General features: G+C 41.2%; 1 protein-coding gene, 1 long non-coding RNA gene and 3 other non-coding genes across 6 annotated transcripts in view; 2 read left to right on the top strand and 3 right to left on the bottom strand.

Moving 5' to 3' along the window:
- Positions 1-22,017: 22,017 nt before the first annotated feature.
- On the bottom strand, positions 22,018-24,000 carry LOC140680204 (uncharacterized). Its single transcript, XR_012051418.1, has 3 exons — positions 23,454-24,000; positions 23,113-23,233; positions 22,018-22,181 (listed from the first exon to the last, which is right to left on the bottom strand). It is a non-coding gene; the product is annotated as an uncharacterized lncRNA (long non-coding RNA).
- Positions 24,001-42,325: 18,325 nt separating this feature from the next.
- Positions 42,326-42,398, top strand: trnav-cac (transfer RNA valine (anticodon CAC)). The gene has a single exon. It is a non-coding gene; the product is annotated as a tRNA-Val (tRNA).
- A 1,280-nt stretch (positions 42,399-43,678) lies between these two features.
- On the bottom strand, positions 43,679-43,749 carry trnag-gcc (transfer RNA glycine (anticodon GCC)). The gene has a single exon. It is a non-coding gene; the product is annotated as a tRNA-Gly (tRNA).
- Positions 43,750-44,575: 826 nt separating this feature from the next.
- On the bottom strand, positions 44,576-44,649 carry trnan-guu (transfer RNA asparagine (anticodon GUU)). Its single transcript has one exon. It is a non-coding gene; the product is annotated as a tRNA-Asn (tRNA).
- A 17,060-nt stretch (positions 44,650-61,709) lies between these two features.
- The window catches only part of LOC133570532 (uncharacterized), a 508,763-nt gene continuing 498,383 nt past the window's right edge, over positions 61,710-72,089 (top strand). The window contains exon 1 of one of the 2 annotated variants that reach the window (XM_061923218.1): positions 61,710-62,135. In XM_061923218.1, the coding sequence (XP_061779202.1) occupies positions 61,949-62,135 (187 nt within the window). In that variant the 5' untranslated portion in view covers positions 61,710-61,948. The remainder of the gene's footprint in view (positions 62,136-72,089) is intronic. The other variant, XM_072916638.1, reaches the window with a different exon arrangement.

Genomic DNA, 72,089 nt, shown 5'->3' with positions numbered 1-72,089 from the left:
CTTTTTACAGGGAAGGGTCTGTGTCAAAGAGGAAAAGGAGAAGCCAGAGGGTCCGTGGTGCCTGGTCTTCCTCTGTGGTGGATCCTCCTTCAACATCCAGAAGTTGTTCTTCACAGACGTATGCAGGACACAAAATGACAAACATGCTTGAAAAATGTCCAGATTTTCTCGGTCTGCAGGTGTACCTAATGTTGTGGCCCAGCAGCGACTGCAGCACAAATTTCATATTTCATTCATTCGCAACTCCTCCAACACGAACATTATTGTTTTTGCACTTTTGGCTTCTTATTAAATAACTTTTTCAAATACATTCAATCTTGCACGTGGAAACTTTAAGTGTGGGCTTTAGTTGATATAACACTCCCGTCAGGGGGTGCATTCTACGCCGGGGGTGCATTATCCGGCACAACACCTGGAACCTGACGCTACAAGGTGTATGTGTGTGTGTAAAGGGGTTTGGCGGGGTTTGGAGGTAGCGGGGGTGTATATTGTAGCGTCCCGGAAGAGTTAGTACTGCATGGGATTCTGGGTATTTGTTCTGTTGTGTTTATGTTGTGTTACTGTGCGGATGTTCTCCTGAAATGTGTTCGTCATTCTTGTTTGGTGTGGATTCACAGTGTGGCGTATAATTCTAACAATGTTAAAGTTGCTATACAGCCACTCTGTGTAAACTGTATCGCTGTTGATGAAGTATGCTTTGCATTTACATGTGTGTGCGTACTGAAGCCGCTCACATCTTGTGACTGCGCGGGCACGTTGTTCGAAGGGATGCAAAGCGGATGTGACATCAGCTCGTAAAGGACGTTAAAAGCAGTGCCTGCAAGGCACGCCCCCAAGACTGTGGAATACGAGATATAATGACTGATGAACACCTTTGTTCGATTATGAGGGTTGCCTCAGCTCAAAGCCTGATCCCCGACATTAATGAACTAGCATCCAAGAAAAGATGCCAGGTATCTGGCTTTGGCACATCAGATTGGATCAGTGTGTTGCAAACTGAGCAGTTTAAAGTCCTGAATGGTTGGTTTATTCATTATTTTACTGGTATTTTCAAATGTATTAGCCTGTGGAAAAAGTTAATGTATATATGTACCTCAGACGGCTGCAAATAGAAAAGAGGCATTCAATTTTTATTTAAATTGTATTTGATATGCCATTGATATTTTTTAATTATTATTATTATTATTTGAAACTGGATTTTGCATGTCACTATAAAGTTATATAAGCCTTGCTTGTTCAATATTTAATGCAAAACTTGTTTGGGTCCCTATTAAAAGGTTAATTTGTTCAACCTTGGCCCGCGGCTTTGTTCACTTTTACATTTTGGCCCACTCTGTATTTGAGTTTGACACCCTTGGTTTACATGTACTTAAAATAACAAGTTAGTATATGAATTGGCCTGAAAACAAACACACTGCTGTTTACAACATTATTCACAGGAAAAGAAAACCACTTTTTACAAGGGGTGGGCAAAATGGCCTAAAATCTATATTGCCATAAATTCCCTTTTGCCCGAGTGCAGCTGGGATAGGCTCCAGCGCCCCCTGTGATTGTATTGTCAGTTACTGATGTATAAAGTTGGAAAAATATGAGGTTGTTTACAATGTAAATCTGTATTCTGTATTGTTGTCTCTGCTATGGCGCCATCTTGTGGTCAAGTTTGCTCACTGCGAGTGCTGTGGGTTGAAAGTGTATTTCCTTTTGCTTCGTGCCTTGAACCCCAAGTATGGTTACGTCATTTATCTCGCCAAGCAACGTTTGTAAGTGTAACCGGGGATTTCCACTGGATGTGAAATGGCGGCGCCACAGCGACAGACTCGTTCCGTTTTTTGTTTTGAAGTCAACATGTCAGTTTCCACCGCCTGACTTCTATATTTAGTGGTCGACATAACAAGGCGGTTCAATTGAGCTAAAATCTGCTCGTGTGGGACAAGAAGTCATGCATAAACACAAAATAAATGATCCAGTTTACTTTCAAAGTAGAATATTCTGTTTAAGGTGGATGGCATTCTACACTTTGAAAATACCTAATGGACATGAAGTCCACTTGTCAAAAGGTTTTCAGACCTAATTTTACCTTCTTGACACAAATAGACGAAGACATGCTGATTCTAAAAGGCCCAAAATGAAAGAATCATACAACAGGCATATCCCTCGGCAGCCATATGGGGGTATGTGTCAAATACCAGCTGATATGAGGACTTGAATAAAAATCATTCTCCTACAGTTTCAAAGCAATGTGTACATTAAAATTCAGCGTTGTATTAAAATGACTAGTTCCACCTCCAACATGAACACTAACACTACTAACACTACTGTACACAGGAAAACGTGTGGAGGAGAATTGCAAGTAGCCGAAACAAAGATTGAAAATGACTGACAAAAGGCTCAATTTGTTCATGTACCGTATTTTTCAGACTATAAAGCGCACTTAAAATACTTTCATTTTCTCAAAACTCGACAGTGCGCCTTATAGCCCGGTGCGCCTAATGTACGGCATAATTCTGGTTGTGCTTACCGACCTCGAAGCAATTTTATTTAGTGCAAGGTGTAATGATAAGTGTGACCAGTAGATGGTAGTCACACATAAGAGATACCTGTAAACTGCAATATGACGCCATTAAACAACAAAACGTTTTAAGTTCCATTGAAAATAAAGAACATTACACACACAAAAATCTGTCAAAATGTTTTAGTAGGACTTTAAAAGCCGCACGGCTTGATGGATTGTCGGACCATTACGGCTACCGTAGTCAGAGATACAAGTATTACTATGGTGTGTGTATAAGGACCACAAAATGGCACCCATTAGCAGACATATTATCTGGCGTTTTGTTTCGCAATATTATGCAAAACCAACTTTTCTTACCTTCTGGTACCTGCTGGTGTGTATTTGGGATCTGCAGAAGTCCTGAAAATGTGCGCACGTCCGTGCCGATGCCATAAGCTTCTTCTTTTTCCCTATCTTCTTGTTATGGGACATTCACCCTCTGCTGTTGCCATTTCTAATACAAAGTAGTGTAAATGATAAATGGGTTGTACTTGTATAGCGCTTTTCTACCTTCAAGGTACTCAAAGCGCTTTGACACTACTTCCACATTTACCCATTCACACACACATTCACACACTGATGGAGGGAGCTGCCATGCAAGGCGCTAACCAGCACCCATCAGGAGCAAGGGTGAAGTGTCCTGCTCAGGACACAACGGACATGACGAGGTTGGTACTAGGTGGGGATTGAACCAGGGACCCTCGGGTCGCGCACGGCCATTCTTCCACTGCGCCACGCCGTCCCTCCCTGTAAAATGATGTCAGTAAAGCTCTAAAACATACCGGTGTAGTGAGTTTACATTATTCACCCAAGGAACTTTAGTTATTAGAGACTTCCGGTCGGACGCTTTTTCACGGGACACATTTCCAATGTTGTTGTTGCACTAGTGAGCCACGGATGAGGAGATGCTGCTCCGTTATTGATTGAAGTAAAAACTAAATGTCATTAAAACAGTTAACTCCATCTTTTGACACTTCTTCCACCCCCGTCCTTGCATGCTACACCGCTACAACAAAGATGACGGGGAGAAGACGCTGTCGAAGGTGAGCCACGTAAATAAGACCGCCCCAAAATGACGCATCCGGAAGCGACTGTCAGAAAGTGTAGGTATATATGTATTTACATATTTTTGCTCATTAGCGCATTAATTTCAAAAACACATCACAACGTTCGTTTTTTTTTAACAAGATTACTGAATATTACACACTACAGAATTCATGAGAGCCAACAAACAAACAAAAAACATCACCTACTGTACAAAGTCTGCTGTGACTATGACACAGACTGATATAATCTTGTTATATTCCCATTTAGATAAACAGTGATTCATAATCGTCGCACAGAAGAGAGGGGTGAAACCAAGCATCTTTTTGTGTCGTTCGCCACTGCCGGGTCTAAATTGGCTGTCAAACGGTACCAACTTGTCAAAGTACATCTTCATCCTTCTACTATCCAGGTGAGAGGCATAATTCATGATCTGGAATAATCTTTCACCAGCACCGAGGCGAGGAAGGAGCTCACCAGCCGGTGATGTCAACATAGACACACAAGCTATAAATAGTTTGTCTGCGTTAGCACTTACAATAACAATATCATTAATACTTGGTTGGTATTCAAGCCACGAAATGCAAATGGAGTATTGTTGGCACTTTTTGGATGGTTATAGAGGACCTCCCATTGGCTCCATTGCATGTGGACTTTTTTTTTTACAAACCCCGTTTCCATATGATTTGGGAAATTGTTAGATATAAATATGAAGGGAATACAATGATTTGCAAATCATTTTCAACCCATATTCAGTTGAATATGCTACAAAGACAACATATTTGATGTTCAAACTGATAAACTTTTTTTTGTTTTTTTTGCAAATAATCATTAACTTTAGAATTTGATGCCAGCAACACGTGACAAAGAAGTTGGGAAAGGTGGCAATAAATACTGATAAAGTTGAGGAATGCTCATCAAACACTTATTTGGAACATCCCACAGGTGTGCAGGCTAATTGGGAACAGGTGGGTGCCATGATTGGGTATAAAAACAAATTCCCAAAAAATGCTCAGTCTTTCACAAGAAAGGATGGGGCGAGGTACACCCCTTTGTCCACAACTGCGTGAGCAAATAGTTAAAGTTAAAGAACAACGTTTCTCAAAGTGCAATTGAAAGAAATTTAGGGATTTCCACATCTACAGTCCACAATATGATCGAAAGGTTCAGAGAATCTGAAGAAATCACTCCACGTAAGCGACATGGCCGGAAACCAACATTGAATGACCGTGACCTTCGATCCCTCAGACGGCACTGTATCAAAAACCGACATCAATCTCTAAAGGATATCACCACATGGGCTCAGGAACACTTCAAAAAACCACTGTCACTAAATACAGTTGGTCGCTACATCTGTAAGTGCAAGTTAAAGCTCTACTATGCAAAGCCAAAGCCATTTATCAACAACATCCAGAAACGCCGCCGGCTTCTCTGGGCCCGAGATCATCTAAGATGGACTCATGCAAAGTGGAAAAGTGTTCTGTGGTCTGACGGGTCCACATTTCAAATTGTTTTTGGAAATATTTGACATCGTGTCATCCGGACCAAAGGGGAAGCGAACCACCCAGACTGTTATCAACGCAAAGTTCAAAAGCCAGCATCTGTGATGGTATGGGGGTGCATTAGTGTCCAAGACATGGGTAACTTACACATCTGTGAAGGCACCATTAATGCTGAAAGGTACATACAGGTTTTGGAACAACATATGCTGCCATCTAAGCGCCGTCTTTTTCATGGACGCTCCTGCTTATTTCAGCAAGACAATGCCAAGCCACATTCAGCACGTGTTACAACAGCATGGCTTCGTAAAAAAAGAGTGCGGGTACTTTCCTGGCCCGCCTGCAGTCCAGACCTGTCTCCCATCAAAAATGTGTGGCGCATTATGAAGCGTAAAATATGACAGCGGAGACCCCGGACTGTTGAACGACTGAAGCTCTACATAAAACAACAGGAAACAATTACACTTTCAAAGCTTCAACAATTAGTTTCCTCAGTTCCCAATTGTTTATTGACTGTTGTTAAAAGAAAAGGTGATGTAACACAGTGGTGAACATGCCCTTTCCTAACTACTTTGGCATGTGTTGCAGCCATGAAATTCTAAGTTAATTATTTGCAAAAAAAAATAAAAAATGTATGAGTTTGAACATCAAATATGTTGTCTTTGTAGTGCATTCAACTAAATATGGGTTGAAAAGGATTTGCAAATCATTGTATTCCGTTTATATTTACATCTAACACAATTTCCCAACTTATATGGAAACGGGGTTTGTAGATTTATGAGTTAGAATGTGATTTAAAAAAATAGATATATCCATCGTCAGGTCTTTTATAATGATTGTGAACAACAGAAAACATTCCCCCAAAAAGGAGCAGTTCCCCTCTAAATTGCAATGATTAGATTTAAGACTTGAAGTGTATGAGTATGAAGCGATGAAGCTTAATTGGATGAGTCTTCTAAGACAAAGTGAACAGTCCAGTTGTGATGGATTGAATGCCCTGAGAATAAAATGATATGTGCTTACTTGGACTGTGATGAAGCTGTGAGGACTCAGGTGCTTTGTCTTCATGCTCTTCAGTCTTCACAGAGACAACAGTCAGTGGAAACTTGCTGACATCATCCTCCTCCTGCCCTACAACACACTCTCCCTCCTGAGTGATCCACACTTCCTCCTCTTTCTCTTTAATGTGTGTGTGTGCGTGTGTGTGGGGGGGGGGGGGGGGGGCTGTGGATCCTTCCCCTTCCTCTTTAATGTGAGGGGGCTGCTGGATGTCTGTAGGGTAAATAAGTAAATAAGATAAAGAGAGAATATACTGTAAATAGCGACCGAGCATTTTTTGGGAAGTTATTTTTATACCCAAGTGAAGTGAAGTGAATTATATTTATGTAGTACTTCCATATTTTAAACTATCTAATCTATAAATGAATGAATGAATGAAATAAGTTTATTTCGGTCATATAATCAACCATCAACCATTAACCATTGTGTGTGACCAGTTTAAGAGTACAGACTATACATTTATAAAAATCATACACATTTACACACAAAAGGAAAAGAAAAGAAAAGAAAAAGCATGACCGAAAAAAGAATAGGCTGAAGCCAAAGCTTATATTTGGCTATCCTAAACCTTCACTGAAAATAAGATTACCTGGAACATCAACGTTAATAAAAAATGTAGGAGAATATTAACAAGATAGTTACACAAACAACAATGTCACACATGTTATATGTGCTGATGTTGTTAGAAAGTCAACATTAAAGTCTTGACAGTTTATTTCAAATCCTGCATCTTCATTTGCTGCTGCTTTTCTCACCAGCACACTTGTGTTTCTTACACTGGTAATTAGAAGACAATCTTTCACCACACACACTGCAACTCAACACTTTCTCTCCTGGGTGTGTTCTCATGTGTTTTTTCAAATGTTGACTTTGTGTAAAACCTTTACCACAAGTTGAACAGGAAAAGGGTTTTTCTCCAGTGTGTATTCTCATGTGTACTTTCAAATACTGACTTTTTGTAAAACCTTTACCACAGGTTGAACAGGAAAATGTTTTTTCACCAGTGTGTCCTCTCATGTGTCTTTTCAAATGTCTTTGTGTAAAACATTTACCACAGATTGAACAGGAAGAAGGTTTTTCACCAGTGTGTGTTCTCATGTGTACTTTCAAATATTGACTTTGTGTAAAACCTTTACTACAGATTGAACAGATACAAGGTTTTTCACCAGTGTGTGTTCTCTTGTGTCTTTTCACACTGTGACTTTGTGTAAAACCTTTACCACAAGTTGAACAGGAAAAAGGTTTTTCACCAGTGTGTATTCTCATGTGTACTTTCAAATATTGACTTTGTGTAAAACCTTTACCACAAGTTGAACAGGAAAAGGGTTTTTCACTAGTGTGTGTTCTCATGTGTCCTTTCAAATGTTGACTTTGTGTAAAACCTTTACCACAGGTTGAACAGGAAAAGGGTTTTTCACCAGTGTGTATTCTCATGTGCATTTTCAAAGATCGCCTTTGTGTAAAACCTTTACCACAGATTGAACAAGAAAAAGGTTTTTCACCAGTGTGTGTTCTTGTGTGTGTTTTCAGATCACTATGGTACTTAAAGGTTTTGTGACAGTGAGAACATGTGAAGTGAGTGTTGTCAGTGTGACATGTTGCATCATCTTTAGAGTCTTCATCATCAGTGTCAGGAGAGTGTGACGTTGTGTCCTCACTATCTGATAGTGGAGCTAAGATCTTGTCTGCTTGTGATCCTCCACAGTGGTCTCCATCAGCTTCTGTTGTCATGTGTTGTGTTGAGCTGCTGCTTGGAGGCTCCGCCTCTCTCTTCTCCTCACTTTCACCTTTGACCTCATCATCTTCACTCTTCACAGGGACACCAGTCACTGGGAACTCCACCAGTCCTTCAATATGATCTCCTTCCTGACTGATGCTGTGTTCCTCCTCTTCCTCTTTAATGTGGGGGGTCAGTGAGTCTTCCTCTTCCTTTTTACAGGGAAGGGTCTGTGTCAAAGAGGAAAAGGAGACGCCAGAGGGCCCGTGGTGCATGGTCTTCCTCTTTGGTGGATCCTCCTTCAACATCCTGAAGCTACTCTCCTGTTTTTCAGGCAGAAGTTGTTCTTCACAGATGTCTGCAGGACACAAAATGACAAACATGCTTGAGAAATGTCCAGATTTGCTCAGTCACATGAGGCATTCAGTAAGTTCACATGTACTTAAAATAACAAGTTAATGTACGAATCGGCCTGAAAACAAACACACTGCTGTTTACAACATCATTCACAGGAAAAGAAGACCACTTTTTACGAGGGGTGGGCAATAAGGCCTAAAATCTGTATTGCCATAAATTCCCTTATGCCTGAGGTATGATGTATAAAGTTGGAGAAAAGATTAGGTTGTTTACATTGTAAATCTGTATTCCGTATTGTTAGCTCTGCTATGGCGCTATCTTGTGGTCGAGTTCGCTCACTGCGAGTGCAGTGGGTTGAAAGTGCATTTCCTTTTGCTACGTGCCATAAACCCCAAGTATGGTTTCTTCATTTATCCCGCCAAGCAACGTTTGTAAGTGTAACAGGGGATTTCCACTGGATGTGGAACGGCGGCGCCACGGCGACAGACTCGTTCCGTTTTTTGTTTTCAAGTCAATGTGTCAGTTTCCACCGCCTGGCTTCTATATTTAGTGGTCGCCACAACAAGGCGGTTCAATTGAGCTAAAATCTGCTCGTGTGGGACAAGAAGTCATGCATAAACACAAAATAAATGATCCAGTTTACTTTCAAAGTAGAATATTCTGTCTAAGGCGGATGGTATTCTACACTTTGAAAAGACCTAAAGGACATGAAGTCCACTTGTCAAAGGTTTTCAGACCTAATTTCACCTCCTTAACACAAATGGACGAAGACATGCTGATTCCAAAAGGCCCAAGATTAAAGAATCATATAATAGGCATATCCCGGTCAGCTATATGGGGGCCTGTACTTCAGCGCTATATTAAAATGACCATCTCTAACATTAAAGTGAGTGTGGCCAACACTAAGAAAATGTGTAGAGGAGAATTGCAAGTAGCCGAACCAAAAGTTGTGAATAACTTACTTTGTTCATGTAAGTCTGCTGTGGAATTAACATGCTCAGGTGCTGAGAGCCATGCACAAAGTGAGACCTCTTAGTCCAGTTTAAAATCCAGAGACCAAGAAGGAAACACACGGACAAAGCAATGTATTGATGACGGCAACAATGAAGTTATTAGGTTCATTTTCATTTATATCGGTCCCGGCCTACGATTACATGAATATTTTAATGCCTCTGGACATCGTATTTAATGATGTTTAATACCATTTAAGGCCTTAATTTATGCAAAGTCCATTTAATGCCTTTAATGCTTTTTAATGACCCACAGAAACCCTCTTAAATTTAAAAAATGTGGTCACAATACCAAGTATAATATCAGTATAAGGTCAATACAGTGGTTTGATCGATATTTTGTATTATATATATTTTGATGATTTTGTGATTGTTTACAGGAAATAAGTCTTTGGACACAGGAAGACTTTAAGGGCATAAACCAAATTATTTTATTCAGAGCCATCCTGTTTTTTTTCTTATTCGGGTTATTCAAGTCATGCAACCACATGCTACTTGGATATCTTGCACTTCCGCCCACTATAGTCTCTATAGCTTAGGCGCCGATCTACATTTCGGCCAGTGGGTGCTCGGACGGGCGGTAAATCTGACGCTACTTTTCTGAGCATGCGCGGTTTTTGCTTGGTGGTAACTCACCACTGGTTTCACATTTCAAATGCAGTATTAAAGGCACTACCTAATCCACTTTTTATTTTTGATAATGAAAACTGTTCTTATTGTTTTAGATAGATAGATAGTACTTTATTGATTCCTTCAGGAGAGTTCTCTCAGGAAAATTTAAATGTATTTAAATAAATAAATAAATATATTTTAATTTTATTTATGATGCCAAGAATATAGTTTTATTCAAACTTTCTCATATTAATTTTTAAATCATTTTATATATATATATATATATATATATATATATATATATACACCGTATTTTCCGCACTATAAGGCGCACCGGATTATTAGCCGCACCTTCAATGAATTGCATATTTCATAACTTTGTCCACCAATAAGCCGCCCCGGATTATAAGCCGCGCCTACGCTGCGCTAAAGGGAATGTCAAAAAAACAGTCAGATAGTTCAGTCAAACTTTAATAATATATTGAAAACCAGCGTTCTAACAACTCTGTCCCAAAATGTACGCAAATGTGCAATCACAAACATAGTAAAATTCAAAATGGTGTAGAGCAATAGCAACATAATGTTGCTCGAACGTTAATGTCACAACACACAAAATAAACATAGCGCTCACCTTCTGAAGTTATTCTTCATTCGTAAATCCTTCGAATTCTTCGTCTTCTGTGTCCGAATTGAAAAGTTGCGCAAGCGTGGGATCCAAAATGGCCGGTTCCGTCTCGTCGAAGTCATCGGAGTCAGTGTCGCTGTTGTTGTCCAGTAGTTCTGTGAATCCTGCCTTCCGGAAAGCTCGGACCACAGTTGTGACCGAAATATCTGCCCAGGCATTTACGATCCACTGGCAAATGTTGGCGTATGTCGTCCGGCGCTGTCTGCCTGTTTTAGTGAAGGTGTGTTCGCCTTCGGTCATCCATTGTTCCCACGCCGTTCGCAGTCGTGATTTGAATGCCCTGTTGACACCAATATCCAGCGGTTGGAGTTCTTTGGTTAATCCACCCGGAATGACGGCGAGTGTTGTATTTGTGTGCTTCACTTGTTTTTTGACACCATCTGTGATGTGGGCGCGCATGGAGTCGTATATCAACATGGACGGAGCTGTGTGAAAAAAGCCACCCGGCCTCTTCGCGTAAACTTCCCTTAACCACTCGCTCATCTTTTCTTCATCCATCCATCCCTTCGAGTTAGCTTTTATGATGACGCCGGCTGGAAAGGTCTCTTTTGGCAAGGTCTTCCTTTTGAATATCACCATGGGAGGAAGTTTCTGGCCATTAGCATGGCAAGCTAGAACCACAGTGAAGGACGACTTCTCATTCCCTGTGGTGCGAATATTCACCGTACGTGCATTTTGTAGTCTGGTCTTTACAGATGTAAACACACAAAGGAAATGAAACGAAATATCCGCGCGCTTCTTTTTCTTCCGGGGGAGGGTGGTAGCTTACAGTAGAAGAAGAAGCGCTTCCTGTTCTATGGGGGCGGGTGCTTACCTTGGCGGTTGCTTGCGTAGAAGAAGAAGCGCTTCCTGTTCTACCGGGAAAAAAGATGGCGGCTGTTTACCGAAGTTGCGAGATCGAAACTTTATGAAAATGAATCGTAATATTAATCCATATATAAAGCGCACCGGGTTATAAGGCGCACTGTCAGCTTTTGAGAAAATTTGTGGTTTTTAGGTGCGCCTTATAGTGCGGAAAATACGGTATATATATATGTGTGTGTGTGTGTGTTTTCATCTCAAACATGTTATGATGACAAAATGAACATTGATTACTATTATGCATGCTAAGAATGCAATGAACTGTATAGCATTCTTAAAATGTAAAACTGTTGTCGTCATTATTAAGTGGTTTGTCTTTTTATATTGTTTATGTATTGTTGGCAGGTTGAAAACAGCTCAGCGGATTTGCGTGGAGAAACCACCATTTAAACAGCACCGTATAATTAACATCAAAAACGCACAAGAGACAATTACTTTTTTATGTGATCACACGGCACAGCACATAGGGCTGTGAGCGCACCTGTTTTTATTAGCAAAAACAAATTGGCATGCATTTCAGCTGTGCATGTCAGCCTTCAATAATGAAAACAGGTGTTTAGGAAATAAGACAATTAGGACAAACGCAGTAATAGAGGGCACATCTTAACATGTATAATTAAACCTTAATTAAGCAAAAATATTGCTCCGGCCCGGCTGCACCAAATGATAATATAAATCCATTTAATCAAGTCAAAATACAAATAAGGCAACAAGAGAAGTATCCCACACTTCTCTTTTGTTAAGTAAATTTGTACAGCCGATATCGGCATCTACATCAACAATATGATTTGCCTGAGAAGCTGGACCGGACAAAATATATATATATTTTTTAAGCAAAAATATCCATACGTCCGGCGGCGAAAACTCATTTCGGCCGCTTGTACCTGTGATCTTGTCCTTTCGATCATAACCCAAAGCTCATGACCATAGGTGAGGATGGGAACGTAGATTGACCGGTAAATTGAGAGCTTTGCCTTCCAGTTCAGCTCCTTCTTCACCACAACGGATCAATACAGCGCCCGCATTACTGAAGACGCCGCACCGATCCACCTGTCGATCTCACTATCCACTTTTCCCCCACTCGTGAGCAACACTCCTCGGTACTTGAACTCCTCCACTTGGGGCAAGATCTCCTCCCCAACCTGGAGATGGAACTCCACTCTTTCCCGGACGAGAACCATGTACTCGGACTTGGAGGTGCTGATTCTCATCCCAGTCGCTTCACACTCGGCTGCGAACCGATCCAGTGAGGGCTGAAGATCCTGGCCAGTTGAAGCCATCAGGACCACATCATCTGCAAAAAGCAGAGACCTAATCCTGCATCCGCCAAACCGGATCCCCTCAACGCCCTGACTGGCCTAGAAATTATTTACATATAAGTTATGAACAGAATCGGTGACAAAGGGCAGACTTGGCGGAGTCCAACCCTCACTGGAAACGTGTCCGACTTACTGCCGGCAATGCGGACCAAGCTCTGGCACTGATCATACAGGGAGCGGACCGCCACAATCAGACAGTCTGATACCCCAAACTCTCTGAGCACTCCCCACAGGACTTCCCGGGGGACACGGTCGAATGCCTTCTCCAAGTCCACAAAGCACATGTAGACTGGTTGGGCAAACTACCATGCACCCTCAAGGACCCTGCCAAGAGTATAGATCTGGTTTACCGTTCCACGACCAGGACGAAAACCACACTGTTCCTCCGGAATCCGAGGTTTGACTATCCGGAGGAGCCTCCTCTCCAGTACACTTGAATAGACCTTACCGGGAAGGCTGAGGAGTGTGATCCCACGATAGTTGGAACACACCCTCCGGTTCCCCTTCTTAAAGAGAGGAACCACCACCCAGGTCTGCCAATCCAGAGGTACCGCCCCTGATGTCCATGCGATGTTGCAGAGTCTTGTCAACCAAGACAGCCCCACAGCATCCAGAGTCTTAAGGAACTCTGGGCGGATCTCATCCACCCCCGGGGCCTTGCCAGTGAGGAGCTTTTTAACTACCTCGGCAATCTCAGCCCCAGAAATAGGAGAACCCACCACAGATTACCCAGGCACTGCTTCCTCATGAGGATGTGTTGGTGGGATTGAGGAGGTCTTCGAAGTATTCCCTCCACAGATCCACAATAGCCGCATTAGAGGTCAGCAGTACACCATCCTCACCATACACGGTGTTGACAGTGCACTGCAGGCATTACACTACAGGCTCTTCTCACTCTTTCTTGTCTCTCCTTCTCACAGAGACATAAAACAAGCGCATCTTCTTACATACGTCACATACTGTCACGTGTGCAACGTCATACGCTCTCACGGAGCAGACAGGCAGCGGCGTGGTAACATTAGCTGTGGTGCTAGTGGTAATACGAGAGAAAGAAGGTGCAAATCTGGTGACAAATATAAAGGAATAATTCATTCCCAAGACAAACAGCAGTGAGTCCATCATCTGGCAGTGGTTTGGCTTCAAGCGGGTAGATGGTGAACAAGTATGCGGCAAAAGCGTTGCTACAAAAATTAGTAGCACTACTAATGTGTAACATCATTTGAAAAGTCACCCGCTAGAGAATGAGGAGTGCTTGAAACTCTGCATGTCAACATCTCTGTTTGGTGCCACACCCACAAAATGCCCAAGCAACCATTTCCACATCAACACCGTATGAAACAAATAGTCAACAACAGAAGGAGATAACGTCCGCAGGAACCTACCACATAGCGAAAGATATACAAACCCTGTTTCCATATGAGTTGGGAAATTGTGTTAGATGTAAATATAAACGGAATACAATGATTTGCAAATCATTTTCAAACCGTATTCAATTGAATGCACTACAATGACAACATATTTGATGTTCAAACTCGTAAACTATTTTTTTTTGCAAATAATAATTAACTTAGAATTTCATGGCTGCAACACGTGCCAAAGTAGTTGGGAAAGGGCATGTTCACCACTGTGTTACATGGCCTTTCCTTTTAACAACACTCAGAAAAAGTTTGGGAACTGAGGGGACACATTTTTTTAACCTTCTCAGGTGGAATTCTTTCCCATTCTTGCTTGATGTACAGCTTAAGTTGTTCAACAGTCCGAGGTTCTCCGTTGTGCCATTTTAGGCTTCATAATGCGCCACACATTTTCAATGGGAGACAGGTCTGGACTACAGGCAGGCCAGTCTAGTACCCGCACTCTTTTACTATGAAGCCACGTTGATGTAACACGTGGCTTGGCATTGTCTTGCTGAAATAAGCAGGGGCGTCCATGGTAACGTTGCTTGGATGGCAACATATGTTGCTCCAAAACCTGTATGTACCTTTCAGCATTAACGGCGCCTTCACAGATGTGTAAGTTACCCATGTCTTGGGCACTGATACACCCCCATACCATCACAGAAGCTGGCTTTTCAACGTTGCGCCTATAAAAATCCGGATGAATCTTTTCCTCTTTGGTCCGGAGGACACGACGTCCACAGTTTCCTAAAACAATTTGAAATGTGGACTCGTCAGACCACAGAACACTTTTCCACTTTGTATCAGTCCATCTTAGATGAGCGCAGGCCCAGCGAAGCCGACGGCATTTCTGGGTGTTGTTGATAAACGGTTTTCGCCTTGCATAGGAGAGTTTTAACTTGCACTTACAGATGTAGCGACCAACTGTAGTTACTGACAGTGGGTTTCTGAAGTGTTCCTGAGCCCATGTGGTGATATCCTTTACACACTGATGTCGCATGTTGATGCAGTACAGCCTAAGGGATCGAAGGTCACGGGCTTAGTTGCTTACGTGCAGTGAAGTGTAGTGAATGATATTTATATAGCGCTTTTCTCTAGTGACTCAAAGCGCTTTACATAGTGAAACCCAATATCTAAGTTACTTTTAAACCAGTGTGGGTGGCACTGGGAGCAGGTGGGTAAAGTGTCTTGCCCAAGGACACAACAGCAGTGACCAGGATGGCGGAAGCGGGGATCGAACCTGCAACCCTCAAGTTGTTGGCACGGCCGCTCTACCAACCGAGCTATACCGCCCACAGTGATTTCTCCAGATTCTCTGAACCCTTTGATGATATTACGGATCGTAGATGGTGAAATCCCTAAATTCCTTGCAATAGCTGGTTGAGAACGTTTTTTCTTAAACTGTTCAACAATTTGCTCACGCATTTGTTGACAAAGTGGTGACCCTTGCCCCATCCTTGTTTGTGAATGACTGAGCATTTCATGGAATCTACTTTTATACCCAATCATGGCACCCACCTTTTCCCAATTAGCCTGTTCACCTGTGGGATGTTCCAAATAAGTGTTTGATGAGCATTCCTCAACTTTATCAGTATTTATTGCCACCTTTCCCAACTTCTTTGTCATGTGTTGCTGGCACCAAATTCTAAAGTTAATGATTATTTGCAAAAAAAAAAAATGTTTATCAGTTTGAACATCAAATATGTTGTCTTTGTAGCATATTCAACTGAATATGGGTTGAAAATGATTTGCAAATCATTGTATTCCGTTTATATTTACATCTAACACAATTTCCCAACTCATATGAAAACGGGGTTTGTACACTATTTGATTTCCTATTATGCAGCTCATTTTTATTTGACACTTATTGAAATATCTTAGTGACATCATGCACAAAAGTGCACTTTATTTGTTTTAAACTATTGTAGTGGCATTCTGTACAAAAAGTGCACTTTAATTTAGTGTTGTTTTGATATGTCATCTTAGTGACATCATGCACAGAAGTGCACTAATAGCTTGTTTTAAAATGTCTCTGACAATCTTGCATTTTCTGTTTGGAAATGACATGAATGTTTGTGCCACTGCTTAATAACTGTTTAATAAATACACTTTTGCTAAATTGACTTAGTTGTGGTTTCCATCTCTGCATGAAAGTTTAAAAATAGCATATATTAATGCAGTATGAAGAAGAATGTTTTAATGTAGACACATAGAATCATCATACTGCTGTGATTATATGCATCAAGTGTTCATTTAAGGCCAGGACAAAATATCCACATATATATGGTGTATCGATACATGGCCTAAACATATCCACATATATATGGTGTATCGTGACATGGCCTAAACATATCCACATATATATGGTGTATCGCGACATGGCCTAAACATATATATGGTGTATCGTGACATGGACTAAACAGGCGCAGTGGAAGAATGGCCGTGCGCGACCCGAGGGTCCCTGGTTCAATCCCCACCTAGTACCAACCTCGTCATGTCCGTTGTGTCCTGAGCAAGACACTTCACCCTTGCTCCTGATGGGTGCTGTTAAGCGCCTTGCATGGCAGCTCCCTCCATCAGTGTGTGAATGTGTGTGTGAATGGGTAAAATGTGGAAGTAGTGTCAAAGCGCTTTGAGTACCTTGAAGGTAGAAAAGCGCTATACAAGTACAACCCATTTATCATTTATTTATATATGGTGTGTCGTGACATGGCCTAAACATATCCACATATATATGGTGTATCGCGACATGGACTAAACATATATATGGTGTATCGCGACATGGACTAAACATATATATGGTGTATCGTGACATGGCCTAAACATATCCACATATATATGGTGTATTGTGACATGGCCTAAACATATCCACATATATATGGTGTATCGCGACATGGACTAAACATATATATGGTGTATCGTGACATGGCCTAAACATATATATGGTGTATCGCGACATGGACTAAACATATATATGATGTATCGTGACATGGCCTAAACATATATATGGTGTATCGCGACATGGCCTAAACATATCCACATATATATGGTGTATCGTGACATGGCCTAAACATATCCACATATATATGGTGTATCGTGACATGGCCTAAACATATCCACATATATATGGTGTATCGTGACATGGCCTAAACATATCCACATATATATGGTGTATCGCGACATGGACTAAACATATCCACATATATATCGTGTATCGCGACATGGACTAAACATATCCACATATATATGGTGTATCGTGACATGGACTAAACATATCCACATATATATGGTGTATCGTGACATGGCCTAAACATATCCACATATATATGGTGTATCGTGACATGGACTAAACATATCCACATATATATGGTGTATCGTGACATGGCCTAAACACATCCACATATATATGGTGTATCGTGACATGGCCTAAACATATCCACATATATATGGTGTATCGTGACATGGCCTAAACATATCCACATATATATGGTGTATCGTGACATGGACTAAACATATCCACATATATATGCTGTATCGTGACGTGGCCTAAACATATCCACATATATATGGTCAGTGTTTCCCACAGGACAGGCATCTATTTGTGGTGGTGTGGTCGGGGGGCGGGGGGTGGCGGCGGTAGCGGCGATGACCAAGAAGAACGCGGAGTTGGAATATAATTACAACATTTTATGTACATATTTATATACAGATTTGAACAATTAGTGATTCACTGAAATATATTTATTAATTGTGGTTCTTACAAAAAATATATCTTATAAAATATAAAAGCTAAAATGTCTCTTAAAGCTCTGCCCCTTTAATTAGTGAATACTAAATAATTTAACTTTAGCCTACTACTACAACCATATTATTTACCAGCAACATGAAGTGAAACAGAGGCAGAGGTGTCCTGCCACAGTCAGTCAACCTCCTCCTCCTCCTCCTCCTCCTCCTCCTCCTCTTGCTGCTGCTGAACAGGTCGCACCTGTGGTCCGGACTGTAGGCCTACCTCCTCTCCAAGTCGAGCCCTTTTCGGCCGTTGAAAATATTTTTCTATACTCATCTGTGTGAAGGAGTGAACATCCAACATTAGAATTTATTACTAACGAGCAGAAGCGCTCTATGTACAGTGCCGTCTAACCTTAAGCGGCAGCAGCTCAACACATGCAGGGTTCAACGTTAAGGTTTTTTTCCACTTGCCCGACTTCTCAAATCTACTTGCCCCAATATTTTTACTTGTCCTGCCTAGGTTTTTTTCTGGCTGTGTAGTGCTCATGGCTTATATCTTACTAAAATCCTTCCTGTTGACTATTTACAACACTACACAGTATTTATTATTATTATTATTATTATTATTATTATCTATAATTACATTTAAATGGCATTGCATGCATGTAAAATTAAATGCTATTTCACATTATTTGACCAGTAGCAGTTACACTCATCTGAACAGGTCAGCCACCTGTTTAAAGCCCGATCACAGTTTAAATCTTGAAATGAGGGGCCTTTAATGTTACTACGTGCATCTGCCCCGGAACCCGAGTCAAACAGCGGCGGTGTTAATGAAGCAGCGTCAGGCTGCTCACCATCAGTGAAACGCTCGGTGAAATCGCGGATTAACGTTAAATATATGACGAGCCGCGAGCGATGCAGCTATAACCTATCTACCTATAACCTGTATTACCCTCGTATTTTGATCCCGTCCGTCCGTCCGTCCGTCCCTCTTCTTCTTCTTCTGGCCCACCAGGTGAATTAAGTGCTATTGGCGGAGTTACAATGCATAGTAGGCTACCGCCACCTACTGCACCGGAGTTGTAACTACAAGCAACATTCACAGACAGAGTCCCATTGCTTTTATGAGCGGTCGAGCGAGTCAAAAGCCGAAAAATCCATTTGTGGCGGACGTAATTCTTTCGTGGCGGGCCGCCACAAATAAATGAATGTGTGGGAAACACTGATGGTGTATCGTGACATGGCCTAAACATATCCACATATATATGGTGTATCGTGACATGGCCTAAACATATCCACATATATATGGTGTATCGTGACATGGCCTAAACATATCCACATATATATGGTGTATCGCGACATGGCCTAAACATATCCACATATATATGGTGTATCGTGACATGGCCTAAACATATCCACATATTAATAAAAGACCATATCGCCTGGCCCTTGTTGTAATGTGATTTTTTTTTTTTAATTTATCCACCATCATGTCTTTTATAATGATTGTGAACGATAGAAAAATTCCCCCAAAAAGTGCAGTTCCCCTCTAAATTCCAAGGATTAGATTTAAGACTTGAAGTGTATGAGCATGAAGTGATGAAGCCTACTTGGATGAGTCTTCTAAGACAAAGTGAACAGTCCAGTTGTGATGGATTGAATGCCCTGAGAATAAAATGATATGTGCTTACTTGGACTGTGATGAAGCTGTGAGGACTCAGGTGCTTTGTCTTCATGCTCTTCAGTCTTCACAGAGACAACAGTCAGTGGAAACTTGCTGACATCATCCTCCTCCTGCCCTACAACACACTCTCCCTCCTCTTCCTCTTTCCTGTGTGGATCCTCCTCTTCCTCTTTAATGTGGGTGGGCTGTGGATCCTCCTCTTCCTCTTTAATGTAGGTGGGCTGTGGATCATCCTCTTCCTCTTTAATGTGAAGGGGCTGTTGAACGTCTGTTGGGTAAATAAGTCAATAAGAAAGAGAGAATATAAATAGTTTTGGACTGACACTGTTAACACAATGACATTATTTGTGTTCTTTCTTGTGTTGTGTTAAAAGAGTGTAACAAAACAACCAATAAAAACACGGGAAATACTTCCTCTTGTCCCAGCCACTAAAATTCATTCAAAAGTGAGTACAAAAACAGACTTGGAAATTTGATGAGGAGCAAGTTTTTTTTATAAGTACAAGGCAGCATTGATTGAGGCATTCTTAATTTTACACTCACTGATATAAAGTGTGTAAATATTTTATTCTGTATACGGTCTATGACACCTAAACTTTATCTCTAAACTTAACCACAATTTGTGGTGTAGAATGACGTCTGGAACTCAAGATAGTTCCACATGTCTGGGAACGCCACCGACAGATAATCCTTGATATTACTCAACAAATCTTTAGGGATCTATTCCGTTTCATAATTAGATCTTTTTCACGTATCTGCTTTTCGCAGGAAGATCTAGGCCCGGGGTGTTTAAACTAATTTTAGATGACGGGGCCACAGGGAGGAAGATCTACTCCAAGTTGTAACATACAAATAAAGACAACTGCAGATTGTTTTCTTTGTTTAAAAATAGAACAAACACATTCTGAAAATGTACAAATCATGTTGTTGTTTTTTACACACCATAGTATTCTATCTTTAGTTGTCCTTTTTTACACTTTCAGAATCAATTATGTGATAATCAGTCAATTCATTGGTGTTCATTTTCAATCTATCAAGATAAATAAGTAATATCAAAATCTAATTACAGGATGTTTTTGATGTAGTTTGCTAATTTTCCCCGACTGGTGCGCTAACATCATGTGTTTTAGTTGTGTTTTACATATGTAGCATTATCTACAAAGATACAAAAAATTGCTATTGCGACATTTAGAGGACACATTTAAAACAGCAGTTTCTTTCATTCAAAAATTTCGACTCATTTTTGTACTTAGCAAACTCATCCCGTCTCATTGACTCATTCACACACTAATGGCGGGATCTGCCATGCAAGGCGCTTACCACGACCCATCAGGAGCAAGGGTGAAGTGTCCTGCTCAAGGACACAACAGACGTGAATAGGTTGGTAGAAGGTGGGGATTGAACCAGGAACCCTCAGGCACGGCCACTGTACCAACTGCGCCACTAGCCTTCCACCATCGACCTGCCTCCTAGCCTTCCACCATCGACCTGCCTGCTAGCCTTCCACCATTGACCTGCCTACTAGCCTTCCACCATCGACCTGCCTGCTAGCCTTCCACCATCGACCTGCCTGCTAGCCTTCCACCATCAACCTGCCTACCAGCCTTTCACCATCAGCCTGCCTGCTAGCCTTCCACCATCGGCCTGCCTGCTAGCCTTCCACCATCGGCCTGCCTGCTAGCCTTCCACCATCGGCCTGTCTACTAGCCTTCCACCATCAACCTGCCTGCTAGCCTTCCACCATCGACCTGCCTGCTAGCCTTCCACCATCGACCTGCCTACTAGCCTTCCACCATCGACCTGCCTGCTAGCCTTCCACCATCGACCTGCCTGCTAGCCTTCCACCATCGACCTGCCTACTAGCCTTCCATCGACATGCTGTTTGCCTCCAGCCATTGGCTTTGTCTACGGGCTTCCACCCGTCGGCCTTGGTTGCTAGTCTTCAGCCCTGTCTGCTAACATCTTCAAAAGTGGTGAAACAAGTGGAACTTCTAAAAATACAAATAGTTGTGTCGTTAGTCCAGAATCTTCACGGTCCTCATGGACGACATAATTAGGAACCAGTACTAAAAAAAATGATACTTGGTATACATCCCTAATCTTCACCACTAAACCTTTGAAATATGCTGACATGTGTGCTGCTAAAGGTAAATAAACAGTAGCCATATTGAATGTTTGCCTTCATTTGACCACGTGAGGTAAGGAGGACGGCCTCTAGGTCACATGGTTACACCCCAGCAATTACACTGTTGATGATTAATGAGCATTCATTTTTAAGTGGTGGTGTTAAAAAGCAAGTATATCTCCATCTTTAGTCATAAATGTGGCCCCCGGATGAACATGTGTCACAAACATTGTATTAGATGATATGTGGATGTTGTGCTTACTTGGACTGTGATGAAGCTGTGAGGACTCAGGTGCTTTGTCTTCATGCTCTTCAGTCTTCACAGAGACAACAGTCAGTAGAAACTTGCTGACATCATCCTCCTCCTGCCCTACAGAACACTCTCCCTCCTCTTCCTCTTTAAAATAGGGGGGCTTCGGATCCTTCTCGTTCCCTTTCAAGTGTGAGGGCTGTGGATCCTCTGAAGTGAAACTGTCCCCCTGCAGATGAGGGAGACATTCTTCTTGGTGTCCAATCAGCTGATGGATGTCTACAGGACACAAACAAAACACATTTTAACTCCTACATGCTAAATATTAAATCATACATGAAATATAGGGCTGTGGCTATTGAAAATTTTATTAATCAAGTGTTCTACTGGAAATGTTTTCGATTAATCGAGTAACTGGATAAAACTTAGTGTTGCTTGGTTAAAGACAAATTTAAGCGACTTTAAGACATTTCACTTAATAATGAACGGCCAATTGGTTTGAGATGGTATGAGATCAAGATGTCATCTTTAGATCAGGCTTTGTTTTTTCCACAATCACTGCTACATTAAAAAGTTAAAGTGCCAATCATTGTCACACACACACTAAGTGTGGCCAGATCATTCTCTGCATTTGACCCATCACCCTTGATCACCCCCTGGGAGGTGAAGGGAGCAGTGAGCAGCAGCGGGGGCCGCGCCCGGGAATCATTTTTATGGTGATTTAACCCCCAATTCCAACCCTTAAAGGGGAACATTATCACAATTTCAGAATGGTTAAAACCATTAAAAATCTGTTCCCAGTGGCTTATTTTATTTTTTCGAAGTTTTTTTTCAAAATTTTACCCATCATGCAATATCCCTAAAAAAAGCTTCAAAGTGCCTGATTTTAACCATCGTTATATACACCCGTCCATTTTCCTGTGACGTCACATAGTGATGCCAATACAAACAAACATGGTGGATAGAACAGCAAGCTATAGCGACATTAGCTCGGATTCAGACTCGGATTTCAGCGGCTTAAGCGATTTAACAGATTACGCATGTATTGAAACGGATGGTTGTAGTGTGGAGGCAGGTAGCGAAAACAAAATTGAAACTGAAGCTATTGAGTCATATCGGTTTGAACCGTATGCAAGCGAAACCGACGAAAACGACACGACAGCCAGGGACACGGGAGAAAGCGCGGACGAATTTGGCGATTAATTGTTACCTTTAGACTTCACATCAGAGTACATCTGAACTCCAATATCCGCTCTTGACAAAGTTTGACAATCATCCTCTTCAGAGAACAGTGAATGTCGATAAGAGTTCGAAAAAATGTCCTGTAACATCTGTAACAAAATAATGGGGAGACTTCACTCAGGTTAACCATACCTAAATAGACACAAAATACTGCATTGCACAAGACTACCCGAATGTACTCGAATGATTGAAAAAAAAAAAAAGTTTTTAAGCTAAATTATTGGTAAACACAGTTTATGTATAATAATTTATGTAAAACCGCGAGTAATGAATAAAGTTTTCATCAATTAATATATTCTGTAGACATACCCTCTTCCGCTCTTTTTTCCTGAAAGCCGATCTGTCCAGTTTTGGAGTTGATGTCAGCAGGCCAGGGAAGCTAGGGTCGATATTCTTCTCTTGATCATCTTCGGTGGCATAAGGGACGGTGTGAGCCAAGACATCCAGGGGGTTTAGCTCCCTCGTCTGCGGGAACAAACTGCCGCCATTGCTTGCCGTGCTACCGAGGTCCTTTGTCCCTGAATTGCTCACACACTCCGGCAGATTCAATGGGGGTCTGGCAGCAGATTTCTTAGACTTTATCGTTGGAAATGCATCTGCTTTGAGTGTCGCAGTATATCCACACATTCTTGCCATCTCTGTCGTAGCATAGCTTTCGTCGGTAAAGTGTGCGGAACAAACGACTGACCATTTTGTCGGCTTTCCCCACACCCTCGTATTTTGAACAAATTTCGTCCAATTTCTTGCCACTTTCGCATCTTTGGGCCAATGGTGCAACTTGAATCCGTCCCGGTTCGTGTTGTTACACCCTCCGACAACACACCGACGAGGCATGATGTCTCCAAGGTACGGAAAACAGTCGAAAAAACGGAAAATAACAGAGCTGATTTGACTCGGTGTTTGTAATGTGTTTGAGAAAATGGCAGATTGCTTACCGATGTGGAGCGAATAATAGAAAGGCGTTTAATTCGCCAAAATTCACCCTGTTGTGTGTAACACAAATTGATGTTTTTCATGTTGTCGCTCCTTCTCCTCTTTTGTTGGACAAAGTTCCTCCTCGTACTCTGCTATGGTTCTTTCGCACATTTTCACACAATCACAACACTTTACACTCACACTTGATCTCTGCTTAGCGATGTGTTTTCATCTCTCTTTGTTAGCAGCTAACAAGCTAAGCTAACTAGCAAGCTAAGCTAGCTCGAGAAGTGCGCTCAGACTAATATAACCGGATGCAAACAGTTATTAACGATGTTACTCTATTTAATAGAGTGTAATAAAGGACATATATGTGTACATGGACGCACAGATTAAGAACACTGAACTGTGACGACTGCAATAACGTCTTCACCGTCAGACGCCATCTTGCTTTATCCTCGCCCTGTTTGCTTCGCGCGCAGTCTTGTCAGATCTCGCGAGAGAAACAAGTAACCAGCTTTTTCCCAGATCTCGCGAGAGAAACAAGTACAAACCAGCTCTTTTCCAGATCTCGCGAGAGAAACAAGTAACCAGCTCTTCACCCCCACCCCCGGTACAACTATTTCAACATTCTGAAAATAAAAATAAACTTTTACATTTTCAAAACAAAGACATGCAACTTATTTTGGTAAATAAACAGTAGTTTATATGACCCCTTTAAATGATAAGTTGCCTGATCAGAGCGAGACGAGTCGTGGCTCCTCAGCTTCATGCAGGACGGAGTGGTAGGAGGCGTGGGCGAGGTTGACTGCTCCCTTTTGTGCAGGTGTTGTGCCGGAAAACGCACCCCTGCCATAATATGCACCCCTTGACGCGGGAGCGCGCTTACGTCACTCGGTTGCGTCACTCGTCTCGAAAAGTATATCTAACTCGGCTGTTGGCTGAAATCGCCTCTTTTAAATCGCCTCTTTTCGGCATAAAAAAGTACATAAAGTGAAATAATCCAAGTTTTCTTTACTTGTGCTTTACTTGTGGATTAATTAAAAATTGTGAGCCTTTAATGATTTCGCCGTCATTCAAGTGGCTGAAATCGCCTCTTTCGGCATAATAAAGTACATAAAGTGAAATTATCCTTACTTGTGGATGGATTCCAAATTGTGAGCATTTAATGATTTCGCCGTCATTACATCAGATAAAGCGAAAACAACAATTAATATTGGAATATTTGCTGTCCCGAAAATGTAGTATTGTCTACCTTGACAGCTATACTGTAAAGAATATGTACACCAAAGTAAACCTCTATATGTACTTTTTTAGAGACATCAAGAAGAACGAATGTTTGTTGCTTCATTCGACGTGTTGTCGTGATCCAATACTCGTATTTTAAAAATATGACATTTTCTTTAACTCTAAGCTAGGAGCTCATGGGTGGATGGATGAATAAATAAATGAATGCATCTGATATCTACCTTTGATTTAGTTTTAAGAAGTTTCAAATTGAACATTCACAAATGACGTTACCAAAAGTACCCGAAATACCAGAGGCGGAGTTATGGGGGGGTGCATTTCCCACCTGCCACAGAATGCACCCCCCCATCTATCTCTGGCTAGGAAGGTTCTAGAGACATGAAACTCACCCTGGTTACTCATCATAGCCCCCCGGGTATACACTGAAAACCATGTGATGATCGGACTACCAGAAGTGGAGTTATGGGGGGGGGGTGCATTTCCCACCTGCCACAGAATGCACCCCCCATCTATCTCTGGCTAGGAAGGTCCTAGAGACATGAAACTCACCCTGGTTACTCATCATAGCCCCCCGGGTATACACTGAAAACCATGTGATGATCGGACTGCCTGAAGTGGAGTTATGGGGGGGGGGGGGGTGCATTTCTCACCTGCCACAGAATGCACCCCCCATCTATCTCTGGCTAGGAAGGTTCTAGAGACATGAAACTCACCCTGGTTACTCATCATAGCCCCCCGGGTATACACTGAAAACCATGTGAAAATTGGACCTCCAGAGGTGGAGTTATTTGCATTTTCAGGCAGGACGTTCAGGCCAGCTGCCTGAGAATGCACCCCCTATGTTTTTCTTGGTATGTACAGTGTCCCCAGCTCTTGGTACATGGGACTTCTCTAACAAAGTTTACCTCACAATAGAGATAAAGTCCCTGTCACACCAAACATCATAAATACATCGGTATTACGATAATATAATCTGAAACCAGTCTTGTAATTAAATAGGTTTTTTCAGGTCAGAGGAGAAGAAATATAATTTCTTATCAAACAAGGTATAATGCAATTTATTTTAATACAAACAAATAACAAAATCCACCAATAGTTAAATACTTTATATATACAATATTCAAAGTCAAACGTCAAATAAAGTGAACACAAAGACAATCAATCAATCAATCAATCAATCAATCAATGTTTATTTATATAGCCCTAAATCACAAGTGTCTCAAAGGGCTGCACAAGCCACAACGACATCCTCGGTACAGAGCCCACATAAGGGCAAGGAAAACTCACCCCAGTGGGACGTCGATGTGAATGACTATGAGAAACCTTGGAGAGGACCGCATATGTGGGTAACCCCCCCCCCCCCTCTAGGGGAGACCGAAAGCAATGGATGTCGAGTGGGTCTGACATAATATTGTGAGAGTCCAGTCCATAGTGGATCCAACATAATAGTAAGAGTCCAGTCCATAGTGGGGTCAGCAGGAGACCATCCCGAGTGGAGACGAGTCAGCAGGCGAGCGGTCCACCCCGGGTCCCGACTCTGGACAGCCAGCACTTCATCCATGGCCACCGGACCTGTGCCCCCCGCCCCCTCCACAAGGGAGAGGGGAGCAGAGGAGAAAAGAAAAGAAACGGCAGATCAACTGGTCTAAAAAGGGGGTCTATTTAAAGGCTAGAGTATACAAATGAGTTTTAAGATGGGACTTAAATGCTTCTACTGAGGTAGCATCTCTAACTGTTACTGCTAGAACATTCCATAGTACTGGAGCCCAAATAGAAAACGCTCTATAGCCCGCAGACTATCGCTGGCTAGTTCTAGCTTAACTGACTCAAAATAGAACACTTTTTTGTAATAAAATGTAACTCCTCATAAAAAACTATACATCTATAAACAGAAATATTATTATATATTGGGCAGAAGGGGATAACATAAATATAGTTTAATACTTCCAACACTCCCCTCATCATGAACACGCAGGGCACAGGTAATCCCCATCCACATCTGGCCTCAGGACACACTCGTGGTGAAACCACCTATCACAGATGTCACAGCAGATCTAAGGTGGGGGAGGAGGATGGAGGTGAGGAGGCAGATAAGTTGGGCCATTAAATGTATATAAATTCCGAATTTAAATAATTCATCATTGTCACTGTTACAGCTCCATATCGAGACTTCACAGCCACAGAATCCACTTGCTCATACTACACATGAAATGGACTGAGACCTTTTTCCAGCTTCTGAATGAAATGAGGGAGTAGGTCATGGAAGAGTTCAGTAAACTGTTCTGTATTTGTTGGTTTCACTAACATTTGTAGGGCATATTACAATTTTTTATTTTTTTACCTGTTTATCATTCAACCAATTTGTACACAAACACATTAAAACAGAAGGTACACTGTTTGAACTCATACGCATTATGCATTGTCACCAAAATACATTTTCCATTTTACTACAATAATGATGTTATTTACGCCCTGCTATTTCACAGCCTGACTGTATTGCACAGTGAAAACGTACCCATTGAGGGTTATCGCCCTCCTCCATCCCACAGCTGTGACAGACCTTGCTGAGATCATCTGTTCCGAAAAAGAGTATGCATCAATATTCAGTCTCGAATTTCTTCAAATATCTTGCTGAAATTAAAATAAACTCCAGTAATATGTAATTGTATTAAGCTGTGCTGATTATTTGACTTAATCTGTGCCATCAATATTTTTTATGGTTTAAAAATGTTAGTGGCAAACCTCATTTGAAATACGTCATCATTTACCGAGAAAAAATCTGTTTTTAAATGTGTTAAAGTAAAGCAATATGTTAAGCAGTCAACCAATTTTCAAATTCTTAAAATCAAGACTGTCTTGTATTACCTGGAGCAGGGGTCCCCAAACTACGGCCCACGGGCTGGATCCGGCCCCCCAGCATCCAAAATCCGGCCCACAGGAAGTCAGAAGTTAAACAAAAAGTTTTAATTTTTAATTTTTAATTTTTTAATTTTATTTTTTTTAAATCTTTCTTTTCTAATCCATTTTCTACCGCTTGTTACTCTTGGTGTCTCCTAGCTGCTCAGGCAAATCATATTGTCTAAAAATGAATTTTCCCATAGATAACGTGACAATGTTAAATGTTGATGAACATCAATGTTAATTGATGTTAAATGACAAAACAGATTATAAAGACAATGTATATATGTATATATACATACATATATATACATATATATATATATATATATACAGCCTGGCCCCCGGCCAAATTTTTTTAACCCAATGCGGCCCCCGAGTCAAAAAGTTTGGGGAACCCTGACATAGAGGGTTAAAAGAAAGTGAGACAGTAGGACCCAGAGGACCCCTTCCACACATGCACTATTAATGTTACTTAAATAATTCCAGAATATCCAGCATTTATAAATTGGTACAACATAGTGTCTTGTACCAAGGTTATGGGCAATTTCAGGTTAGAACTAAGCATTTGGATACAGTGCTGTACATTCCTCTATAATGATTTACCCATTTCCCTGTCATTTCAACTGAAGGGCATGGGATTTAAAACAGCTCAAACATGAAGTAATTAATATTGATCTGCTAAAAATAAAATTCACCTGTTTCTTGAAGGAGAATAGTGGCAATATCCAGTCTCAAATTGTTCACAGCTGAAAGGTGCGTCTCAATGTTAATTGGCTGCCCTTTCAATATTTTCTCTGCAAACTAAAAAAAAACTTAGGTTAGCGTATAAGCATCTTATGATAAATACATAAACTAGCAAGATGATAAGATCCATGTTTTTACTTTGATATTGTTGCAATTCAACATACATTGATACACAATAACGTAAAATCAACTATCCATCCATCCATCCATTTTCTACCGCTTATTCCCTTTGGGGTTGCGGGGGGCGCTGGAGCCTATCTCAGTGATTAGTTTATTCAAATGTACTCTAGAGTTTAATCGAGAAAAGAAAACGTAAATTGTGAGAAGTTATATGGCTTCCTATCAAAATCATTGGCAAATAAAAACAAACGCAATAAGTTTGGTATAGGTTTTTATTTATTTTGTGTTACATAGAAATAACACTGCACTTCTTCTGAATTGGAACATCCAAAAGGAACCAACTTTGAAACCATAATTTTCTTTTCTTCTGGAAACATGTTAAGAGACCAATAAATTGTGTGTTTTGGATTGACACAGCAGTGTGTGTAATATATATATACATATACATATATATATATATATATATATATATATATATATATATATATATATATATATATATATATATATATATATATATATATATATATATATATATAGACATTTTTAGAACAGAAATATCCCCCCCACTGCAAGGAAAGGGCTATGATGAGTAACCAGGGTGAGTTTCATGTCTCTATGACCTTCCTAGCCAGAGATAGATGGGGGGTGCATTTTATGGCAGGTGGGAAATGCACCCCCCCCCCATAACTCCACTTCTGGTAGTCCGATCATCACATGGTTTTCAGTGTATACCGGGGGGGGGCTATGATGAGTAACCAGGGTGAGTTTCATGTCTCTAGGACCTTCCCAGCCAGAGATAGATGGGGGGTGCATTCTGTGGCAGGTGGGAAATGCACCCCCCCCCCCATAACTCCAGTTCTGGTAGTCCAATTTTCACATGGTTTTCAGTGTATACCCGGCGGGCTATGATGAGTAACCAGGGTGAGTTTCATGTCTCTATGACCTTCCTAGCCAGAGATAGATGGGGGGTGCATTTTATGGCAGGTGGGAAATGCATCCCCCCCCCATAACTCCACTTCTAGTAGTCCGATCATCACATGGTTTTCAGTGTATACCGGGGGGGGGGGGGGGGGGGGGCTATGATGAGTAACCAGGGTGAGTTTCATGTCTCTAGGACCTTCCTAGCCAGAGATAGATGGGGGGAGCATTCTGTGACAGGTGGGTAATGCACCCCCCCATAACTCCACTTCTGGTAGTCCAATTTTCACATGGTTTTCAGTGTATACCCGGGGGGGTATGATGAGCAACCAGGGTGAGTTTCATGTCTCTAGGACCTTCCTAGCCAGAGATAGATGGGGGGTGCATTCTGTGGCAGGTGGGTAATGCACCCCCCCATAACTCCGCCTCTGGTACTTCGGGTACTTTTGGTAACGTTATTTGTGAATGTTCAATTTGAAACTTCTTAAAACCAAATCAAAGGTAGATATCAGATGCATTCATTTATTTATTCATCCATCCACCCATGAGCTCCTTAAAGTTAAAGAAAATGTCATATTTTTAAAATACGAGTATTGGATCACGACAACACGTCGAATGAAGCAGCAAACATTCGTTCTTCTTGATGTCTCTAAAAAAGTACATATAGAGGTTTACTTTGGTGTACATATTCTTTACAGTAGCTGTCAAGGTAGACAATACTACATTTTCGGGACAGCAAATATTCCAATATTAATTGTTGTTTTCGCCTTATCTGATCTAATGACGGCGAAATCATTAAATGCTCACAATTTGGAATCCATCCACAAGTAAGGATAATTTCACTTTATGTACTTTATTATGCCGAAAGAGGCGATTTCAGCCACTTGAATGACGGCGAAATCATTAAAGGCTCACAATTTTTAATTCATCCACAAGTAAAGCACAAGTAAAGAAAACTTGGATTATTTCACTTTATGTACTTTTTTATGCCGAAAGAGGCGATTTAAAAGAGGCGATTTCAGCCAACAGCCGAGTTAGATATACTTTTCGAGACGAGTGACGCAACCGAGTGACGTAAGCGCGCTCCCGCGTCAAGGGGTGCATATTATGGCAGGGGTGCGTTTTCCGGCACAACACCTGCACAAAAGGGAGCAGTCAACCTCGCCCACGCCTCCTACCACTCCGTCCTGCATGAAGCTGAGGAGCCACGACTCGTCTCGCTCTGATCAGCCAACTTATCATTTAAAGGGGTCATATAAACTACTGTTTATTTACCAAAATAAGTTGCATGTCTTTGTTTTGAAAATGTAAAAGTTTATTTTTATTTTCAGAATGTTGAAATAGTTGTACCGGGGGTGGGGGGGAAGAGCTGGTTACTTGTTTCTCTCGCGAGATCTGGAAAAGAGCTGGTTACTTGTTTCTCTCGCGAGATCTGATAAGACTGCGCGCGAAGCAAACAAGGCGAGGATAAAGCAAGATGGCGTCTGACGGTGAAGACGTTATTGCAGTCGTCACAGTTCAGTGTTCTTAATCTGTGCGTCCATGTACACATATATGTCCTTTATTACACTCTATTAAATAGAGTCATAATAACTGTTTGTATATTAGTCTGAGCGCACTTCTCCAGCTAGCTTAGCTTGCTAGTTAGCTTAGCTTGTTAGCTGCTAACAAAGAGAGATGAAAACACATCGCTAAGCAGAGATCAAGTGTGAGTGTAAAGTGTTGTGATTGTGTGAAAATGTGCGAAAGAACCATAGCAGAGTACGAGGAGGAACTTTGTCCAACAAAAGAGGAGAAGGAGCGACAACATGAAAAACATCAAGTTGTGTTACACACAACAGGTTTGTTTACTTCTTACTCTCACATCTTTACTAACTTTATATTTATTATTAACACTTTTCTTCAATAGATTGTCTATAGGAAGATGAATTGTCATGTGAGGATGTTCAGACACACAATATTTATGAGAGGTTGATGTTCCTCTCAGTTTGTAACAAAGTGTATCAACATGTTTACACAAAACTCACACAGTCACCGGGGGAATATTCCAGAGAGCAGGTTAAGTGCAAACTCCTGAGTATATAAATAAGAGAGGTAAGACAAAGTCAGAGTCAGTTACCATGGTAACTAATGCTGTAAACCTTGCCTGCTAGCTGGCAGGTTTGACAAGTTATTTATGTGTGTAAAAGCTATACTGACCTGTTATTTCCTTCATATTGGTGCAGCCATTAACCTACTACAACACCTGCTACATCCACCTACTCAGTGGCCTAGTGGTTAGACTGTCTGCGCTGAGATGGGTAGCTTGTGTCATACCAAAGACTATACAAATGGGACCCATTACCTCCCTGCTTGGCACTCAGCATCAAGGGTTGGAATTGGGGGTTAAATCTCCGTAAAAAATGATTCTCGGGCGCGGCCACCGCTGCTGCTCATTGCTCCCCTCACCTCCCAGGGGGTGATCAAGGTTAATGGGTCAAATGCAGAGAACAATCTGGCCACACCGAGTGTGTGTGTGACAATCATTGGTACTTTAACTTTTTAATGTGGCAGTGATTGTGGAAAAAACAAAGCCTGATCTAAAGATGACATCTTGATCTCATACCATCTCAAACCAATTGGCCGTTCATTATTAAGTGAAATGTCTTAAAGTCGCTTAAATTTGTCTTTAACCAAGCAACACTAAGTTTTATCCAGTTACTCGATTAATCGAAAACATTTCCAGTAGAACACTTGATTAATAACATTTTCAATAGCCACAGCCCTATAGTTCATGTACAATTTAATATTTAGCATGTAGGAGTTAAAATGTGTTTTGTTTGTGTCCTGTAGACATCCATCAGCTGATTGGACACCAAGAAGAATGTCTCCCTCATCTGCAGGGGGACAGTTTCACTTCAGAGGATCCACAGCCCTCACACATGAAAGAGGAAGAGGAGGGAGAGTGTCCTGTAGGGCAGGAGGAGGATGATGTCAGCAAGTTTCCACTGACTGTTGTCTCTGTGAAGACTGAAGAGCATGAAGACAAAGCACCTGAGTCCTCACAGCTTCATCACAGTCCAAGTAAGCACAACATCCACATATCATCTAATACAATGTTTGTGACACATGTTCATCCGGGGGCCACATTTATGACTAAAGATGGAGATATACTTGCTTTTTAACACCACCATTTAAAAATGAATGCTCATCAATCATCAACAGTGTAATTGCTGGGGTGTAACCATGTGACCTAGAGGCCGTCCTCCTTACCTCACGTGGTCAAATGAAGGCAAACATTCAATATGGCTACTGTTTAATTACCTTTAGCAGCACATATGTCAGCATATTTCAAAGGTTTAAAGATAAGAGATGTATACCAAGTACCATTTTTTTTCCGTACTGGTTCCTAATTATGTCGTCCATGAAGATTCTGGACTAACGACACAACTATTTGTATTTTTAATTCCAGCTGACTGACGTAACTATGACACGTTGTCACATTGAGTTCAGCTGCCGCTGCTACACATTAACATCAGCTTTGAATAATGACAAATAAGGAAGCAACAACACGCAAAAGTGTGATGTGTGTGTTATTGACAAGAAGATGACATAACTGCATTTCACCTTGCACTGCACACATAGTTGACTTCTTTAAGACTTCAAATAAACAGCTGTTTTTTTTTGGTTTGTGTTTTTTCTTCTTTATTTAGCCAGGTAAAAATCCCATAGAGATCAAAGATCTCTTTTCCAAGGGAGACCTGGCCAAGAGGGCAGCAGCAAGGTTACATTAAAAATTAAACAACACATAAAACATCAAATGTACAATATTAAAACTTGCTGACATAACACATGTGCATACAGACAAGGTAGACTGCAATACTTTCACAGAAGCTTTAAACTCATTCAATGTAACAAGGGTTTGAAGTTGAATATTGGATTGTAGGTTATTCCAAGCCTTCACTGCTGAAAACCTAAATGCTTTCTTGCCCAGTTCAGTTCTTACTTTGGGGACGACAAATTGCGATCATTCATTGAATGAAGATTGTGACTTCCTTGTTTCTTTCTTTGTTAAAATACAAGACAGATATGATGGGGTGATACCCAGAATAGTTTTGTAGATGAACACATACCAATGATTGAGGCGTCGAGCACATAAAGATGTTCAGTTAACCATTGAGTATAACACACAATGTTGAGTAAGTTAACCATTGAGTATAACACACAATGGTGAGTAAGTTAACCATTGAGTATAACACAATGTTGAGTAAGTTAGCCATTGAGTATAACACACAATGGTGAGTAAATTAACCATTATGTATAACACACAATGGTGAGTAAGTTAACCATTGAGTATAACACACAATGGTGAGTAAGTTAGTGATGAATCTCAGTGCCCCGTGGTACACACTATCCAGCTTGTGGAGACAACCAGCAGTAGCATTCATGTACAACACATCTCCATAGTCAATAACAGGTAAAAAGGTTGTTTCCACCAATTTCTGTTTCACAGTAAAAGAAAAGCAAGACTTGTTTCTATAATAAAATCCCAGTAAAAGTTTCAGATTTTTTTTACAACATACTGAATGTGCTCCTTAAAACTCAAGTGGTCATCAATTAAAAATCCTAAATATTTAAAAGCAGATACTAACACAATTTGTTGCCCATTTCTTGTTCAAATGTTCTCACACAGTGCTGATCTTACAGTTTTTGATGTGGTAAAGAACATACACTTTGTTTTCTCTGCATTTAAAAGCAGTTGAAGATAGCAAAGTTGTTCTTGTACTCTGTCAAATGCACGTTGTAGATATTTAAAGGCCTCAGCAGGAGTGGGTGCTGTGCAGTATATGACAGTATCATCAGCGTAGGAATGGAAAGTTGAGTTCAGAATATTCTGTCCAAGATTATTAATTATTAATTAATAATGGGCCCAACACAGAACCTTGAGGGACACCCTTTTCCACTTGCATTACGTCCGAGAAGGAACCTTCTATCTGAACAGCCTGAGTTCTGCTTGTGAGGTCATTTGCAAACCATCCAACTGCTTGCTGAGAAAAACCAATAGCTGAAAGACGTTTGATTAAAATGACATGATCAACAGTATCAAATGCCTTTGAAAAGTCAATAAAGAGGGACAGACAGCACTGCTTCTTGTCAAGAGCTTCAGTTACATCATTTATAAACTTCATAGCAGCAGTAACAGTACTGTTATTTCTGCCAAAACCTGACTGAAATGGTAACAGAATAAAGTTGGTGTCCAAAAAGTATTTTATCTGTTCACTGAGAAGGGATTCAAGCACTTTTTCCAGAACAGAGAGTTTAGAGATCGGTCTGTAATCATTTAGATTACTAGGGTCACCTCCTTTTAATAGGGGGATTACAAGGGCAGATTTCCAATCCAAGGGGATTTCATTTGAAATTAGAGTAAGGTTAAAAATGTGAGTCAGTGGTCCAGCTATAATTTCACCTGCCAACTTTAGGAAAAGCGGCTCCAACTTATCTGAGCCAGCTGGCTTTCTAGGTTTAAGTTGTTTTAGAGCAGGGGTGCCCACACTTTTTCTGCAGGCGAGCTACTTTTCAATTGATCAAGTCGTGGGGATCTACCTCATTCATATATATCATTTATATTTACTTATTTATGAAAGATATGTTTTTGTTAACAAGTGAAAGGTGTTTGATGATAATGCAAGCATGTTTAACACATATAGTTAATATTGTTAATACATTAAAGGTGTTTAATGATAATACAAGAATGTTTAATACATATAGTTAATATAGTTAACAAGTTAAAGGTGTTTAAAGATAATGCAAGCATGTTTATCACATATAGTTAATATTGTTAAGAAGTTAAAGGTGTTTAAAGATAATACAAACATGTTTAACACATATAGTTAATATTGTTAACAAGTTAAAGGTGTTTAATGATAATACAAGCATGTTTAACACATATAGTTAATATTGTTAACAAGTTAAAGGTGTTTAAAGATAATACAAACATGTTTAACACATATAGTTAATATTGTTAACAAGTTAAAGGTGTTTAAAGATAATACAAGCATGTTTAACACATATAGATTCCTTTCTTTCATGAAGACAAGAATATAAGTTGGTGTATTACCTGATTGTGATGACTTGCATTGATAGGAATCAGATAGTGGTGCTGATAACGTCCGCATTTTCAAATGGAGGAGAAAAAAAGTCCTCCTTTCTGTCCAATACCACATGAAAGTGGTTGGTTTTTGGCATCTTATTTGTCCAGCTTCCGTACTCCTTTGTATACACTTTACAAGAAATACATTGGCGGCAAACTCCGTAGCTTGCTAGCTTGTTTACGCCAGCTTTCTGAGACTCTTATTTTGGTAGCGCAGGCAGGATGAAGCAGCGCTTTTATTGTGCAACTGTGCAGTCGGTCTTTGGAGTTTTGACGACAGGTACGGCGCCAGAGTCTGTTGAAATAAAAAGTGTTTCTCGCCTTCCTGTCGGTAATTTTTTCTTAATAATGTGCTGGCAGCAGCCAGCGTCATCTCAGAAGACCCTCGGGGGCCGTGAATGTCAATCAAGTGACGAAAGTGACAACATAGTGAAGATTTATTATCGCTCATTTTTAGGACTATTTTTTTAATGCCTGGCTGGCGATCGACTGACACACCCTCCGAGATCGACCGGTAGCTCGCGATCGACGTAATGAGCACCCCTGTTTTAGAGCCCTCATGACCTCTGTTGTGGTAAAGAGCGTAAAGTTAAAAACCTGGGTATTTTCAACGGTTCTTTCCGGAGTTAGCGGAACTTCAGTAGAGTTGTCAGAATTATAGAGAAAACCAGAGGAAATAAAATGATTATTATAATGACTACCCATTTCTCTTCTGTCACTTACTCTGACACCATCAACAAGTATACTAGGTGGGAGATTGACTGAATTACAGCAGGTGGACAAAGATTTGATGATTTTCCAAAAGTTCTTTGGGTGTTTGAGGTTTTCAGTTGTTGTGGAGAAATACAATTCTGATTTGACTTTCCGAAGGAGAGAGGTAAATTGATTTCTTAATTGTCTAAAATTCAACCAATCTGCTTCTAACCCTGACTTGCGTGCCCTGGCCCAAGCAGCATTACGCTCATGCAATACATCTGACAGGTCCGATGTAAACCACTGATTGTCACGTCCTTTAACCCTACATTTTCTAAAAGAGGCATGTTTGTTCACTATACTCAAGAAGTTTTTGTGAAAATATTTCCAAGACAGTTCAACATTATCAAAAAGAGCAATTGTATCCCAATTAAAAAGATGAAATGTAAAAAAGCTTGCGTCTCAAATAATTTCATATTATGTTTTTCAAGAAGACGAGGCTTGCTTTTAGGAATCCTTGTGTCTCGCACTACTGCAATCACACAATGATCACCCACATCATTAGGAAAAACACCAGATGCAACACATTTAAAGGGCATATTTGTTAGAATTAAGTCAATGAGTGTAGCTTTTTGAGGGCATTTAGGATTAGGTCTTGTAGCTGAGTTAATTAATTGTGTTAAATTTAGAGATTCACACTGTGCTTTCAAAGAGTCAGACACAGATGTGAGCCAGTCCCAGTTCAAATCACTATTTCCTTGTATTTCAGTTGAGACAGAAGCTTCACAAGAGTAGATAGGGAATTACTAGGGGCAGATGGAGGCCTAAAACACCCCACTACCATAATGTGGTGATTTCTAGCTAATTCAATTTCAAGTGCTAACAGTTCAAGTTCTTTACTTACTGATTCAGAGAGCACTAATTTAACATCAAACCTCTGCTTAATATATATGGCCACTCCACCACCTTCTCTTTGTCGGTCAGTACGATAGACATTATAGCCATGAATGTAAATATCTTTATCAAGCACAGATTGTTTAAGCCAAGTTTCAGATAAGACTACAATATCAGCATTTGTTGAGTTTATCCAGATCTTTATCATATCCAGTTTAGGGAGTAAACTCCAAACATTGATATGAATAATCCCAAAACCAGATCTAGTTTTAAAATCCGCAGGTGTAAAACATTGTGTAGGTGTATCAGGGCCTGGATTAGTCTCAACATTTCCTGAGAGCAATAACAATAATATAACTAAACATTTGCGCTTAGTTACCATCTTTTGAGTCGGTCTTTAATCTGTGAAAGTAAGTGCTCACAATAAAGGAAGATGCAGTAATGTTGACGTGATCTCTCAAAACAAGGAAACAATAAGAATGAATGGACTCTACCATAGTATGCAGCCATTTTGTTTTGTCCAAAGTCACAGAAATCTTCAACTGAGATAAGGCCGAGGTTATTTTGTAGCTGCCACTATGATGACATGTCAAATGATCAAATATGTCAAACTGTGCATCTTGAAGTAGCATAGTTCTTGAGTGGGGGTGACCAGACCCAATTGGGACACCAGTAAAACCACACAAAAGTATAAAACACAATATAATAATTTGTGACATAGTGAGAGGAGAAGTTCCACTTGTTTCACCACTTTTGAAGATGTTAGCAGACAGGGCTAAAGACTAGCAACCAAGGCCGATGGGTGGAAGCCCGTAGACGAAGCCAATGGCTGGAGGCAAACAGCAGGTCGATGGAAGGCTCGTAGGCAGGTCGATGGTGGAAGGCTAGCAGGCAGGTCGATGGTGGAAGGCTAGCAGGCAAGTCGATGGTGGAAGGCTAGCAGGCAAGTCGATGGTGGAAGGCTAGCTGGAAGGCTAATAGGCAGGTCGATGGTGGAAGGCTGGTAGACAGGCCGATGGTGGAAGGCTGGTAGACAGGCCGATGGTGGAAGGCTGGTAGACAGGCCGATGGTGGAAGGCTGGTAGACAGGCCGATGGTGGAAGGCAAGCAGGCAGGTCGATGGTGGAAGGCTGGTAGGCAGGTTGATGGTGGAAGGCTAGTAGGCAGGTCTATGGTGTAAGGCTAGTGGCGCGGTTGGTAGAGTGGCCGTGCTTGAGGGTTCCTGGTTCAATCCCCACCTTCTACCAACCTAGTCACGTCTGTTGTGTCCTTGAGCAGGACACTTCACCCTTGCTCCTGATGGGTCGTTGTAAGCGCCTTGCATGGCAGATCCCGCCATTAGTGTGTGAATGAGTGAATGAGACGGGATGAGTTTGCTAAGTACAAAAATGAGTCGCAATTTTTGAATGAAAGAAACTGCTGTTCTAAATGTGTCCTCTAGATGTCGCAATAGCAATTCTTTGTATCTTTGTAGATGATGCTACATATGTAAAACACAACTAAAACACATGATGTTAGCGCACCAGTCGGGGAAAATGAGTAAACTACATCAATAACATCCTGTAATTTGATTTTGATATGATTTATTTATCTTGATAGATTGAAAATGAACACCAATGAGTTGACTGATGAACATTATCACATAATTGATTCTGAAAGTGTAAAAAAGGACAACTAAATATAGAATACTATTGGATGTAAAAAAAAAAAACATGATTTGTACATTTTCAGAATGTGTTTGTTCTATTTTTAAACAAAGAAAACAATCTGCAGTTGTCTTTATTTTTACGTTATCTTGCTGTAATTTTACCAGTCCGGCCAACTTGGAGTAGATCTTCCTCCATGTGGCCCCCCATCTAAAATTAGTTTAAACACCCCTGGCCGAGATCTTCCTGCGAAAAGCAGATACGAGAAAAAAATCTAATTATGAAACGGAATAGATCCCTAAAAATTTGTTGAGTAATATCAAGGATTATCCGTCGGTGGCGTTCCCAGACATGTGGAACTATCTTGAGTTCCAGACGTCATTCTAAACCACAAATTGTGGTTAAGTCTGTCGCCGTGGCGCCGCCGTTCCACATCCAGTGGAAATCCTCGGTTACACTTACAAACGTTGCTTGGCGAGATAAATGAAGAAACCATACTTGGGGTTTATGGCACGTAGCAAAAGGAAATGCACTTTCAACCCACTGCACTCGCAGTGAGCGAACTCGACCACAAGGTAGCGCCATAGCAGAGCTAACAATACGGAATACAGATTTACAATGTAAACGACCTAATCTTTTCTCCAACTTTATACATCATACCTCAGGCAGAAGGGAATTTATGGCAATACAGATTTTAGGCCATATTGCCCACCCCTCGTAAAAAGTGGTCTTCTTTTCCTGTGAATGATGTTGTAAACAGCAGTGTGTTTGTTTTCAGGCCGTTCATACATTAACTTGTTATTTTAAGTACATGTAAACTTACTGAATGCCTCATGTGACTGAGCAAATCTGGACATTTCTCAAGCATGTTTGTCATTTTGTGTCCTGCAGACGTCTGTGAAGAACAACTTCTGCCTGAAAAACAGGAGAGTAGCTTCAGGATGTTGAAGGAGGATCCACCAAAGAGGAAGACCAGGCACCACGGACCCTCTGAAGTCCCCTTTTCCTCTTTGACACAGACCCTGCCCTGTAAAAAGGAAGAGGAAGACTCACTGACCCCCCACATTAAAGAGGAAGAGGAGGAACACAGCGTTAGTCAGGAAGTGACTGGTGTCCCTGTGAAGAGTGAAGATGATGAGGTCAAAGGTGAAAGTGAGGAGAAGAGAGAGGCGGAGCCTCCAAGCAGCAGCTCAACACAACACATGACAACAGAAGCTGATGGAGACCACTGTGGAGGATCACAAGCAGACAAGATCTTAGCTCCACTATCAGATAGTGAGGACACAACGTCACACTCTCCTGACACTGATGATGAACACTCTAAAGATGATGCAACATGTCACACTGACAACACTCACTTCACATGTTCTCACTGTCACAAAACCTTTAATGACCATTGCAATATGAAAGTACACATGAAAACACACTGGTGAAAAACCTTTTTCTTGTTCATTCTGTGGTAAAGGTTTTACACAAAAGCGATCTTTGAAAATACACATGAGAATACACACTGGTGAAAAACCTTTTTCCTGTTCAACTTGTGGTAAAGAGTTTAGACAAAGTCAGAGTGTGAAAATGCACATGAGAAAACACACTGGTGAAAAACCTTTTTCTTGTTCAATCTGTGGTAAAGGTTTTACTAAAAGGCAATCTTTGAAAAGACACATGAGAATACACACTGGTGAAAAACCTTTTTCTTTGAAAAGACACATGAGAAGACACCCAGGAGAGAAAGTGTTGAGTTGCAGTGTGTGTGGTGAAAGATTGTCTTCTAAGTACCAGTGTAAGAAACACAAGTGTGCTGGTGAGAACAGCAGCAGCAAATGAAACTGCAGGATTTGAAATAAACTGTCAAGACTTTAATGTTGACTTTCTAACAACATCAGCACATATAACATGTGTGACATCATTGTTGTTTGTGTAACTATCTTTTTAATATGCTTCTACATTTATAGATTAGATAGTTTGAAATATGGAAGTATTACATATTTGTATTTCTAATTGTTAATGAGTCCATAGATTAGCACCTTTATATGATATACATATGTACTGGTTCACATGTGAAACATCTTCTGGACCACTTCAGGAAGCATATTATTATTTACTTTATACATCATTTGAACACTTGTCTTTTATACCATTTTAAAATGTGTGACTTTATGAATTATTTGTTGGGTCTCTATAATCCATTTTATTAATGATCTTTATTACACTCTTTTGTAATATGATGATTGTTTTATATGTATGTCCCCAGACCTTTATGCAATATAAAAGTGAGAGAAAAAGGCTGAATTGTTTGTGGAAGGATGTTTATTTTGTATTTTTACAAACTTACATTCGTGGATAAAACAAAAATTCCCATTATTGGGTTTTAAACATTTTTAATGTATGTTTTCTTTTTAAACATCCCCAAAACAATATCAATATCAATCAAAGTTTGGAGTGTCAGGCACAAGCCAGTATTGTACATCATCCCACAGACATTTACTTTGCATACTGTAGGAGCCAAATTTCCTTATTTGTTCATATTGTTTTTATTTTGTTTTCTCTCATTGATTGCTGGCCTCTGTTCATGCTGAAATGTGTTGACAGGGATGGGACCATTGCTATGGTGCGGTTGCCATGGTAACGTCATTTAATTGGGTTCAGGTGGGAGCACTCGGGGCGATTGCATGGAGGACACAAACAGTTTTTGGCCGTGCGTGTCGTGACAATGTTCCATTCAAGGTCAGCATACATTAGAATTTTCTAAACTTGGTTAAGAGGAAGAACGTTTGAAATGCGGGCTGCGACAGACAAAACATGCTACAAAGTAGAACACATTCTACGTGCACAAGGGATTTAACAACATCCACAAAAGGCAAGAAATGCAATGCAGCTAATAACAGCAATAAGACTAACGAGCACCATGTTTTCCATTGGCTGAAAATCAACTTGTAAGTCTTGATAAAAGTCTGCAACTTGCAGCAGTTTCCATGGTGTAGTGGTTATCACATTCGCCTCACACGCGAAAGGTCCCCTGTTCGAAACAGGGTGGAAACAAGGTCTTTTTACTTCCCTTCTTACCTCTATAAATAAGCAAGGAAATAAATGATAGCAAGGTCCTGTGTTTCATCATAAAGTAGTTTGCAACATAGCTGACCACCTCATGTACAGCCGAGCACACACAACACCAAATTTAGAGGGTTCTCATATAGGCAGACCTCAGGCTTCAACATCATGAATGCTGGGTTCCATGAAAATGTCACGCACAAACCTGTGAAATTTCTCATTCATTCAAGTCACTGTATTCTCAGGGCTTTCAATGGATTGCAACTGTACTGTTTAGATTGACTTATAAGATGTTTAACCTCTCTTTTAGCAGGAATCATAGGTGTAATTCCCAAAGAGTTAGAGAAGACAGCTGCAGTCTGAATGAGTGTTGGCCTTGCTTTCAAATTAAGAACCAGTCAAATAGACAACTGAAACCTAAATCATAGCAGAGGATGGTTTCGATCCATCGACCTCTGGGTTATGGGCCCAGCACGCTTCCGCTGCGCCACTCTGCTGTCTTAAACTCCAGGATGCTTACTCTGGTGAATATCCAGACAAACTACTTGTAACAAAGTGATTTGGAACCCATCTGAAGTAGGGTTTCTTTCTGAGTCCTGGTTCAATCCACATTTAAAATGGCATTTTTTGGAAGAAAACATTGCAGTAAACATCAAACTCTGTGGATCCATTGGGATTTTATTCAAAACGAATAGAATTTGGCTTGCATTCATGTGGTTTGAAAACAAACTGAGAAAGTGTTACAGAAAAAACTTCAAGACACTGACGGGATTTGAGCCCAACATCTCCTATTTAACAAACAGGCACCTTGACTGACAGCTACAGCGCCTGGAACAGCATGGGATTTCAACACGATGTCTATAACCCTACACTGAATTAATGATAGCCAATTTGAGGCAATAGCATTGATTATCAGTAATTTACATTAGTTTAAACAAGCATGGCTTGAAAGTTATGTTGCAAACGTTTTTACTAGAAACTTTTTTGCAAATTTATAGAAGGACATGGGCTGTACAAGAAAACCCTCAAACCCTCGTGCTCGCGTCAAGATTTCGTCCCTGGGTGGGCTTGAACCACCATCCTCTCAGTTAACAGCCGAACGTGCTGACCGATTGTCATTGTCTTTGGATGGGCGTAACTAGAAGTATACTGATTCAGCCTTCGGTGAGTCCAATATGTCCTTTGGGTGGAATGCCTGCGTCTTGCGGTTTTCACAAACATTGCTTTTGTCCCTTATGAATATTAGTTAAAATGCAATAAAAGCAACAGAATGCATTGGCCGGGAATCGGACCCGGGTCTCCCGCGTGGCAGGCGAGAATTCTACCACTGAACCACCAATGCCTGTGGAGTAAAAGAGATTTATGAACTCGGTTAAGAGGAAGAACGTTTGAAATGCGGGCTGCGACGGACCAAACATGCTACACTGAGTTAATGATAGCCAAAATGAGGCGATAGCATTGATTATCAGTAATTTAAATTAGTTTAAACAAGAATGGCTTGAAAGTTATGTTGCAAACGTGGCACACGTTTTAACTAGAAACTTTTTTGCAAATTTAGAGAAGGACATGGGCTGTACAAGAAAACCCTCAAACCCCCGTGCTCGAGTCAAGGTTTCGTCCCTGGGTGGGCTTGAATCACCATCCTCTCAGTTAACAGCCGAACGCGCTGACCGATTGTCATTGTCTTTGGATGGGCGTAACTAGAAGTATACTGATTCAGCCTTCGGTGAGTCCAATATGCCCTTTGGGTGGAATGCCTGCGTCTTGCGGTTGTCACAAACATTGCTTTTGTCCCTTATGAATATTAGTTAAAATGTAATAAAAGCAACAGAATGCATTGGCCGGGAATCGGACCCGGGTCTCCCGCGTGATTTCTACCATTGAACCACCAATGCCTGTGGAGTAAAAGAGATTTATGAACTTGGTTAAGAGGAAGAACGTTTGAAATGCGGGCTGCGACGGACCAAACATGCTACACTGAATTAATGATAGCCAATATGAGGCGATAGCATTGATTATCAGTAATTTACATTAGTTTGAACAAGAATGGCTTGAAAGTTATGTTGCAAACGTGGTACACGTTTTAACTAGAAACTTTTTTGCAAATTTAGAGAAGGACATGGGCTGTACAAGAAAACCCTCAAACACCTGTGGTCGAGTCAAGATTTCGTCCCTGGGTGGGCTTGAACCACCATCCTCTCAGTTAACAGCCGAACGCGCTGACCGATTGCGCCACAGAGACTTACTGGTTTACATGATTAATTACTCCCCAAAAAATTATAAAATCTCATGTTACGATGTCCCGATGTCATTGTCTTTGGATTAGCGTAATTAGAAGTACACTGCTTCAGACTTCGGCGAGTCCAATATGCCTTTTGGGTGGAATGCCTGCGTCTTGCGGTTGTCACAAACATTGCTTTTGTCCCTTATGAATATTAGTTAAAATGTAATAAAAGCAACAGAATGCATTGGCCGGGAATCGGACCCGGGTCTCCCGCGTGGCATGCGAGAATTCTACCACTGAACCACCAATGCCTGTGGAGTAAAAGAGGTTTCTGAACTCGGTTAAGAGGAAGAACGTTTGAAATGCGGGCTGCGACAGACAAAACATGCTACAAAGTAGAACACATTCTACGTGCACAAGGGATTTAACAACATCCACAAAAGGCAAGAAATGCAATGCAGCTAATAACAGCAATAAGACTAGCGAGCACCATGTTTTCCATTGGCCGTCTTTTTACTTTCCTTCTTACCTTTTGTACAGCCCTTACCTTTGGGCTGGTACCGAGGGCGACTGTGTTGACCAGTTTGACGCGTGATAGAATGTCCAGTACTGTAGAACTGTGTTTGGATATGACAATCCGTTTATTACAAACTATCTAAATTCAACCAAATGTAAGTTATATAACAAAGTATGCTAACCTTGAATGGCACATTATACCAGCATTGTCACCACATGACACAACACGATATGATATGACACGACACGACACCACACGGTCGAAAACTGTTTGTCCTCCAATCGCCCTGCCCATGCTCACACCTGAACTCAATTTAAGGAGGCTGCCATGGTAACCCCACCATAGCAACAGTCCCCTCCCTGTCGACACTTCCTGGTTCTTAACAGGAAGTGGGCGGAGCAATCTGCCAAAAAAGGAAATACAACATGCTGAACCCAACAATCAATTAGAGAAAATAAAATAAAAGCATTATAAATAAATAGGGAAATTTGGCTCCAACACTCCAGCCCCCAATTGAGAAGGGCAGGATGCCATTAACAATTCAAAATAAATAACAATGGAGCCATAAATATAAACAAATAATAATCATCTTCGAGTAAGGAGTTTTTCAGTTTTGATTATAGCAGAACGCACCAATCCTTTTTTATCTGGATAAGTCTCCATGACTCTTCCAAGTAACCAAGAGCCACGTGCAGCGGTATTGTCTGCGATCAGTACAATGTCATTTGGGATGAGACTTCTTCTCTGTTTGCTCCACCTCTGCCGCTCCAGTAGCAAAGGTAAGTACTCTCTTAACCAGCGTTTCCAGAATAGGTCAGAGATGTATTGGACTTGTCTCCATCTTCGTTTGAGACTTTGTCTGCAGGATTTTGAGTGGCATTATTGTACCGCCATTGTGTGACATCAGAAATCTTGCATCTTTCCCTCCTTTTCCGGCCAAGTATGCGCTGCCTAGTAGTGCACTGATTGTTGGGCAGAGACACATCATCCTTTTTAAAGGGAAGTTCCAAAGTGTAGTGTCCATCTTGAAGCTTGCACGTTTTAGTCATGACCTTCATGATTTTCATGTCATCTCTGGAAATGTCTTCTGATGACCTGTCGTGTAAATCATGGTTGTATTGATTGTGCAGTAGCTCCTCTTGCTTTGTTATGGAGATCCTGTTAACAGTAGTAGTGGAGCAGCCAATCTTACTCCTCTTCTTACTGTAATCAGGAAGGCCATTAATGACCCACCCCAATAGGGTCTTAACGGCATACGGTCCATTTCCACGACTGTTGACCACTTCCCAGGGTTCAAGCAGTTTAGACGCATTGGTCCCAATCACTAGCTCTACATCGGCTTGAACACGAGGAAGAGTGACGCCATCCAAGTATGGCCATTTAGCCAACTCCTCTTCATTGATGAGGTTGTTTGTAGTTACGGGCATCCTTTTTTGGGTGTAGACCTTGGGAAGGTCGTAGAACTGTTGCCCAATGAGGCTTGAAATCTTTAAGTCCGTCAGCATGTAACTGGAAACTGATGTTTTTGGGCCCATGGTTAGGAAATTGATTTTAGTTTTTCTTCCTTTCAAGTTGAGCTTTGTCATCAAGCTTTCAGAACAAAATGTATCTGTGCCGCCTGGATCCAGGAATGCATAGGTTTTTATGACTGTGTGTCCTTTGCTGGACTTTATCTGTACAGGCAGAATTGACAGAATTCCATTTCCAGCCCCCGTTTGTCCATATGTTTGCAGAGATACTTGTTCACTGCTCACAGATAGTCCCCTTGCCTTATTTTGGTTTGGAATTATGTTGCTTGCTCTTTCCTTCTGACCAATATGAAGCAGACTTGGATGGTTTTGCTTGCATATCTTGCAGGTCAAGTGCTTGTCACAATGCCTGCTAAGATGTCCAACATGAAGACACCCAAAACAGATTCCTTTCTGTCTTATGAAAGTTATCTTTTCCCTGTGGGTCTTCTCCTCCAACTGAGGACACTGGTCAAGAGCATGATTATTAGAGCAACAAACACAGGTGTTTGTGGTACGAGCAGATGCACTTTGCTTTGGAGCAGGTTTGTATCTGGTTTGCTCTTCCGCTTGAGGGGTTTCGATATTAATAGTTGTGGCAAAACTGCTACCTTGGAATTTGGGTTTACCTTGTGATTTTGTTGCTTTTACAAGTTTACTTCCTGTACTCTGTGGTGCATTCTGGATGTCTCCAAAGACTGGGTCAGAGACAATTTTCACCTGTCGCTCAATAAATGCTACAATGTCTGAGAACTGAGGTCTGCGATGGTGGTTTTCTACTATGTTGCATGCAGAGACTCTCCAGCTTTCTCGCAGCCTGTACGGCAGCTTGGAGATCACAGTTTTCATGTTAGCTGGCATATTAAGTTCCTGCATGTACTGCACGTTTTCCATAGCAGTGCAACATTCTCGAAGGTAAAGAGAGTAGGCTTGCAGAGCTCGTACGTCTTCAGACTTTACCAAAGGCCAGTTAAACACTTTCTCCATGTAAGCTGCTGTTATCTGGTGCTGGTCACCAAAGTGTTTTTCCAATAAATACTTTGCCATCTCATAGCCTCTTTCTGGGGGCATGTGTTGACAGCTACGCAGCAGTTCTGTAGGTTGACCCTTAGTGTACATTTCCAGGTAGTACAAACAGTCTCCTTTGTTGCTTGTGTTCTTCTCAATGCATTGCACAAATGCTCTGACAAAGGTTCTGTACAGTAATGGATCACCGTCAAATTAGGGAATCTCCCTTGGTGGGAGTAGATGAGAAGTTTGCAACGACATTTGTAATGTTGCAATCTCATTTTGCCTGTGCAATAAGTCACATAAAGTGGGGGTGCCATTGATTGGAGGGGAAATGTTAGTTTGCCTTGATTGCTGTACAGGGGGGTCCATGTGGGTTGTAGGGCTATGGTACTGCACTGTATTCCAAGAGACCTGCTGCTGTTTTGGTACAGAAGGTGGTGGTTGCAGTGGTACCTGAATGGGTTTAGGGTGTGAAAGCATGGACTGTTGCTCTTGCCAAAAGGTGGGTGGTTGAATGGGAAGTGGTGTCCTATATTGTAGTTGCCATGCTGTTATTTGTTGTTGCTCAGATGGATGGTGTATAGACTGTGGTGGAGGTGGTGGTGAAGCTTTGCTTGACTGCTGCTGTGTGAGGGGTTGATAGTCTTTAGCCTGGGGGTTGAGAGTGACTGGTGCTTTAGCCTGGGGGTTGAGAGTGACTGGTGGTTTCTTGGTTCTCTTTAAGTAGGAGCTCATGCCATCAGATGCTGTATGGGAGGAAGCATGAAGGCTGGGAGCTTTTAAAACTGCTAATTTTGCATTAGCAGCTGCCAATTGAGCATCCAGATCCATCATTTCCTTTTTCTTTCTGATTTTTTCCTCCTCCTCTTCCAATGCATGTTTTTCCTTTAGAGCTGCAGAGAGGACAGCGAGGGCAGCCCTTTCGGCCTCTGCCTGTCTGCAAGCTGAGGAGGTGCTTGACCGACTAGAACCAGAGTGTGTGTGACTCCCATGTGATTTGTGACTTAAAACATTAGAAATGCTGTCATTTGGATTCATTTCACTTTCTAAATCCTCAATACCCTCTAGGGTTGGCGCTTTTATCCAGGTGTTAACATGCTCAACAAATTCATGTACATTAATTAGTTTGGCTTTGTACCATATGTCATGTTTGATTTGGTCCTCTGTAGGTAGAATTGGTAGGAGGGATTGGTGTGCACTTGCAGTTTCCTTTATAACATTGAGATATTTGGTGAAAGCACATTGCACTTCCATTTTGTCCTCTCCATTTTTCATCATCTCCGTGATATGTTTCTGCATGTTGCTTGCCTTGTTTAATTTGGATCCCCTCTCCTTCTGAAGTGTTTCAATTCTCTCCATTAGGGCTTTTGGTGTCATTTTCACTGTGCGTTTTTTAACAACAGATGTTTGATTTGTGTCCACCTGATTTTCCATCTCTGCAGGCTGTGACTGATTTTCAGTCATTTCTGACAATTCAGCCTGTGAGGGTTCCATTTGACCTTTGATTGTGTCACCAATTGAATGCGTTAACTTTAACTCCTCCATTAACGCATGATCATGCATTTCCCAAGCATCATGTTTGCCTTTTCCAGGATCCATGATTGTACACAACCCACAATTCAAAATCAGATCAAATATATGGAAACCTTGTAAATGTCAGTCAAAACACCAAAAATCAAAACCCGCAATTATTCATTTGCATTTGTTCAAACCAAACCTCACCCACGAACGGGCTTGCACAAGGAATCATAAACACCACCACAATTGAAATGTACCCACGAACGGGTTTGTCATGCACAAAACCTCATAGAAATGTACCCACGAACGGGTTAAATAACAATGAATATTAACCACCAATGCATTGGATTTTTTGTTTCTGTCTTTGTGTGCACACACTATTATATGGTCATGCAGTTATTAGCCCGTGTAGCGCGCTACATACCTTTATGTTGTTCTTCAAAAGATTGTCTTCGAAAAGAGTTCAGTATCTTCAAAAAGAGTACACAACTTCAAACAGCGTTGCGCGTCCCAGCGCTGCTCAGCTGTCGCTCCAAACGGCGAGGACCGCGGTGATGCTGTTGTTCGATCAGCGCGACGTCCTCCGTCTCGATCCGCGCGGCGTCCTCCGTCTGCCTGTCGCTGCGTTGCTCCTGGCCCCAAACGACGATCCCGTCTGCTGTCTGGCTCTTCTCCTGGTCCAATCGAGGTGAAACAGCCCGGCCTGTGGCTGAACACCGTCCCAGCGTCCGCTCCAGGTGCATACACTGCGCGTTGATGCAATCTAATTACTTCCTGTTCCTAATGAAGTGTCCACTGTGTGTCTTACTGACATTCAAACTTAGTCCTTTTCCAAAACGAAGACTAAAGTTTTCGACTTAATGTACAGCCCTTACCTTTGGGCTGGTACCGAGGGCGACTGTGTTGACCAGTTTGACGCGTGTAAATGATAGAATGTCCAGTACTGTAGAACTGTGTTTGGATATGACAATCCGTTTATTACAAGCTATCAAAATTAAACCAAATGTAAGTTATATAACCAAGTATGCTAACCTTGAATGGCACATTATAACAGCATTGTCACCACAAGTCACGACAAGACACCACACGACACCACACGGTCGAAAACTGTTTGTTCTCCAATCGCCCTCCCCATGCTCACACCTGAACCCAATTTAAGGAGGCTGCCATGGTAACCCCACCATAGCAACAGTTCCCTCCCTGTCGACACTTCCTGGTGCTTAACAGGAAGTGGGCGGAGCAATCTGCAGAAAAGGAAAGTAAACATGCTGAACCCAACAATTAGAGAAAATAAAATAAAAACAATGTAAACAAATAAGGAATTTTGGCTCCAACAGCTGCATTTGTACTTATTTCACCTCACATCTTCACTTTTAATCCTAAAGTCTTCTTCACATATATTGTTGTAGGCTTCTAACATTTATGTTTCTGATGTGTGTGTGTAGTCTGTGGAAATGGTTGTTGTCCCTTGTGGATCCAATTGTTCACTTGCACAGATACATCTTTATCTTCATCATCCTCATCCTCATCATCAAACGTCACCGGCCCACTACTGGATGAAACTTTAGCATTAATGTTTTAATATAAGTGTGACCTCATTATTCCTTGATAATGAGACTAAAAATCAGAATCAGAATCAGAATCAGAATCAGCTTTATTGTCATTACGCAGGGTAACGAGATTGAGGCCATTCCATACAGTGCGATGTGTGCATCTAGAAAAACAATGTGCAAATATATAAAAAAAAATATAGAAGTGCAATGAATATGGTGTGAAATGAATATATACATGAAAAAACAAAACAAAAACAGGGTGGTTGGTGGAATGGGTTATTGCCAGAGGTGGGACCAAGTCATTGTTTTGCAAGTCACAAGTAAGTCTCAAGTCTTTGCCCTCAAGTCCGAGTCAAGTCCTGAGTCAAGACAGGCAAGCCCCGAGTCAAGTCCAAAGTCAAGACTGGAAAGTCTCAAGTCAAGTCCTAAGTCCTGCATTTTGAGTTTCGAGTCCTTTCAAGTCCTTTTAACCACAGACTAATATATTAACACAGATTGTGTATGCTTTTCAAACGCTGTATTTATTTATTAAAACAAGTGCATTTTAAATTGCAGGAAAGAAAATTGTGCTGACATTGCACTTTATAATAGCACTATTAACCAGTCATTTTAAACATTAACTCATTCCTTTACAGAACAAACACATTGAAAAATAAAGTGCAAATGTACTTATTTGTACAAAAGTGTTAACATTGAAAAAACATGACATATACGTGAACATAACAAAAAAGTTGTACTTTTTATATGTCAGGGCCCTATGCTGCATTGCATTTGCAAAAGACCAAATTAGCCAAGAGTCTGTCAGTCATTTGTGCACGATGGGGGCGTAGTATGATGCCACCATGGCTGAAAACTCGCTCCACTGGAGCACTGGAGGCAGGCACTGCCAAGACTTTCATGGCCACTCGGAACAGTGAAGGAAGAGTCTTCATGTTCAATGCCCAGAACAAAAGGGGGGGAGAGTTTTTTTGGGTTGGTGCACTACTTGTAAGTGTATCTTGTGTGTTTTATGTTGATTTAATTAAAAAAAGAAAAAAATATATATATATATTTCTTGTGCGGCCCGATACCAATCGATCCACGGACCAGTACCGGGCCGCGGCCCGGTGGTTGGGGACCACTGAGGTAAACAACCAACAGTATGTCAGAAAGCTAGCTAAAACGGTACACATATTCATAATATAGTATACATTTTAACTGACCTTTATTTTACTATTTTTGTCTTTTTTTAGGTGGCTAAAATACGCGGTGCTGCTGACCGCCGTCTAACGTTACGTGTGATATATTGACTAACGTAAACCTGCTTAAAAAAAAATCACTGAACAAAAAGTATGAATTAGGTAGTGAACTGCAACAGATTCCCGTGTTTGCAATAACGTTATAACGTTAGCAGTGAGTTTACAGCCTCACTGATTTAACTACACAGCAAATAAAAGTCACGTTACTTAGCCAATAAACGTTATCTTACATTCAAAACTTACCGTTCTTTGTGCAACTTCAAATGCCGGACGAAGTTGGAAGTTGTTGCCTCTCCATCAGTAATTTTCGAACCGCATGTGTTGCATACTGCAAACCGTTTTGTGTTGACCACCTCGTAATTTTTATACCCAAACAAAATTATTTTAGGTATCATTTTTTGTTCACTGGCGTGTGGTTTGGACATGTCTTCTTCGTTGGTTGTCCTGCAATTTCATTGGATGAATGCTGTGTGATGAAAACAAAGTAGATCTAATTTGATTGGCTGTTGTACTGAGAGCACACCAGCTGACACACGCAACGCTGATAGACAAGTACACAATGAAAAATACGGAGCGCTCCCGAATAACTTTTTCATCTTTGGGTTTTGGGGAAAGTAGCAAGTCATGTCAAGTCATGTCAATTGAAAAGGCTCAAGTCCAAGTGAAGTCACAAGTCATTGATGTTAAAGTCTAAGTCGAGTTGCAAGTCTTTTTACATTTTGTCAAGTCGAGTCTAAAGTCATCAAATTCATGACTCGAGTCTGACTCGAGTCCAAGTCATGTGACTCGAGTCCACACCTCTGGTTATTGCACCGAAGAGAAGGCAGTTATGAGGGACAATGGGGCAGTCCGTTCAGGATGGTTATGGCCCTGGGGAAGAAGCTGTTCTTTAGCCTGTTTGTTTTGGTTTTAATGCACCTGTAGCGCTTCCCAGAGGGCAGCAGGTGGAACAGGTCAGAGCCAGGGTGGGTGCTGTCCTTGATGATGGCACTGGCTCTGTTGAGGCAGCGGGAGGTGTAGAAGTCCGTCAGAGAGATTATACAGATTTAAGCACTGTATTAGAGTGCTTCTTGTAGTACTCCAACTCGCCACACTGAGAAGTGGGGGCGATCATGAGCTAGCAGATGCATGTTGCTATCATGTTTTATCAGCGAGGAAGACAGCATTTGTGTTTACTTTTTGTCAAATCCAAGTTTTAATGCTCTGCTGAATAAATGAATCACTATGGCTGCCAATATGGAGGATTATTTATATATTTAAGATCAAATACTTTCCTTAACAGCTAGAAAAATGACACCACAATAAAAGTGAACTAGCAGCAGGACTCAGTAAATATGTTATTAATTGACTAATTAATAAACTATAAAGAGTAACATGACAGTGGATATTTCACAAGAGTTGACTAAAAAGTGTAAAATGGGAATGCTACATAAAATGCTTAACATAGACTGATACTGATACTGTGTAATCATTTATTTGTCCTAACATTATTTTGGGATATAAATTGATGTCCCCCCAATGTTAAACTCATTTCTACGCTCACTGTGTGAAGACTGGAGGTTAATGTACTAATAAAGTAAAAAGATGTAGCACAAATGATGTGTATATATGTTAGCCAATAACAAGTCCGTCTGTAAGGCACACAAACACATTTATTCAACATCGTTATGATGTAACATGGAAGATGCTAACGTTAAGCTAACTAGCGAGGTGATGCTGTGAAGAGCTGCTCCGCAAAGTTGGCATACAACCAAAAATTACTTTAAAATGTTATTATTAATGTTCACTTTCAATGTATTTATTTGGAACATGTCAAAACTTTACAAGCACAACTTTTGCTCAAGTGATCAAGCGTCCAACATGAGTGGAAGAAGCAGAGCTTGTCTGGTCCCCCCCAGTGTAAAAACTAAATGCTTGTCTGGTCCCCCCCAGTGTAAAAACTAAATGCTTGTCTGGTCCCCCTCAGTGTAAAAACTAAATGCTTGTCTGGTCCCCCCCAGTGTAAAAACTAAATGCTTGTCTGGTCCCCCCCAGTGTAAAAACTAAATGTTTGTCTGGTCCCCCCCAGTGTAAAAACTAAATGCTTATCTGGTCCCCCCCAGTGTAAAAACTAAATGCTTGTCTGGTCCCCCCAGTGTAAAAAGTAAATGCCACTCAATGATGTGTTGAGTTGAGTTGAGTGTATTTATTTCTATGTGACATTTAAAACAAGCTCAGTTGGCCAAAGTGCTGTACAGACATAAGACATAAGGTGCACATAGTGTCACATTAACATGGTAACACAGGAGGATGAATACAATACAATAGTAAAATATACCTTAAAAGAAGTGCAGAATATATCACCCAAAATACTAACATGTAATAAATTAATAAAAAAGGATAAAACAAGAAATAAAAAAACAAAACAAGACATCCTGCCTAACTGGATTTGAACGCCAGTACCGAGTCAGCATTATTAAGGCTTTTTAATGACCTCCTTGGAGCAACAGATTTAGGTGATCATGTGATTTTAGTTTTACTGGATCTAACAGCAGCATTTGATACGGTGGACCATAATATTTGAATGATCCGCCTACAGCATCAAGTGGGCATCTGTGGTACTGCTTTGAGTTGGCTGAAGTCATATTTGACTTACAGGACCTTCTCTGTAAATGTTGCTGGTTCTGAATCCTCTGTTGCTCCCTTGACATGTGGCCTCCCACAGGGCTCACTTTTAGGACCACTTCTCTTTTCTATTTATTTACTTCCCCTGGGCTCAATCCTAAGAAAGCATGATATTTATTTTCATTGTTATGCCGATGACACACATTTATTTTCCGTTGAAGAGAAATCATGCCTCTTCAATGCAGACACTACTTGATTGTCTTGAAGATATCAAGGCCTGGATGGCCCTAAACTTCTTACATTTCAATGAAAAGAAGACAGAAGTAATAGTGTTTGGACCTAGTGGTACCTGTGAGCTCCCCCCTGTTGACTTTGGCCCTTTGGCTTTGCACGTTAAGACCATGGTCACCAACCTGGGCTTTGGTATTGACAGTGATTTTAAATTGGAGCGTCAGATTGGTGAAAGACAGCTTTTTGTATTTACGTCAGCTGGCCAAGGTTAAAAACCTTCTTTCTAGGCAACAGTTAGAGACAGTAATCCATGCCTTTATCACATTTGGGCTAGATTACTGTAACTCTTTGTATTTTGGAATGAGTCAGTCCTCCCTCTCACGTCTGCAGCTGCTCCAAAATGCAGCTGCCCGACTTTTAACTAACACAAGAAAAAGAGAGCACATTACTCCTGTTTTAGCCTCCCTCCACTGTGTCTTCTACAGTCCATTTTAAAATCATCATACTTGTTTTTAAATCCTTACGTGGTCTTGCCCCACCGTACCTCTCTGAGCTGCTCCACCTCTATGCCCCCACCCGCTCCCTCAGGTCAGCTGATCCTGGAGGTACCCAAATCAAAGCGCAAGCTCAGAGGGGACAGAGCCTTCTCTGTTGCGGGTCCCAAACTCTGGAAGTATCTCCCTCTTCATGTGAGACAGGCCCCTTCTTTGGCTACTTTTAAAGGCCTACTGAAACGATTTTTTTTTATTCAAACGGGGATAGCAGATCCATTCTATGTGTCAGACTTGATCATTTCGCGATATTGCCATATTTTTGTTGAAAGGATTTACAAACCCCGTTTCCATATGAGTTGGGAAATTGTGTTAGATGTAAATATAAACGGAATACAATGATTTGCAAATCCTTTTCAACCCATATTCAGTTGAATATGCTACAAAGACAACATATTTGATGTTCAAACTCATAAACTTTATTTTGTTTTTGCAAATAATCATTAACTTAGAATTTCATGGCTGCAACACGTGCCAAGGTAGTTGGGAAAGGGCATGTTCACCACTGTGTTACATGACCTTTCCTTTTAACAACACTCAGTAAATGTTTGGGAACCGAGGAGACACATTTTTGAAGCGTCTCAGGTGGAATTCTTTCCCATTCTTGCTTGATGTACAGCTTAAGTTGTTCAACAGTCCGGGGGTCTCCCTTCTGCTATTTTAGGCTTCACATTTTCAATGGGAGACAGGTCTGGACTACAGGCAGGCAAGTCTAGTACCCGCACTCTTTTACTATGAAGCCACGTTGATGTAACACGTGGCTTGGCATTGTCTTGCTGAAATAAGCAGGGGCGTCCATGGTAACGTTGCTTGGATGGCAACATATGTTGCTCCAAAACCTGTATGTACCTTTCAGCATTAATGGTGCCTTCACAGATGTGTAAGTTACCCATGTCTTGGGCACTAATACACCCCCATACCATCACACATGCTGCCTTTTACACTTTGCGCCTATAACAATCCGGATGGTTCTTTTCCTCTTTGGTCCGGAGGACACGACGTCCACAGTTTCCAAAAACAATTTGAAATGTAGACTCGTCAGACCACAGAACACTTTTCCACTTTGTATCAGTCCATCTTAGATGAGCTCAGGCCCAGCGAAGCCGACGACGTTTTTGGGTGTTGTTGATAAACGGTTTTCGCCTTGCATAGGAGAGTTTTAACTTGCACTTACGGATGTAGCGACCAACTGTAGTTACTGACAGTGGGTTTCTGAAGTGTTCCTGAGCCCATGTGGTGATATCCTTTACACACTGATGTCGCTTGTTGATGCAGTACAGTCTGAGAGATCAAAGGTCAAGGGCTTAGCTGCTTACGTGCAGTGATTTCTCCAGATTCTCTGAACCCTTTGATGATATTACGGACGGTAGATGGTGAAATCCCTAAATTCCTTGCAATAGCTGGTTGAGAAAGGTTTTTCTTAAACTGTTCAACAATTTGCTCCCGCATTTGTTGACAAAGTGGTGACCCTCGCCCCATCCTTGTTTTTGAATGACTGAGCATTTCATGGAATCTACTTTTATACCCAATCATGGCACCCACCTGTTCCCAATTTGCCTGTTCACCTGTGGGATGTTCCAAATAAGTGTTTGATGAGCATTCCTCAACTTTATCAGTATTTATTGCCACCTTTCCCAACTTCTTTGTCACGTGTTGCTGGCTTCAAATTCTAAAGTTAATGATTATTTACAAAAAAAAAAAAAAAAAAAGTTGTCAGTTTGGACATCAAATATGTTGTCTTTGTAGCATATTCAACTGAATATGGGTTGGAAATTATTTGCAAATCATTGTATTCCGTTTATATTTACATCTAACACAATTTCCCAACTCATATGGAAACGGGGTTTGTAGTATAGAACATCGACGATAAAGTTCGCAACTTTTGGTCGCTGATAAAAAAAAAGCCTTGCCTGTACCGGAAGTAGCGTGACGTGGCAGGTTGAAGGGCGCCTCACATTTCCCCATTGTTTACACCAGCAGCGAGAGCGATTCGAACCGAGAAAGTGACGATTACCCCATTAATTTGAGCCAGGATGAAAGATTTGTGGATGAGGAAAGTGAGAGTGAAGGATTAGAGTGCAGTGCAGGACGTATCTTTTTTCGCTCTGACCGTAATTTAGGTACAAGGGCTCATTGCATTCCACACTCTCTCCTTTTTCTATTGTGGATCACGGATTTGTATTTTAAACCACCTGGGATACTATATCCTCTTGAAAATGAGAGTCGAGAACGCGAAATGGACATTCACAGTGACTTTTATCTCCACGACAATACATCGGTGAAGCACTTTAGCTACGGAGCTAACGTGATAGCATCGTGCTTAACTGCAGATAGAAACAGAAGAAATAAGCCCCTGACTGGAAGGATAGACAGAAGATCAACAATACTACCAAACCCTGGACCTGTAACCACACGGTTAATGCTGTGCCGCCTGGCGAAGCCTAGCAATGCTGTTGCTAACGACGCCATTGAAGCTAACTTAGCTACGGGACCTCGACAGAGCTATGCTAAAAACATTAGCTCTCCACCTACGCCAACCCTCATCTGCTCATCAACACCCGTGCTCACCTGCGTTCCAGCGATCAACGGCGCAACGAAGGACTTCACCCGATCATCGATGCGGTCGGCGGCCCGGAGACGGAGGAAGTCAACCCAGACAGGTGAGGACAGCGGCGCGGCGGCGGACAGCGTTGTAGCTTTTGACGACACCCCGGCCGCCATCAGAGTCGGCAAGAAATATATATTTCCCCAAAGTTACGTACGTGACATGCACATAGCGACACACACGTACGGGCAAGCGTTTAAATGTTTGGAAGCCAAAGCTGTAGTCACGGTAGCGCGTCTGCTATCCAAGTCAAAGTCCTCCTGGTTGTGTTGCTGTAGCCAACCGCTAATACACGATCCCACCTACAGCTTTCTTCTTTGCAGTCTCCATTGTTCATTGAACAAATTGTAAAAGATTCACCAACACAGATGTCCAGAATACTGTGGAATTCTGCGATGAAAACAGAGCTGTTTGTATTGGATACAATGGTGTCCCAATACTTCCGCTTCAACCCGTGACGTCACGCGCAAACGTCATCATACCTAGACGTTTTCAACCGGAAGTTTCCTGGGAAATTTAAAATTGCACCTTATAAGTTAACCCGGCCGTATTGGCATGTGTTGCAATGTTAAGATTTCATCATTGATATATAAACTATCAGACTGGTAGTAGTGGCTTTCAGTAGGCCTTTAAGAACCTTCTTAAAACCCATTTTTATTCACTGGCTTTTAACCCAGCATGAGATTTTAAACTGTTTTTAACTTTTTTAACTGTTTTTAACTTTTTAACTGCTTTTTATCTAACAAATTGTTCTTAGGATAATTTGTATTTGCTTTTTCAATGTGTATTTTACTTCTGTTTTAAATGTTATTTTTTAGTCTGTGCTTTGCCTCTATTTCTTTGTGGTGTTCAGCCCTTTAATTGTTCTTCAACTGTGCTTCTTTTTAAAGGGCTTTATAAATAAAGTTCAATGGTATGGTATATTTCTAATGGTATCTCCTATTTCTGGGGCTGAGGTTGCTGAGGTAGTTAAAAAGCTCCTCGGTGGCAGGGCCCCGGCGGTAGATGAGATCCGCCCGGAGTTCCTTAAGGCTCTGGATGTTGTGGGGCTGTCTTGGTTGACAAGACTCTGCAGCATCGCGTGGACATCGGGGGCGGTACCACTGGATTGGCAGACCGGGGTGGTGGTTCCTCTCTTTAAGAAGGGGAACCGGAGGGTGTGTTCTAACTATCGTGGGATCACACTCATCAGCTTTCCCGGTAAGGTCTATTCAGGTGGACTGGAGAAGAGGCTACGCCGGATAGTCGAACCTCGGATTCAGGAGGAACAGTGTGGTTTCCGTCTTGGTCGTGGAACTGTGGACCAGCTCTATACTCTCGGCAGGGTCCTTGAGGGTGCATGGCAGTTTGCCCAACCAGTCTACATGTGCTTTGTGGACTTGGAGAAGGCATTCGACCGTGTCCCTTGGGAGGTCCTGTGGGGACTGCTCAGAGAGTATGGGGTATCGGACTGTCTGATTGTGGCAGTCCGCTCCCTGTATGATCAGTGCCAGAGCTTGGTCCGCATTGCCGGTAGTAAGTCGGACACGTTTCCAGTGAGGGTTGGACGCCGCCAAGGCTGCCCTTTGTCACCCATTCTGTTCATAACTTTTATGGACAGAATTTCAAGGCGCAGTCAAGGCGTTGAGGGGATCTGGTTTGGTGGCTGCAGGATTAGGTCTCTGTTTTTTGCAGATGATGTGGTCCTGATGGCTTCATCTGGCCAGGATCTTCAGCTCTCACTGGATCGGTTCGCAGCCGAGTGTGAAGCGACTGGGATGAGAATCATCACCTCCAAGTCCGAGTCCATGGTTCTCGCCCGGAAAAGGGTGGAGTGCCATCTCCGGGTTGGGGAGGAGATCTTGCCCCAAGTGGAGGAGTTCAAGTACCTCGGAGTCTTGTTCACGAGTGAGGGAAGAGTGGATCGTGAGATCGACAGGCGGATCGGTGCGGCATCTTCAGTAATGCGGACGCTGTATCGATCCGTTGTGGTGACGAAGGAGCTGAGCCGGAAGGCAAAGCTCTCAATTTACCGGTCGATCTACGTTCCCATCCTCACCTATGGTCATGAGCTTTGGGTAATGACCGAAAGGACAACATCACGGGTACAAGCGGCCGAAATGAGTTTCCTCCGCCGGGTGGCGGGGCTCTCCCTTAGAGATAGGGTGAGAAGCTCTGTCATCCGGGGGGAGCTCAAAGTAAAGCCGCTGCTCCTCCACATGGAGAGGAGCCAGATGAGGTGGTTCGGGCATCTGGTCAGGATTCCACCCGAACGCCTCCCTAGGGAGGTGTTTAGGGCACGTCCGACCGGTAGGAGGCCGCGGGGAAGACCCAGGACACGTTGGGAAGACTATGTCTCCCGGCTGGCCTGGGAATGTCTCGGAGTCCCACAGGAAGAGCTGGACGAAGTGGCTGGGGAGAGGGAAGTCTGGGCTTCCCTGCTTAGGCTGCTGCCCCCGCGACCCGACCTCGGATAAGCGGAAGAAGATGGATGGATGGATGGATGGTATGGTATATATATATCTGTATATATAATATACTGTACACATATTATGTATATATTCGTATATATGTTGGATTTTTATCGCTATATTAGTCTATTTATACCTGCATTGTCCTTTCCATCCTTACACTTTCCATCATTGTAACTGAGCTACTGTGTTGAACAATTTCCCTTGTGGATCATTAAAGTTAGTCTAAGTCTAAGTCTAAGTATGGTATATCATGTCATGTAATATGACTTCAACATTATTTGTGTTAATATTAGACTTTGTTTGTAAACCAGTTCTACTTCTGACTATTTATTTTATTTTGTATTGAACAATTAAACATACATAAACAATGTACAGACACATTAAGGTACTTTCAATACAATATGAGTCAATGTTTTTCAATATTTTACTCAGCAATATAAAACACATCACATTAAATACAATCCTCCTACAAACAAAACATGTTAAAGAAAGTCAAAGTAAAAATGAGAGACCATACGAATAAGATTAAAATAAAAATATATATAAATGAATAATAAACTTGTGCTTATTTAAAACCACTTAAATAATTCCAATAAATATAATCATTTAAGGGCTATTTCTATTTTGTACAATCTTCCAAGATTGAATTAATAAAATGGAATCATAAACACAATGTGAGAATTAGGATTTCACTTCAAGAAAGAGACTTTTGTGTATGAGAGCAAATGTTTCACACTTTTTAAAAATAGAAATTCACGACACGATCGATCAACGCATGCGCGAAGATCACGTCACTTCCTGGACTTTTTTAATGACAGATCTCCTGCGACATCACGCTCTGTGATATTTCAATGTTTTGTATAAAAATATATTACCTAAGAGTAAAAGGGAAGAAGAATAAGAACACGTGGAAGGGTAAATTTAAAAGAATCAGGCAGTAATATCGCTACAATTTCTACCACTTTCACTCTTGTCGTTGCAATGAATGTCGCACGGGGGCGCCACTGAACACCATCATTAAAGGTTTGTTATTTACTTTCCATTTATTTTTTAAACATTTTATATCACATAGTTATTGAAACAAATATTATAGCAAAGAAAAGCATGATAACAGTGACAGCAGGCAATATCTTATATAGAGATGCCGCATCGACCTCTTCATCAGTGACGTCATTCCCAGCTTCCGGTGTAAACGGAAGACGGCAGAACAGAGCAGTCCTGCCTTGTAACGTCAAGTGTGCTAACTGTCGTGAAAGCACATCGACGGAGCAAGACGCTAATAAGTCAGTCTTATTATTTCTTATCCAGTTTGAAATATTTACGTCGTATAAAATACATCTTTGATTCTTTATTTAAGGATAAAATGGTCTGGATGCGCTAGAAGCACTTTGCTGCTTCTCCTGCTATCTTTGCTTGCTAGTTAGCTTAGCTCGCTAGTTAGCTTAGCTTGTTAGCTGCTAACAGAAGTTATCAACACATCGCTAAGTAGAGCTCAAGTGTGAGAGTAAAGTGTTGTGATTGTGTGAAAATGTCTACATTACACATGTTGAGAGCGTTGGTGGATCAGCGACTAACTGCTGCCGTTGAAGAAATATTTGTAGTGTTAGAAAGAACGATAGCAGAATACGAGGCGGAACTTTCTAGAACAAAGGAGGAGAACAATCAACTACTGGACGCTGTTTTCAAGAAACATCAAGTTGTGTTACACAGAACAGGTTAGTTGACTTCTTACTCTCACATGTTTAATAACTTTATATTTGACTAATAACAAGAAAAAGACATTTGTAATATATCATATAATCACATCGACCAGGGGTGGAGCAAGTCAGAGCTGGGCCGGGGGCGGGTCCCATGACGGGGACCCCTAAACCCAAATATCAAAGCTAATTCTAACATCATTTGACAACATACACATGCCTCTCTGGGTTTACTACCAACAATCTTTAACCAGGTTTTAAAACGTTTGCCAGCCATTTTTGCTAAAATTAGCATTTTCCCGACATGTATTTATTTTCTCACTTTCACCACAGCATCACCCGTTCACAGGATGTAGAAAAATTATCAAAGGGGATCAGATTTTTTTATTTTGCCTATCATTCACAATCCTTTTGTAAGACAATAATATGTTTTTATTTTGTATGCATTCTAAGTCGTAAACAAACGCTAGCAAAATCTTAACTCTCCTAATTCTAACAATGGAGTCAATGGGAGCGCCTCTATTCTGCTCACTAAGCCCTCTAAATAAGAATTAATTGATCAATATAATATACCCAGAATGCTATCTCTTTAAAACATGCTGTAAAAATGCATATTCTCTGGAAATATGCCTTATAATAGCCACAAACTGGAGGATACATTTTTAATTAGGATAACATTTGAAAAATAGTTTAAAGTTTTTAAATTTTACAGCGTCTACCTCAACTTCTGCCCCCCTGTGGCCCCAAAAGGGACAAGAGGTAGAAAATGGATGGATGGATGGAAAAAGACACATCATAGAAAGATGCATGAAAGATAAAGTTGAGTTAATGAAACATGTAGAATAGATTGTGTTCTACACCCTCTGTTGTTTAAAAAGGGTACAGTTAGGGTTGGACCATTATGGCAAAAATAATAATCACCATTATTTTCATTGATATTGTAATCACCATTAATTACACAATTATTTTCATATGAAAACACCAGTATTTATTTTACTACCAAAACTAAACTTTAAATATATCTTTGGAAAAATGTCTAAATTTGTGTATACATTTTAAAATACTTGTAATGATTTAAGCATGTATTTTATTATTATTATTAGCTTTCATGGCTGAAAAGACACAAGTGACGACAGACAAGCTCCTACTGGATATTAGTTAGTAACAAATCAAATAATAGTAAAAATAAATGTAAATAACAATGGCAATATAAAAAAACAATATAATTAAGTTTTTTGTTTTAATTGTTTTAAGGTCCATTTTTTACCTTATACACGTATTTTACTACCATTTAAGTGTGTGCTTTTTTGTCAATAAAAAATGTATAAAATGTTTAGTTAAATGCAGAATCTCTCACATTTATTGGTGCAATTTATATTTGGACCATTTTTAACCAGAACTTTGGGTCAAAGCATAATAATTGTGTAAATGCATCAATAAGTTCATTATGTTTGTGTGAGGTGCTTTTTTGAAAGCTTTATTTTGTCAGCGCAGTCAGGCCTATTATTGTGAAGGGGGAATTGTATTGCTGTTCTTAGCTTGATGTGTGGAGGCGACTTGAGGGTGTTTAAAAAGAGGAGAGCGAGAGAGAGAGAGAGAGAGCGAGAGAGAGAGAGAGAGAGAGAGAGAGAGAGAGAGAGAGATTCTGAAGTTGCGACTGCTGTCCTGTTTGTACATTAATCCTACATGGATGATGTCGTTCACAACAACACAATCAGATGAGATGTGTTGTGGGTGTATGGATTTTCCTTGCCAACTTTAGCTTCGTAGTTTAGTCGCTATTTCGATTGACCGCCTCAAGGACGGGACAGTTGTGTGTTTCATAGTAACATTACTAGTCGTTGTGACATGTAGAGGACTAGGAGGTTTATTACCATTGCGGGGGAATTTTCTGTGTCTACGTACCTTCGACACATCCGTACACCCACCGGAGTGACGCCACGCTTTCTCCGCCGTGTGTTTGAGGAGCCTGCAAAAGACCTGCACATACATGTAACAATCATGTTACATCAACAATACAGTTTGCTGTAAACATAAAAAAATCAATACAACCAAAAAGGATAAAGGTTGGCGTTTTAGCTTAATGCTAACATACAATGAACGAGCACATTGACAGGCTAACAAAAAATAGCACTGCGATGGTTTTAAACTCCATATGAGTTGGGACATTGTGTTATATGTAAATATAAACGGAATACAATGATTTGCAAATCATTTTCAAGCCATATTCAGTTGAATATGCTACAAAGACAACATATTTGATGTTCAAACTGATAAACTTTTTTTTTTGCAAATAATCATTAACTTTAGAATTTCATGCCAGCAACACGTGACAAAGAAGTTGGGAAAGGTGGCAATAAATACTGATAAAGTTGAGGAATGCTCATCAAAGACTTATTTGGAACATCCCACAGGTGTGCAGGCTAATTGGGAACAGGTGGGTGCCATGATTGGGTATAAAAACAGCTTCCCAAAAAATACTCAGTCTTTCACAAGAAAGGATGGGGCGAGGTACACCCCTTTGTCCACAACTGCGTGAGCAAATAGTCAAACAGTTTAAGAACAACATTTCTCAAAGTGCAATTGCAAGGAATCTAGGGATTTCAACATCTACGGTCCATAATATCATCAAATGGTTCAGAGAATCTGGAGAAATCACTACACGTAAGCGGCATGGCCGGAAACCAACATTGAATGACCGTGATCTTTGATCCCTCAGACGGCACTGTATCAAAAACCGACATCAATCTCTAAAGGATATCACCACATGGGCTCCGGAACACTTCAGAAAACCACTGTCACTAAATACAGTTGGTCGCTACATCTGTAAGTGCAAGTTAAAGCTCAACTATACAAAGCAAAAATCATTTATCAACAACACCCAGAAACGCTGCCGGCTTCTCTGGGCCTGAGCTCATCTAAGATGGACTCATACAAAGTGGAAAAGTGTTCTGTGGTCTGAGGAGTCCACATTTCAAATTGTTTTCTGAAATATTCGACATTGTGTCATCCAGACCAAAGGGGAAGCGAACCATCAAGACTGTTATTGACGCAAAGTCCAAAAGCCAGCATCTGTGATGGTATGGGGGTGCATTAGTGCCCAAGGCATGGGTAACTTACACATCAGTGAAGGCACCATTAATGCTGAAAGGTACATGCAGGTTTTGGAACAACATATGCTGCCATCTAAGCAACGTTACCATGGACGCCCCTGCTTATTTCAGCAAGACAATGCCAAGCCACATTCAGCACGTGTTACAACAGCGTGGCTTCGTAAAAAAAGAGTGCGGGTACTTTCCTGGCCCATCTGCAGTCCAGACCTGTCTCCCATCGAAAATGTGTGGCGCATTATGAAGCGTAAAATACGACAGCGGAGACCCCGGACTGTTGAACGACTGAAGCTCTACATAAAACAAGAATGGGAAAGAATTCCACTTTCAAAGCTTCAACAATGAATTTCCTCAGTTCCCAATCATTTACTGAGTGTTGTTAAAAGAAAAGGTGATGTAACACAGTGGTGAACATGCTCTTTCCCAACTACCGTATTTTCCGCACCATAAGGCGCCCTGGGTTATAAGCCGCGCCTTCAATGAACGGCATATTTCAAAACTTTGTCCACCTATAAGCCGCCCCGTGTTGTAAGCCGCATCTAACTGCGCTAAAGGAATGTCAAAAAAACAGTCAGATAGGTCAGTCAAACTTTAATAATATATTAAAAACCAGCGTTCTAACAACTCTGTTCACTCCCAAAATGTACGCAAATGTGCAATCACAAACATACGTATATCAACATGGACAGAGCTGCGTGAAAAAAGCCACCCGGCCTCTTCGCGTAAACTTAAACTTACCTTAACCACTCGCTCATCTTTTCTTCATCCATCCCTTCGAGTTAGCTTTTATGATGACGCCGGCTGGAAAGGTCTCTTTTGGCAAGGTCTTCCTTTTGAATATCACCATGGGTGGAAGTTTCTGGCCATTAGCATGGCAAGCTAGAACCACAGTGAAGGATGACTTCTCATTCCCTGTGGTGCGAATATTCACCGTACGTGCTCCCGTTGTATCCACAGTGCGTTTCACAGGAATATCAGTTGCTGTGAAATAGTAATCCGTGTGCGGATGGAGAGATTGCGTCTTTTCATGAACCGGATCCCGGTCGCTTAGTAGGAGCCATTTTGTGGTCTTTACAGATGTAAACACGCAAAGGAAATGAAACGTACGGTGATATCCGCGCGCTTTTTCTTCTTCTACGCGGGCGGGTGGTTGCTTACAGTAGAAGAAGAAGCGCTTCCTGTTCTATGGGGGCGGGTGCTTACCTTGGCGGTTGCTTGCGTAGAAGAAGAAGCGCTTCCTGTTCTACCGGGAAAAAAGATGGCGGCTGTTTACCGAAGTTGCGAGACCGAAACTTTATGAAAATGAATCTTAATATTTATCCATATATAAAGCGCACCGGGTTATAAGGCTTTTGAGAAAATTTGTGGTTTTTAGGTGCGCCTTATAGTGCGGAAAATACGGTACTTTGGCACGTGTTGCAGCCATGAAATTCCAAGTTAATGATTATTTGCAAAAAATAAATAAAGTTTATGAGTTTGAACATCAAATATGTTGTCTTTGTAGCATATTCAACTGAATATGGCTTGAAAAGGATTTGCAAATCATTGTATTCCGTTTATATTTACATCTAACACAATTTCCCAACTCATATAGAAACAGGGTTTGTACAAAGGTTTAACAAATAGGAGTTTAGTTGAACAAAACTGACATAAAACAACAGATGTATTTTTACTTACATACATATATTCACCAGAGTGTGTAGAAACTAAACTTTGTACTATTAGGCCATCAAACCTTACAACTCTGATTTAGTATGGGACATTATTGCCAGGTCTTCTTGTATCACAAAATTGTGAAATGAAATATTTTCCACTCACAAAGACCCAAACATCCACATTTTTAACCGCTGATTTGTATTTTTGATGTTCAGTTGGCCGACCAGAGGAATTAGTTGTCACTACAACTAACTGCATCTTCTTACATCACACCTTCAACCATCCTCCATTGCAGCAAATACATTACATTTCTTACAAGTATTATTATCACTGAAGGACAGTAGAACAAGGCTAAACATGCTACACACAAAGGACGGGCAAGCTAAGAGCTAAGCGAGCCTCTAAACTAGCTTGAAACAAGAAGAAATAAGTGCTTAGTCATTTTTCCCATTCAAAATAAATTGGCAATTTTTCAAACTTCAACCATTTACACATTTTTCAACCGATTCAAACATATTCCACTGATCCTGGACATTCAAACTATCATATTTCCAAGTTTAAAAAAATCCAGGAATTCCCAGAATTTCCGTTTTTTCTTGACCCTTTTTTCTGGCGACGACTCCTTTCCCATTTTTCAACCCACTTCAACCGTTCTACCGTCAAATCATTCCTCTTAATCAGGACAAAAATCAACGTTGTTTTTCGAACTTGAAAAATTCCTGGTTTTTCCAAAATTCCAGGAATTCCATAATACCATTTCTCAATTAAAATGTTACTACTTCAACACCTCAGCCTTCCCGGTTAGGTCTATTCAGGTGTACTGGAGAGGAGGCTACGCCGGATAGTCGAACCTCGGATTCAGGAGGAACAGTGTGGTTTTGGTCCTGGTGGTGGAACTGTGGACCAGCTCTATACTCTCGGCAGGGTCCTTGAGGGTGCATGGGAGTTTGCCCAACCAGTCTACATGTGCTTTGTGGACTTGGAGAAGGGAAGTCCTGTGGGGAGTGCTCAGAGAGTATGGGGTAACGGACTGTCTGATTGTGGCGGTCCGCTCCCTGTATGATCAGTGCCAGAGCTTGGTCCGCATTGCCGGCAGTAAGTCGGACACGTTTCCAGTCAGGGTTGGACTCCGCCAAGGCTGCCCTTTGTCACACATTCTGTTCATAACTTTTATGGACAGAATTTCTAGGCGCAGTCAAGGCGTTGAGGGGATCCGGTTTGGCGACTGCAGGATTAGGTCTCTGCTTTTTGCAGATGATGTGGTCCTGATGGCTTCATCTGGCCAGGATCTTCAGCTCTCACTGGATCGGTTCGCAGCTGAATGTGTGAAGCGACTGGGATGAGAATCAGCACCTCTAAGTCCGAGTCCATGGTTCTCGCCCAGAAAATGATGGAGTGCCATCTCCAAGTTGGGGAGGAGATCTTGCCCCAACTGGAGGAGTTCAAGTACCTGGGAGTCTTGTTCACGAGTGAGGGAAGAGTGGATGGTGAGATCGACAGGCGGATCGGTGCGGCGTCTTCAGTATTGCGGACGGTGTATCGATCCGTTGTGGTGAAGAAGGAGCTGAGCCGGAAGGCAAAGCTCTCAATTTACTGGTCGATCTACGTTCCCATCCTCACCTATGGTCATGAGCTTTGGGTTATGACCAAAAGGACAAGATCACGGGTACAAGATCTATGTTCCCATCCTCACCTATGGTCATGAGCTTTGGGTTATGACCGAAAGGACAAGATCACGGGTACAAGCGGCCCAAATGAGTTTCCTCCGCCAGGTGGCGGGGCTCACCCTTAGAGATAGGGTGAGAAGCTCTGTCATCCGGGAGGAGCTCAAAGTAAAGCCGCTGCTCCTCCACATGGAGAGGAGCCAGATGAGGTGGTTCGGGCATCTGGTCAGGATGCCACCCGAACGCCTCACTAGGGAGGTGTTTAGGGCACGTCCGACCGGTAGGAGGCCACGGGGGAAACCCAGGACACGTTGGGAAGACTATGTCTCCCGGCTGGCCTGGGAATGCCTCGGGATCCCCCTGGAGGAGCTGGACCAAGTGGCTGGGGAGAGGGAAGTCTGGGCTTCTCTGCTTAGGCTGCTGCCCCCGCGACCCGACCTCGGATAAGCGGAAGAAAATGGATGGATGGACGGGTTCTTTTATGAATTTATTATGGGTCTACTGAAAATGTGAGCAAATGTGCTGGGTCAAAAGTATACATACAGCAATGTTAATATTTGCTTACATGTTACCTGCAATAAGGCACTTTTGGTAGCCATCCACAAGCTTCTGCTTGACCACTTGACCACAAATTGGTGCAGTTCAGCTAAATGTGTTGCTTTTCTGACATGGACTTGTTTCTTCAGCATTGTCCACACCTTTAAGTCAGGACTTTGGGAAGGCCATTCTAAAACCTTCATTCTAGCCTGATTTAGCCATTCCTTTACCACTTTTGAGGTGTGTTTGGGGTCATTGTCCTGTTGGAACACCCAACTGTGCCCAAGACCCAACCTCCGGGCTGCTGATTTTAGCTTGTCCTGAAGAATTTGGAGGTAATCCTTCTTTTTCATTGTCCCATTTAAAGCAGCAGTTCCATTGGCAGGAAAACAGGCCCAGAGCATAATACTACCATCACCATGCTTGACGGTAGGGATGGTGTTCCTGGGATTAAAGGCCTCACCTTTTCTCATCCAAACATATTGCTGGTTATTGTGGCCAAACAGCTCCACTTTTGTTTTATCTGACCACAGAACTTTCCTTCAGAAGGTCTTATCTTTGTCCATGTGATGTCAGATGAAACAAAAGTTATTTATTATTTTTACTACATTGTCCAGGTAGTTTGCCCATCACTGTCTATTTGGCCTAGCTCACATGTCAATAGTTTGAATACTGCAAACTTCAATACAGTAACACCTCATTTGTTCTGCAGACGTCCAGCGGGTGTCAGCGGGGAGTCATGAAGAGGAGTGGCACACCAGTGTGGGACAGAAGGAGCTACAGGCCCCCTCCCACATTAAAGAGGAGCAGCTTCATGATGAAGATGAAGCTCAGTCCTTACAGCTTCATCACAGTCAAAGTGAGGAGAACAGAGGGGCGGAGCTTGTAAGTCAACACATCACAGAAGCTGATGGAGAGCATTGTGAAGATATCAAGTCAGAACCAGACAGCATCTTTGCTCCACTGTCAGACATGGACCACATGATATCAGACTCTTCTGATCACAGTGACCACATCCAAAAACCTTTGGAGAGTAAAAATGACTCTAAAGGTGATACGAGACATCACACTAACAACAAACACTTTGACTGCTCTGAATGTGGGAAATCATTTAGATGGAAGAGTGATTTTACAAGACACATGAGAATACATACTGGAGAGAAACCTTTTACTTGCTCTGTTTGTAAGAAGAGTTTCTCCACAAAAGATCACATGACCACACACATGAGAACACACACTGGAGAGAAACCCTTTACTTGCTCTGTTTGTAAGAAGAGTTTCTCCACAAAGCGTGACATGACCACACACATGAGAACACACACTGGAGAGAAACCTTTTGCTTGCTCAGCTTGTGCTAAAAGATTCAACACAAAGAATGAAAAGACCACACACATGAGAACACACACTGGTGAGAAACCTTTTACTTGCCCTGTTTGTAAGAAGAGTTTTTCCATGAAGCTTAACATGACCACACACATGAGAACACATACTGGAGAGAAACCTTTTACTTGCTTGGTTTGTACGAAGAGTTTCTCCACAAAGCTTAACATGACCACACACATGAGATCACACACTGGTGAGAAACCTTTTGCTTGCCCTGTTTGTAAGAAAAGTTTCTCCAGAAAGGAACGCATGACCAAACACATGAGAACACACACTGGAAAGAAACCGTTTAGTTGCACTGTGTGTGATAAAAACATTCAGGTTTAAGTATCAGGTCAGTAAACACAAGTGTGTAACAGTCATGGAAGCTGCAGGGATGTAAAAACACTTAAACAGTGATTGTGCTAAATGTAGTTTAAAAACACAGCATGTTTAATATGAATGTATATTTGATGTTGTATGTAGTGCTTCTCATCTTCTAGTCTTATATGTTGTCCTGTACTTACTTTTTAAGTTGTGTGCATTTATCGAATATTATATATGTAGCTACTATTTCATTCTATTTTCTCATTGTTTAAAGAGATGGCATCTTATTTAAATTTGTTTTTTTTTTGTGTCTAATAAAATCACAATTTGTTTCCATTGCATTTTATTGATGTTATTATCCAACTAAAAGTATGAATGAATAAAATGGTTAACAAAATGTGGACTCTGGTAGATTAGCAGCATTGTTACATCATGGATGTTAACTACTGCAAAACAACAGAAGAAGAAAAATGCTGAAGTTAGCAACACATCACTGAACTTTAGAGCCATCGTGAGTGGAGTTGCTTGTTTTTATTGCTGCATTTGTACTTATTTCACCTCACATCTGCACTTTTAATCCTAAAGTCTTCTTCACATATATTGTTGTAGGCTTCTAACATTTATGTTTCTGATGTGTGTGTGTAGTCCGTGGAAAGGGTTGTTGTCCCTTGTGGATCCAATTGTTCACTTGCACAGATACATCTTCATCATCATCATCATCATCACCGGCCCACTACTGGACGAAACCTTAACATTAATGTTTTAATATAAGTGTGACCTCATTATTCCTTGATAATAAGACTACAAATACAGCTTTAAGTACTCCAACTCGCCACACTGAGAAGTGGGGGCGATCATGAGCTAGCAGATGCATGTTGCTATCATGTTTTATGAGCGAAGAAGACAGCATTTGTGTTTACTTTTTGTCAGATCCAAGTTTTAATGCTCTGCTGAATAAATGAATCACTATGGCTGCCAATATGGAGGATTATTTATATATTTAAGATCAAATACTTCTCTTAAATGATCATGTTTACAGTCATTGTTTTAAATGTATTTTTTATGTATGTCGCTTTGGATAAAGCGTCTGCCAAATAATTCAACATAAACATATATAAACACCTGAAAGTCTTTATATCAGCTAAAACCACCAATCTGTTTCACTGGATTCAGAATAAAAGCAAATTCTGTCTTACCCAACAATGTTAGTATTTGAATATTGTTACTTGAAGCTAGACTAAATGTAGACTTGTATAATACTGTACAGCCACTGTATAATACTGTACAGCCCCCCCTCCCCCCTACACCATACTTGC

This window comes from Nerophis lumbriciformis, linkage group LG28, assembly GCF_033978685.3.
Source record: "Nerophis lumbriciformis linkage group LG28, RoL_Nlum_v2.1, whole genome shotgun sequence".
NCBI lineage: Eukaryota > Metazoa > Chordata > Actinopteri > Syngnathiformes > Syngnathidae > Nerophis > Nerophis lumbriciformis.
This window is presented reverse-complemented; position numbering and strand designations above follow the sequence as displayed.